The sequence below is a fragment of the Quercus lobata genome, chromosome 8 (assembly GCF_001633185.2).
Source record: "Quercus lobata isolate SW786 chromosome 8, ValleyOak3.0 Primary Assembly, whole genome shotgun sequence".
Taxonomy (NCBI): Eukaryota; Viridiplantae; Streptophyta; class Magnoliopsida; order Fagales; family Fagaceae; genus Quercus; species Quercus lobata.
Window position 1 is genome coordinate 11,410,976 of NC_044911.1, and position 72,089 is coordinate 11,483,064.

Genomic DNA, 72,089 nt, shown 5'->3' on the forward strand with positions numbered 1-72,089 from the left:
TCCACTCCCATTGCAAGCTTAATGTGGTTCCTTGTGTCCTCATCAGTGGATTTGCTGAAGAATATAGTAGTCTTATTTCTATTAATCTATTGACCCGAACACCTGCCATAAGTATCAAGAATTTCAAGGATTTTTTGACATTCATGAATTGTGGATTTGCAAAACAGGAGGCTATCATCTGCAAAAAAAGAGGTGGGTTAGGCGAGGACTATTTCTAGATAAAGAGTAGCCTCTAATATCACCCTGTGCAACTGCTTGACTGATTAGGCCATGAAATCCTTCCGTGCATAATAGGAATAGGAATGGGGAGATGGGATCTCCTTGTCTGATGCCTCTTGATGGATGGATTAAACCTTTGGGTTCCCCATTAACCAGAATGAAGTAGGATACAGTGGTAACACATAACATGAGAAGTTTAATCCATCTATTATTAAACCCCAATTTTTTCATGACCGCTTCCAGGTAAGGCCATTCCACCCTATCATAGGCCTTGCTCATGTCAAGCTTGATTGCCATGAAGCCATCTTTCCCTGTGTGTTTTTGCATGCTATGTAGGGACTCACTGGTGGTATTATTTCCGGCATCATCAGTTGGCGCCGTCTGTGGGAAACGTAGCACATTCTCGCTTCCTAGACAAAAGAGTTACATGGTACTCACTCGCTCAATGGCGACCACCAACGACGTTCAAGAAGAAGAAGCCCCTACGACTGCGCTTGAAAGACAGGTGAGGACACTCGCCGCTGCCGTAGAGCGCCTCACCAAACAAAACCACGACCTAGAAGAGCAACTGAAACAGAAAAATGCAGCTCCCAACAACCAAGGAGCAGATCAAGAAGGAACCAGCGTCGACAAAAGAAATCAGGAAGGGCCCCAAGCCAGCAACGCTCCGAGCAAACCAGAACGACAGAACACAAGCATCCCCTCCCTCGCAGAAACCACTCCGCCACTTGTTATCGCGGAGATGCAGGCCATGAAGGAACAAATGGAGGTTATGATAAATGCTCTCAAGGGGCGAGTATCAAGCGACCTGGACGACCTTGTCAACCGAACTGACTCGCCGTTCACCGCCACCGTCAACTCCTATCCTTTACCAAGTAAGTTCTGCATGCCACAGATAGACAGTTATGACGGGGTCAAGGACCCACTGGACCACCTGGAGACCTTCAAGACCCTAATGCACCTTCAAGGAGTAGCGGATGCCATCATGTGTAGGGCCTTCCCTACAACACTGAAGGGCGCAGCGAGAATTTGGTTCAACCGACTGACACCAAACTCCATCAGCACCTTCAAAGAGCTCAGCGCTCAGTTTAACGCACACTTCATTGGAGGCCATCGATACAAGAAGTCTACGGCTTGCTTGATGAGTATGAAACAGCAAGAAGATGAAACTTTAAGGGCTTACATCTCCCGCTTCAACAAAGAGGCACTCTCGATCGATGAAGCCGACGATAAGATACTTGTTGCGGCATTCACGAATGGCTTGAAGAAGGGCAAGTTTTTGTTTTCCCTATACAAAAACGACCCAAAGACCATGTCGGAAGTACTTTATCGCGCCACAAAGTATATGAACGCTGAAGATGCGCTGCTAGCTCGGGAAGAGAAGCCCAGGAAAAGAGAAAGGCAGGAAGACAATCGGCAGGACCAAGGCCGAAAGAAGACAAGAACAGGAGACCGAAGGGAAGAAAGGCGCCCTAGACCCTTGGGGGGAAGGTTCACGAGTTTCACTCCGCTAACAGCCCCAGTAGATCAAGTCCTTATGCAAATCAAGGACGAAGAGGCTCTGACGTTCCCGGGAAAACTGAAAAGTGACCCCAACAAACGTTCCCGGGATAAGTATTGCCGTTTCCACCGCGACCACGGCCACGACACGGCTGATTGCTATGACCTCAAGTAGCAGATTGAGGCCCTTATTAGACAAGGGAAGCTGTAGAGATTCGTTAGCAAGGAGAAAGCGGATCCCCTCGCACAAGACCAACACCCCCGACGGGACAATAAGCGACCAAGGCCTCCGATCGGGGATATAAGGATGATCGTAGGAGGAACGGCTGCCGCCGGGTCATTCAAGAAAGCCCGCAAGACCTATCTTCGGATGGTACAAAATGTTCAGCTGACGGGAGTCGTGCCGAAGATAGCACGGAGAGAAGGTCCCGTAATCAGATTCTCAGAAGAAGACGCGCGACGCCTTCACCATCCACATGACGATGCACTCGTCGTCAGCCTGCGTGTGGGAGACTACAACATGCACCGGGTGCTGGTCGACAATGGCAGTTCAGCAGATATTTTATACTACACGACGTTCCAGCAGATGAGGATCGACAGGGAGTGATTGATCCCAACAAATGCCCCGCTTGTTGGCTTCGGCGGGAGCCGGGTATTCCCGTTGGGCGCGGTCACATTATCCGTCATTGTAGGCGATTACCCTCAACAGATAGCCAGGGACGTGACATTCTTGGTAGTCGATTGCTCATCAGCCTACAACGCTATCCTCGGGCGACCCACGCTCAACTCATGGAAGGCAGTAACTTCCACCTACCACCTAATGATAAAGTTCCCGACTGACTACGGAGTAGGGGAGCTGCGCGGGAGTCAGATGGCTGCACGCGAATGCTACATAGCCATGATGGAAATGGAGGATCAGATTCAGGTTTTAAGCATAGAAGAGCGTCGGACGGTAACAGAGCCGGTGGAGAAGTTAGAAGAGATACCCCTTGACAGTTCCGATCCTAGCCGAACGACCAAAATTGGAACGCTCGCTAACACCACGATCCGTCAAGAGCTCATAACCTTCCTCAGACGCAATCGAGATGTATTCGCGTGGGGTCATGAAGATATGCCGGGAATAGATCCTTCAGTCATGGTGCACAGGTTGAACGTATCGCCCGCCTTTCCACCTATCAGACAAAAGAAGAGAGTGTTTGCCCCCGAGCGAGACCGAGCCATAGCAGAAGAAGTCAGAAAGCTACGAGAGGCAAGTTTTATTAGAAAAGTATACTATCCCGACTGGTTAGCAAATGTAGTAATGGTCAAAAAGGCGAGCGGGAAATGGCGGATGTTCGTGGACTTCACCGACCTCAACAAGGCCTGCCCCAAGGATAGCTACCCCCTCCCGAGGGTCGATGTCCTAGTAGACTCTACGGCTCGACACCAGTTGCTGAGCTTCATGGACGCTTTCTCGGGGTACAACCAAATCCGAATGCATGAAGCCGATCAAGAGAAAATGTCGTTCGTAACTAGCCAAGGCCTCTTCTGTTACAAGGTGATGCCCTTCAGCCTGAAAAACGCAGGCGCAACGTACCAGAGACTCATGAACAAAATGTTCGCGCAGCAGATTGGGAGGAACGTCCAAGTCTATGTGGACGACATGTTGGTAAAGAGCCGAAGGGAGGAAGATCATCTAGAAGATCTCAAAGAAACATTCGACACACTTCGCTCCTACAACATGAAGCTCAATCCAGGAAAATGTGCCTTTGGGGTAACGGCAGGAAAATTCTTAGGATTCATGGTGTCTCAGAGGGGAATCGAAGCAAACCCGAACAAGATCCGGGCCACCTTGGATATGGCGCCACCAAGAAATGTGAAGGAGGTGCAGAGCCTCAACGGAAAGATAGCGGCACTAAACAGGTTCGTGTCAAGGGCAACGGACAAGTGTTTGCCCTTCTTCCGAACATTGAAGAAATCCTTCGAGTGGACTGACGAATGCCAGCAAGCATTCGAAGAATTGAAGGCTTACCTCTCCTCCCCACCATTACTAAGCCCGTCGCAGCCAGGAGAAAAGCTTTTTCTCTATCTAGTCGTCTCCCCCGCAGCCGTTAGCGCGGCCTTGATCAGAGAAGAAGAGAAAGTGCAAAAGCCCGTATACTACGCAAGCCGAGCGCTTCATGGTGCCGAAGAAAGATACCCGCCCATGGAAAAACTTGCCTTTGCATTAATTACGGTAGCCCGCAAGCTCAAACCGTACTTCTAAGCCCATACAGTGAACGTCCTGACTGACAAGCCCTTAAGGCGAGCAATGAGCAGTCCCGAGGCCGCGGGACGACTGGCATTATGGGCTATAGAACTAAGAGAATTTGATATTCAATACCGTCCACGGACCGCCATCAAGGGACAGATCGTCGCCGACTTTATAGCTGAGTTCACTCATGATGAAGATAAGGGGGCAGCAGAGTCCCCTCAATGGAGTATATATACGGATGGGTCATCCAACAGACAAGCCGCAGGGGCCGGCATTGTGCTATTATCGCCCGAAGGAGACACCATTGAATGTATGGTCCGTCTCGATTTCCCTGCCACCAACAATGAATCAGAGTATGAGGCTCTGCTAGCAGGGCTCGACCTCGCCAAAGCAGCAGGAGCCGCGAGGGTAGTCATCTACTGCGATTCACAGGTCGTCACTAACCAAATAAATGGAGACTACGAGTGCAAGGGCGAAAAGATGAAGAAGTACCTTGATGAAGTAAAAGAGAGAATGGATGACCTAGAAGCCAAAGTCGTCCAAATTCCCAAAGAAGAAAACGAGCGAGCCGACCGCCTCGCGAAGGCCGCTTCAGCAGAACAAATGGTCATCCCTGGTAATGTACTCTCCTTCGTGCAGCTTTCTCCACTAATAGATCTCAGCAACATGCAGGAAATATGCTCCGACAGAAGCTGGACGGCGCCGTTAGTTTCATACCTGAAAGAGGGGGTCTTACTAGATGAAAAGGAAGCCGCAAGGAAACTTAAGGTCCAAGTAGCGAGGTTCGTCCTGATAAAAGACGTCCTTTACAAAAGAGGTTTCTCCCAACCGTATTTGAGATGCTTGGGTATGGAAGAGGCAGACTACGTCATGAGAGAGGTGCATGAAGGAATCTGCGGAAACCACTCAGGGTCCAGATCGTTGGTACACAAGCTTGTGCGAGCAGGGTACTATTGGCCCACCGTGCAGAAGGACGCCGAAGCCTATGTCAGGGCCTGCGACAAGTATCAAAGGTTCAGCAATATTATTAGACAACCAACCGAAGACCTGACCCCGATGACGGCCCCATGACCGTTCGCACAGTGGGGCTTAGATATTATGGGACCCTTCCCTACAGCAGCACGACAACTAAAGTTCCTAGTGGTAGGCATCGACTATTTCACAAAATGGGTGGAAGCTGAAGCTTTGGCCACAATCACGGAGAAGAACGTACGAAGTTTTGTTTGGAGATGCATCATATGCAGGTTTGGCATTCCTAGAGTCTTTGTCTCGGACAACGAACGGCAATTCGACAACGACCCCTTTCGAGATTTCTGCTCACAACTAGGAATAAAGAACCACTATTCCTCCCCCGCCCACCCTCAGGCTAATGGTCAAGTCGAAGTAACAAACCGATCCTTGCTCAAGATTATCAAGACTCGGCTCGAGGGGGCAAAGCGTATATGGCCCGATGAATTGCCAAGCATATTATGGGCATACAGGACGACAGCAAGGACACCCACAGGGGAAACACCATTCCGACTGACGTATGGAGGCGAAGCGGTCATTCCAGCAGAAGTTGGGCTCACAAGCTACAGGGTGCACATCCACGACGAGAACAAAAACAACGAGGCTATGCGACTACAGCTGGACCTAATAGACGAGATCAGAGCAATAGCAGAACAAAGGCTCGCTCGATACCAGGACCGTATGGCTAAACATTACAACTCTCGGGTCCGACACAGGGACTTCCAGGTTGGAGACCTTGTTCTTAGAAAGGTCATAGGCGCCACTAGGGACCCTACCCAAGGGAAACTCGGCTCCAATTGGGAAGGACCCTACAGAGTCACGTCGTGGCAAAGGAAAGGCACATACCATCTAGAGACGTTAGAAGGAAAGAAACTACCGCACCCATAGAACGCCGAGCACCTACGAAAGTACTACCAGTAGGAGCGGCAGCATGAAGTTCAACTTTTTCTTTTATTTTACATTCCAGCAAAACTTAGTCTCACTCCTCAGAACTATCATTTACTTTAATCTTTTGCAACAATTTTTCTTTTTAGCCCAAGGGGCAGGATTTGGTTTTAATTACTTTTATTTAAATGCATGGCAATAAGAGGAGTTTTATTCAGAAATTGCTGAAGTGTATTTTTTCTACGGTCCACTAAGTTCACGGCCAAAATCACTAAGTCCATAACAGACGGACCAACGAAGATGTTAAATACATCAAGGCCTAAAAAACTGACGGCCCAAAAAAGATGTCAAAGACATCAAGGCTAAGGCCGTGAAAATGACGGTCTGGAAAAGCTAAAAAGCCGACGGTCCAAAAGATGAAGCAATCATCATATGGACGAGGTCCTAAAAAACAGACGGACCAACGAAGATGTTAAATACATCAAGGCCTAAAAAACTGACGGCCCAAAAAAAATGTCAAAGACATCAAGGCTAAGGCCGTGAAAATGACGGTTCGAAAAAGCTAAAAAGCCGACGGTCCAAAAGATGAAGCAATCATCATATGGACGAGGTCCTAAAAAACTAACGAACTAACGAAGATGTTAAATATATCAAGGCCTAAAAAAAAAACTGACGGGCCAAAAAAGATGTCAAAGACATCAAGGCTAAGGCCGTGAAAATGACGGTCCGGAAAAGCTAAAAAGCTGACGGTCCAAAAGATGAAGCAATCATTATATGGACGAGGTCCTAAATAACTGACGGTCTAACGAAGATGTTAAATACATCGACTAAAAACTGACGGGCCAAAAAAGATGTCAAAGACATCAAGGCTAAGGCCGTGAAAATGACGATAGGGAAATGATAAAGCTAAAAAGCTGACGGCTAATAGATGAAACAATCATCATAGGGACGTAGCCCTCAAACCAAGGCATACAATAATGAGTCATCAAGCTGACGGATTTAAGAGATTGACGAACTTAAAACAGTGTAACCAACCAACAAGAGCTGTAAACTTATGGTCACCAAGCCGACGGAGCTTGGAGCCTTGACACGGTGTTATGCCGTCGGGGACTTCCAACAGCTCAAAGAGCTGACGTGGTCCAAGCAGACGGGAATATTTACCACAATTTCGTCTAGGGCCACCATCAACAAAGAGATATAAAAGCTACGGAAATTAAACACATACACAACTGTACATAAACAAAAGCCCGAAGAAAACAAAAAGAGCACTTAAACATTGTTTAAAATTACAACTGTTCTCCAATACAACTATTTTATACATGGCCAAAATACGAAATAAAAACTAAGGGGCAGGAACGTCAGCATCATTGCCGTCGGTTTGATGGTCTTCAACATCCACAATCACGGCGGGAGAATCAGAAGCAACAGGATTGGCAGCAGGCTGAGCCAGGACCACACTGTCGTCATGCCTCGGAGTAGGCTGACGGAGGCTGTTGTCTCCGTCATCCATGGTGATCCCGGACAAATCCAACTCCGGGTAGGCCGATGCGACCTGCTGAAGGCAGTCTTCGAACCCGGTGCCATAATATTCACCACACGAGTCAAAGAAGGACTGCGACACTTTGAAATCTCTGATCGCGTCAGCTCCCGCCGTTTGCAGCTTTTCACCGAGATCCGTCACCTCCTCCTGGAGTTTAGCATTCTGACGGCTAACCTCCGTCAGCTTCTCCTTAACTTCCTGCAGCTCCTTGTTGAGGATACGGACGGCTTCCTTGTACTGAGCTTGCTGGTTCAATAGGTTTGTATTATGATTGCGAACTCGAGTGACGACCCCCTCCTTCGCCGCACAACGATCTTGAAGGGCCTTGACGCGCACCAAGGCCTAAGAAAACATATCCGTCAGTTGAAAAATATACCAAAGCAAAGCAAAGCTTCCCCAAACAAAATTTTAGTAAACATACCCTGGTGAGATCGAAGAGGGCTGACGCCCCTAGGTCCTCCGTCCCCACCTGGTCACAAGGTTCAATGTCCGTCGGTTTTATCAGGGACCCAACCTCCCCGACGGCATAATCCTTGTGAGTCAGGAGACGGTAGGGGCCCCCGCTGACGGGACCGGTAGAGGTCATCACCCCCTTGCCCGCGCCATGGCTAGGCTTAGGAGGGGACTTCTCCTTCAGTAGGTCGTCCCCAGGAGTGACGGCAACCTTCTTTGTGGGACGGCTGTCACCACCGTCAGGCTTCCTCTTCGTCACCTTAGCGACGGCATTTGGAGTTGACGAGGCCTCCCCCGCTGCCTCCTTATTCTTTCTCTCCTCCTTCTGACGGGCTGCGGCAGCCCTTATCCTTTGCTTCACAGCGTCCATTTCTACAACACAAAGAACACCGTTGGGGCAAGTAACGAAAAAAAAAACTGACGGGATAATAAAAGTTTACTCACGTCGGCGTGCAAATTGCTCCAACCTCCGGGCAGCCGCTGATGGTTCTGGACCCTCACAATATAGATGAAGGGTGTCGAGAGTGATCAAGTCCCTGCACTTACGATCTTCCAAAGGGATTTCCAGAATCCGTTGGATGAACTCCTCTTGCTCGTCAGTTACGTGCGGACGGGTATAAGCTGAAAGAAACAAAATGTTAATGACGTCACCTCATAAAATAAACGGAAAGAACATAGCTGACGGGGTCAACCTGAGTCCTTGACAAAGGCCCAAGTGTTGTCAAAATAGCCGTGAGGCATTGTCGCCCACTCTTCCTGACGGCAAACCCAATCCGTCCCTTCAACAAAAAAGTACCTACTCTTCCAGTTCCTATTTGAGTCCGGCATGTCTGATACAAGCCGTAACCCTTTCTCCCTGACGTTGAAATAATACATCCCCTTGGACGAGGCGATATGATGAGGCCTATAGCAATAAAAGAATTCGTCTAGCGTAAGCTGACGGTGTCCTCCACTAAGATTGCCCCATAGGATTTCAGCTCCTATGAACGTCCTCCAGGCGTTAGGGGCAATTTGGGTGACGGATATGCCTAGGAAGTCTGCGAGTTGACGGTGTAGGGCCGTCAATGGTAACCTAAGTCCCACAGCGAACATGGCATCGTACATGCCAACGTCAGCTGTCCTCCCAGAGTAACACCTCTCGTCCTCTCTAGGGAGACGGATTGGGATATGGTCTGGGATTTGATAACGAACACGTAACTCCCTGAAAATTTTACCACTCATCCTAGGCGAAAATTTGTTGACGGCCCAATCCTCAAGAAGAATGAAGGGACAGTTATCTCCGGGACCCTCCGAGGTTCCTTCACTGGATCCCTCATTCCCATCACTCTCCTCTCCGTCAACATCCGTTCCATCCCCTCTCTCCTCTTCCTTATCTCCCTCAGCCAAACTCTCATCAACATCAGGAGATTGTGCCGACGTCTCTCTCTCTGACGAAAGGGAAAAGTCTGACTCATCTCCAGAACCATAGGTCTCGTCGTAGCCCGCTCCTTCACGGGCTGACGACTCCTCACAAGACACGTCACTTGACATCTGACTACCTACAAGTGACGGATCCAATCTAAGTACCTAGACTGACGTTCTCACTAATAAGGTAGAAATAAAAAAGAGAGAAGGAAGAAAGAAGTGGAGATGAAAACTTACCGATCTGGTGACTTTCAGGATGGCTCTAGTGACGGTGACGTTTGAGCTAACGGACCAAAAAAGTGACAGAATGTGAGCGACGGTCTTTCTCTCCACAAGATCAGCAAGGATGAAATAGTGAAAAAATGAGGGGAAGTGCTGTTTATATATGGAAAAAATGGCGCGGAAGACGAAGCGACGTCTCGTCAAAAGCAGAGCCAATAGGAACGAGCCACCTATCCAAGGCATTAAATGCACGGATCCATGTGAACGATATCCCTGCCTCTTTGGAAAAACAAACTCCACAACTCGTCAGTATAGAGTCTGACGGAGGTATGGAGTAGGGGGCAAGTGATGAGGATAAAATTAGGTAGACAAGAGTGACGGCATATGCTGGACAAGGGTGACGAGGTGTTTTTGCCGTCACCATTCCTTCAAGGCTGACGGGGATATGAAGAAAAAGAACTCCGCATATAAAGCTGGACATCCTGAAGCTGACGGGGTAAACATAAACTGACGGGGTAAACTTAAGCTGACGGCGTCAGTCTATGGAATGATTGATCTGCACGTTTACGTATATAAGTAAATACCTTGCTCCCCACGTTTCATGAAACCTAAGGACTCCTATATGGAAAGAATCCCGTAAAATACGCCCAAGAAGACTCCTATAAGGAAAAAACTTCTACTCCAAGGAAAAGAGGTCAACCCTCTACTACTATAAAAACCCAAGCACCCTCACAAACCGAGGTACGCATAATTTACCCTCTCTAGCACTCTAGAGCAGTGAGAATAGTTCTAACTTGACCTTCGGAGGGTGTTTGGCCGGTACCACACCGGTACTCTCTGTTAGGTTATTCCTTTTCGTTGTGCAGGTGCCATTTGCGATCGTACGAGGAACGTATGACTCACTGGTGGTATTATTTCCGGCATCATCATATATATATTTATATATATATATATAAAAAAATTATTTTACTAGCTTAATTTGCTTTTAAAATAGATTTGCACATCCTGATCATAGATCAATTAATTCCAAAACCAAACAACAACATAAATAAACTCATCCCAAAACCAAACAACAGAAACCATATTTCTCTCGCTCTCTCTCTTCTCTATTTGAATACCTCAATATCTCCAACTCTAAGTGAAAAGAATAAGTGTTTATGAGTTGTGAATGTCCCTCTATTTATTATAAATTTATATATATATATATATATATATATCTCTGTTATAATTTTATTTTTGTGTGAACTGTGATGTGTGTGAATATATAGTATAATTTTATACAATTTCTTAATTAAGAAATACGGTGAATTTATTACATGTGTATTATTATAGTGTTATAATAAACTTTTGTTATAAAATTATTGATTCAAGAAAAAAAATAAAATCAGTGATTGTTCAAATATTTAATTGCTAATCTTACCACTCAGCAATTAAATTTCCCCCACTTTCTCATGGTCTTTGCTCTAATGCACTAGATCTGCCATGATGGTGACGTATATTATTTTTTGTCACGTGTTATTATCTTGTTGTTGAGTTTAGTGTATTAAAGTACTGGACTCAAGTCAAATTCAAAATAGATAACTATTATGATGAGTAACCAAAGTTAGTTGGCAACGCTTTATGGACAGTGGTAGATAACTATTAAGTTGAAATATAGGTGGAGAGAGGGAAAATTCCCGACCTATCACAAGTTAACACGTCATACTACCAAATCCACAAAATACAACCAATAACAAAGCGCCACGTATTGCTGCTACGTTTTGCTATCATTACTCAGAAACCAACAGAAATTTGCCAAGTGTCATGCAAAAACCAATCACACATCAGCATGTGTAAGCAATGACATTAACAATCTAGCATGTGTAAACGATGACATACGCAACCCAACGCGTGTAAACAATGATATAAGCAGACTAATCAGGCTGTGACATGTGTCACCAATTAGACTCCGCCACGTGTCGCTCACCCACCCCCAAACTCCTATAAATAGAAGCCTTCCTAAGGCATTTAAGAGGACCAAGCCATCTAGAGCACAAGCAACATCAGAGAAGATTCAGAAACACTCAGAAGTATAAAAACTCTGCAGGAATCAAGCCTCAAAGCCTTCAAGAACTTCAACCCCAAAATCGAAGAACATTCAAAGCAGAATCATCCAAACTATCTACCTATATCCTAAAGTTTGCTGGAATCAAGCTCAAAAGCCTCCAAAAATCTCATCAAATCACAAATCAGTGAAGCTCTATAGATTCAAGCCTCTAAAACTCTGAAGAACTTCCACCACAAACCTTCGAAGACGAAGAACACACGAAGATCACGAAGAACGTGAAAAACAAAGGATTTCTAACAAACTCATAGCTAGAGATTCATTGTAATTCCGTTTCAGCAATCTTCGATCGATTCCTCAGCCAAATTGAAGGATATCTTGTGTTCAAATCAAAATCACATTACCACAATTCCAATCAATAAGTCTTGCAAGGAGATCGAATCAGAGGATCACTCTTTTGTAATTTCAGAGAATTGTACCACACAATCATCAATACAAATTCGCATTTGTGAAACTATTTTACTTGTTTGATTTATTTCGAACTATAAATTTAGTCGTTCTACAATAGGTCATCGTGATAAAACATGCTAACTTGAGTGATCATTCAATATAGAGAAGAAAGAAATTAATACAATTATGGATAGAAATTTTATTAGAATTATAAGAAATTATTCGGAACATCACCCCAATTCATCAACTACCTGAAGACAAAGAAGGATACACCTAAGCCACTCCATATTATCTTTTCAAAAGGCATATAAAATATGTGGAAAATAATATCCCGAAATAGTTACTTTTTGTCAACCTCATGTATATGAAAAATGGGTTAATTCCCAACATCACTAAGTTGTGAAATAAAACCAAAGAAACTTTTTCCAATCATTGAGTTTTTAAGTCCAGTTCCGATTATGTCTAAGCAATTTATTCAGGAGTACTATTTCGAGTCACACCATCAAATTTTCTAAAACAGAGATAATATAAGTTGCAATAAGTTTTGCTACCTGACATTGACAATTCATTACAGGGACCCTTTTGATGGAAGGTTCACGTTCATGCAATCTCCACAGCAATTGTAGAAAAATATGCCCTTTGCAGAGTTGGTTGTAAAAGTGAACAGTTGAACAAAAATTAACTACTTTAAAATCAAACATTCTGAGAAAAGATTTAGTTCAGCCAAACTATAAACTCATCATTAGAATGCCTCCATGAAACCTGTAATTAATGAAATCGAACCCATATAATCATTCATTCACAAAATTTTAATCACCAAAGGTTTTTCATATCACATAAAACTCAATTACGTTTCAACAAAAAAAAAATTCTACTCCAACTGAAATCCTATCTATGGTAGTTGAAGTACTGGATTGCCTTATAGACCCAAGAGGCAGGCTCTTCAACCTTGAATCTTGGAAACTCAAGTTTGATAGACTGCTGTAGAATAATAAATTGAGTTTTGCTTGCTGTCAAATTGCCAATAGCAGAAGAGTTTGTAGTGGTTGTCCTCCTTCAACATCAGTAAACTTTTGCAATATAACGCCGTGCTATTTCTGGATTTCTTGGAAATTTCAATGTCATGGGCATGAAGGTCAGAGGTTTTCTTAAGGTGCGCAATGGCTTTGTTTAAGAGTGAGGTGAATCTGGTTTTAGTCATGATTTGCAGGATACATTGCTTTGATACCAAACGTTAAGACCTTCTTTGATCTCAGAGGGTTAAGGTACTTGGGAGTGTGGATTAGGGTGTTTTTATCTGGTTACTTTGAGGGAACCAATCCTCCTTAAAGGAAGAACGAAGGAGGAAGAATTTTTTTTTTGATAAGCAATAAATTTAATTGAAATAAGAAGAAACTCAAGTGTAGAATTAGTATACAGGAGAATCTCCTAACGAAACTGAGGAAGAAATGGAAACTGAGAAGAAGAATTAGTGCATATAGGTAGATCCTAATCCAAAGAAGTCAGTGATTTTTGTTTGACCTCTGCAACACAAAAGGAGGACAAAAGATGAAGTGAGTAGCAAAAGCATTAATATAAAAGCAATATAACAAGTGAAGAAGAAAGTACAAGAATTACATGGATGGGAAATGGGAAACCCGCATATTCATGGTTTTTTTTTTTTTTTTAATGTTTGGCTACAAGAAGACACATGTAGACATGATTTGAATCCTCTGATTCTCTGTCAAGGTACATGAACGAAAAGGTTCTGCATTAACTAAACTAAGCATTTCAAACACATTTATATTAGAAGAAATACAACGTTTGGGTTATACAAACACAATTAAGATACACCATCGCACACCCTTGGTGCGATGGTCACTTCACAAATATAGGTACTTGTAGGGTGTGAGGGGAAAGAGTCGGGGTTCAAGTTTTCAGAAGGGAACTTCATACACATATACACTTAGATTAGACTAGAGTAAAAATTCTATCTTGTAAAAAATAAAAATAAAAACATACACACACATTTAAGATACAGTTGTTTAAACAGCCCAAAAATGGTCCTTTAGGATTACTAAATACCATCTTCTATTTGTTTTATATATTTATTTATTTAATTTAAATGAGTTTTAGCCCCAAGTGGAGGGGGAAGGGGAAGGGGAAATTCTAACCAATGACCTCCGCTTTATGAGGTGTGGCCTTAGCCAATAGTGCTACCATTCAGATTCACTATTAAATACCATCTATATACACAAATTCATAAATAAATAAAGGGGTTGCAAGTATTTAGTAAATACAACCAATAATATGACATAAGCTCCCAAAAAGATTTAACTTGAGATCTTACTTTACCATTCCATCTACACCAAGATGTGCATCTTAATTGTATCTAACCCCTATGGAGTAGGGTACTCTAGTCCCTGCATATGTACCTAATATACAATACAAACAGCATTCAAATGAATCAAAACCAGGCACATGGTCAGGACAACTAATGGAGATGCCAAGTATACCAAAGCCTTATCTGAAAGAGTACAAATATTTGTGAAGAATGATATTGAAAAACTAAATTTGATAGGGAAAGAATATTTCAATTTTTTTATTGGTAAGCTATTCACAGCTCATGAGCCTTGAACCCACAACCTTACCCTCCATCCCATTATTAAGGATGGAGTAAGTGTCATTTGAGCTAGAGCTAATTGGTGGTATATTTCAAAACTTCTAAGTGTTTCATCCAACAGATAATTTTTGAGGTCACATTTTTTATAGAAACAATCAAATTAAAGGTTTGGGTGTACTGCATATTAGTTGTCACAAACTCAGGGAACAATTTCCATCAAACAATCTCACTCAAATAAGAACCAGAAAAATAGTATTGTCACCTTACAACCTAAGAGGGTCTATTATGAAGATAAAAACATTTGTAACATATATACCTTCAAAAATTAGTTTCTAAATAGTAAATACCAGTTTATATGCCTCACTCAACTATAAGTAAACATGTTGTTGAGTGCCTTAGGAACATAGTTTCTCCAGAATTCTTTCCTCTGACCATGCATTAGAAACTTTGATTGTCATTGTCTTCAAGACTCTTGCCTCCTTTAGAATTTATTTCACAATTTCCACTTCATGTTCCAATCCTTCAAAGTCATCAAAATAAAAAGCTGAAAGGTGCGATCTGGTGGCTCCATCCGGCATAACCTATCTCCTTGGGCATAATGCTGATTACAACATACACAGTATAGTAAATCATACTAATTGTTAAGTTTAGGGAAGATTAATTAACAATATGTTCTCATTAACTTTACTAATCTTATTAATAACAAGATCTTCTAAATTAGGAGACACTAGTCAAGGAGCAGGCCTGTAGCGCGTGCCAAATAGATTTAGTAAATTCAATCTTCAGTCGGAACAATTATAAACAACAATAATATCAAAAGGCTTGCACAAGGAATTTTTATCAATGCCAACTCCAACCTCTTTGTCACCAGGAAATAATTCAAGGAATTTAGCATTATTTAGTGGACAAAATTTAGCTACAAAATTGGTTGTAGTCTAAACTACAACCTTACTCAATATCTTTTTATTGGAAGTGAATTTTGACAAATCTACTATTAGATTATATCTTCTTCTTATATCCTCCATACTTGCAAAATTTCTAGAAAATTAAAGACTAATAACTATGTCATCAATAAATTGTTTAATTTGAAGTTTTTGTAGTTTAAAATTATACATAAAATATAAAGTTATAGATCATATAGTAAATAATATCCGATTGACACAAAATTTAACATATGTATTAAAAGTGTAAAGAACATGCTATTTAACGATTAGATTTTCAAAATATGTAGTAATGTTTATTTTATTGAGTAAGATTATAATTTTAAAATACAACAAATTTTGTAACTAAATTTTGTCCTTATTTAAGGCTCCAAGAAGAAGCTTGAATACTCTTATCTCCATAATACATCTCATAATCACGAACCCAATCCTCAATCTTATCACCACATACAACTGCAAAAATTTCTATACGTGCTTCAAATGAGTTGGCTAGTTTTTCAAGGAAAACCAGGTTTCGCAAATCATGTGAGGTTGAAATTTTGGAGCGACGGTGCTATCTCTGTGTAGAGCCAATACTTTGCACATAATATATCTAAAGCATATGGGTTTACTTGGATGGCCGACGAGTACTCGGCTAGGCCATATCCATAATAACCAGGCACTGAACTGAACTGATTATTCACCCTTTCCATTAGTTTCTTTAAACCCAAGAGTGTGAAGGCAGCCCACACCAAACAAATCCTAGGCCCAACTACATTTAATTAAAGTCCATAACAAGACCTGTCTAAAAGAAAATACCAGAGCTCTAAGCCCAATAGCCCACCAAAATACAATGCTCACCAACATTTTTAATAAAATTTGGACAAAGTTATCAGCTAAAATGACCAACTTCAAATTTAATGAACTAAAATATTTTTGGGCAAAGTTCTCTCTATGCATGTGTGCGTGGTTGAGAGAGAGACTACGTCTTTATGTATGGTTATTTTTTGAAAGCAATTGAACCACAATTTTCTAATTTAAAAAAATAAAAATAAAAATATCAGTTGAATTAATTAGAATTTAGACAAAGTAATGTTTTTAAATATGCATTATATAATGTATATATTTATAATTAAACCTATAATAGCAATAAAAAATTTCACAATCACAATTTCTTAGATAATTTGATCCATAAATTATTGATAATTGAGTTTTATTTTAGTGTGTACCCTCTAAATTAATTTGACATTGTAAATTGGATAAACTCTAACATTCCTTGTATATGCTTAATTGAGGATCCGAATATTCCTCGGCCACTACTATTATTGCTTTCTATGAAAACTCATCCTCTAGAAATTTCAAAAGAACTCTCACAAATTGACCAAACTTTGCTTTCGGATTATTAGCAACCATCCCATAAAACGACAATCAATCAAACGGCTCAAATAGTGCCAAGTATGCAATCTAAGGCAAATGTTACTGGACCACAAGCTTGCAATATTCGTTGGCAAAAGGAACCAACCAAGCTTTTGGGTGCCTTACTGTTGTTTCAAAGATGTCCAAGAAAACCTTCAACAATTGTGTGACTCTGACACAGAGTGACCAGCAGCCACTAGAGACTTACATAACACCACGAATCCTCTATACCCACCGCATCATTAGTCCTCTATCTCTCTTCTCCACAAGACAACCAACACTGTCCACAGCCACTATTTTATGTTTATGTGTCACATATATTGTCCCTCCATTAGAACTAAAAATTGGTTCTATTGAACACTTTTCCAATGTCAATCTTAGCTCAACATAAATACCCTCTGAGTTCCAAACATCATGTCTACACGTGCCTCTCTCCGTGCCTCCGCACACGTGTGCATTGCTTGGCCACTACTACTACCTCCACCAAGCCTAGGCCGAACCTTGACCAATTAGTCATTGAACCACAGCTGAACCCCTCACAAACCTTGGTCACATCACCTCCTAGCCGCCCCATTCTTAATGACCCAAGTTTGAGATCAACATGGGCTCATCGTGCATGGGTAGCAAGTGGGTGCACCACAGTGATGATCTCTCTAGCAAAGTCAATAATGGGTGCAGCAGAATCACACATGTGGCTTGAGCCCATTTTAGCAAGCTTGGTTGGCTACATTTTAGCTGACCTTGGGTCCGGAGTGTACCATTGGGGTATTGACAATTATGGAAGTGCCTCAACTCCAATTTTTGGTGCCCAAATAGATGCATTTCAAGGTCACCATAAGTGGCCATGGACAATCACTCGGAGACAGTTTGCAAACAATCTACACGCCCTTGCTCGTGCCGTGACATTCACAGTGCTACCAATGGACCTTGCTAGTAATGATCCAATATTTCTTGCTTTTGTTGGTGTGTGCTCGGGTTGCATTATGTTTAGCCAGCAATTTCATGCTTGGGCTCACACAACTAAGAGTCGGCTTCCAGCATTGGTGATTGCATTGCAAGATATGGGATTGCTTGTGTCACGTTCACAACATGCTGATCATCACAGGTCACCTTATAATAATAATTATTGCATAGTGAGTGGTGTTTGGAATGAATTTTTGGATAAGCAACAGGTTTTTGAAGCATTGGAGATGATATTGTTCTTTAAGCTAGGGGTGAGACCCAGGTCTTGGAGTGAGCCCAGTTCTGACTGGACCGAAGAGATTGAGACCTCTTCTCAAATTGCAGCCCACTGATTTTTCATCTTTTTACATGTCTTTTCTTACTAGAATGCAAAGATTCATGCCTTGTCGATGGATGCTCATGTTCTTCCAAATTTGCAGTGGAAGATAGGTGGTTTGTGGATAGATTTATTTGCAAATTTTACAAGGTATATATAATTTAGTCTATAATTTATTATTGAAATTTCTATGATTAGTTGGTAGTTGAAGATACATATAATCTTGGACTTTCGCAATTTTTTGCGCATGCTTTTCCCTTATGCTATCGGTTTTTCCTAAATAGCTCAGAGGATACTTTGTCATCCATTAAAAAAAAAAAAAAAAAAAAAAAAAAAAAAATACTTTATTATAAGTCTGTTTAGAATTATTATATCAATTCATTAAGAAAATAACTATAACCAATTAACTTTTTTTTTTTTTTTAGAAGGATAAATTGCAATTTTTCATTCTCAAAATAGATTGTGTTCAATTTTAGAAGCCTTTAATTTTTAAAATTTTAAAGGAATAGCCTTTGTCTATTTTTTTTCCCCAATTTTTGCTAATATAGGCTAATAGTCTTTTAACTTTTAAGTGGACTGCTAAAAGTGCACCTTGGTTTTCTACTCCTCCAATCATTTCGAGCTTGAGATCTCAAGCTTTGTGCGTTGAAATCACAGAATATAAGCTCTAGAGCTCATATTCTGTGAGCTCATATTCTGTGATTTCAACGCACAAAGCTTGTACGTATCAACGGAACCCAAACACAAAAATCAGATCTGATATAGAGAACAATTTGATTTTGAATTCGTGATTCTGGGGATTTTGAAATATCAGTTGAGGTTTACATCATACCGACTTTTTTTTTTTTTTTAATTTTATTAATATTAAGTTTAAGCCATTTGGCCATCCATGTGGCATTCTAGGTGGCAAAACAATGATTCTTTATTCTAGGTACCAACCATTTCAGCACTGAGACCACCCACGAACCATTTTGACACCGAACCCAACCACGAACCCAACCATTGCCGAGCTTAGTCTCACCGTTTCGGCACCGAGATCCTTACTGAAATCATCAACACTGTCGATCTCTGATCTCTCCATGGACTCATGGAGGAAGAGGGGAAAAAAAAAAAAAAGGGAGAAGAGCTGAAGAGGAAAAATGAATTAAATATGTTTGTTCAGGCTACAGTGCTACAGAGGAAGTAGATGAGAATAAATATTATTTAATTGAAAAGATAAATAAAATATTAATATTTTAATATAGCTTTGAGCTACCGTGTACAGCCAAAAATGACTGTGTGCTGTGATTCAAAAGCTAAAAATTTTAGGTATGCCTTTATTGCTACAGCCCCAATTTTTAAGTTTGTGATACTAAAAATAGAAATATATCTATTTAGCACCATTATTATTAGTGCTCTAAGGAGTTTAGCTTCACAAATGAATGCATATACTATGTTGTACTTCCTCTTACTGATCCAACAATTGGCATTGTGATGTGGATTAATAATAGTTCCGAGTAAACACAATAAATAAATAAATAAAAGCATTCTTCCAAGTTTTAAGGCATAACTAAAAATTCGGCCAAAAAAAGTTCTGAATAAAAAAGTTAGGAAACTAATTTTTCTATATTATGCTTATATTGGTAGTGATCCAACAAGGCTCATGAGATCTCTTCAGTTTCAAGAGTTTCCTTCCCCTAAAGGGGGGTTGTAACCAAGAATTCGTAGGAGGCTAGGAGAGTGAGGTCATAAGCATTAGCATCTTATCTTCATCATTGAACTTTATATCAATTTATAATAAGTCATTGATAATCTAGTTGAACGTATTGATATATTGAGCCAAATCCACACTCTTTGCCAACTTAAGTCCATATAGTTTTCGATTAAGATTTAGTATATTTGTAAGGGACATAGACATATATTGGGTAAAAATATTACCCTCAATCTAAAAAATTACTAAAATACTCATTTGCAACAATTGATGCAGATGTTATTACATAGACTGATGTAGGCTTATCTTGGGGTTGATTGGCAAATTTTGGCTCTTATACTATTTTACAACAACTAAAGCAAATGTTATTACAATGAAATCAAGGTAAAATAGTAGGAGAGGGGAGTCAAGATTTTTGAAAGAAGAGGCCCAAATATAAAATTATAGAAAACACACCTATATTTTTTTTTTCTTTTCTTAAGGTCAAGGGTCCCCCTTGCTCCGCACCTTTGGGTAAGACCACCTTAGAATCAGTGTTGTTGAATGTTTTTGTGTGTATGCACAGATCACAACTTAGGTTTTTTCACAATTGAAACATGTAAATAAGTTGAGTTAAGGTTCCTATCAAACCTGTCACACGAAATGACAAATTGTGGTAAACTTTCAGAAGGGGGGGGGGGGCGGCTAAGCCATGAATGAAGTTTTTTTTTTTTTTTTTTGGCATAATTCTACTCTATTATAATTTAAGTATATATGTGTGTGTGAAGATTTATTATTTAGTTTTTTTTTTCCCCCATAATTCTACTTTAATATAATTTAAGTATATATGTGTGTGAATCTCTCTTTTGAAAACTTGAACTCCAGCACTTACTCCCCACACCCCACAAGAACTTATTCTTGTGGAGTAACTACCACACCAATGGTGTGCAATGATGATTCATTTAATTAGTTTAATTGACCATTTTTTGTTGACAATGACAATAGTAGATCCTTGCCAAAATTGTTTTTCACCATAAGTTAACATTATTGAAATAAATAGTTGTATTATGTTAATGATCCAATATTTCATGCCTTTGTTGCTAGCTGTGTGGTCGGGTTGCCTTTTGTTTAGCCAGCAATTTCACGTTTGGACTCACATGACTAAGAGCCGGCTTCCACCACTAGTAATTGGATTGCAAGATATGGGATTGCTTGTGTCACATTCACAACATGCTAATCATCATAAACCACCTTATAACAATAATTATTGCATAGTGAGTGCAGTTTGGAATGAATTTTTGGATAAGCAGCAAATTTTTAAGGCATTGGAGATGATATTGTTTTGTAAGCTAGGGGTGAGACCTAGGTCCAAGAGTGAACCCAATTCTTACTGGACCGAAGAGATTGAGACTCAAGGGCGGCTCAACCCTTACGCCATTTAGATAAAGGCCTTCGGACCCCAAATGAAAGAAGATCTCTGTACAATGGTATATTATATTTATTTGTATTATAGAAGAGCCAAAAAAATAGTTATAAAAAAAATTAAAGGCCAAAATAATTAAGATCTTCATTATTGGTCAATAGAATGCATTGTTTATCTTAATGTGAAAATATTTTAAAGCAAAACTTAGATACAATACTTAGATATTGTTTCTTAAGTTCCCCTCTTAAAATTCTACAATATGGCTTTTTTCTTACATGATGAAAATGTATTTTTTAAATTAAGTAACCATATTGCTGAATTTTAAGAGGTGAACCTAAGAAACAATATCAAAAGTACTGTACATAAGTTTTATCCAAAATTTTAATATAAAAAAAGTTATTTTTTTAAAATTGTCATATTTTATAAATGTTGTACACTTTGTTAATACATTTTACTCTATTTGCAATACTTTAAGAGTGTAAAAATTTTCATTCTCCCAAACAAATGGTGGGTGAATAAACTCATCCTCTCTTTCTCTTTATAAATTAAAACCAGAATTAATTGTTTTCCAAGAATATTAGTTACTGTTCAATAACTAAAATCCAACATTTCCAAGAGAGATAATGACTACCTCAAATTAATATTATATTTATTTTGATACCAATGATTTAAATTAATATTGAGAATTGAAAGTTTTAAAAGAAGTTTTACAAATAAATGAAATACTCCCATATTAAATTATATATATAAAAAGGTTACGCGATCAAGGATATGACTATTTGGACGAGTATTTCATGTTACTCACACTACAAAAAAATTGTCCTATCCCAGCATTTTTTTCCTGGCGTTTTTACAAACCGCCGTAATAGATAAGCCTATACCAACGCTTTTCGAAAACGCTGGTATAGGAAATCCTATTACGGTGGCTCAAAACCGGCGCTTTATAAAGCGCTGCAATAGGAAGCCCAAAAGCGCTGGGATAGGGTTACTGATTTCCCTTAGGGGGAAAGACCTATCCCGGCGCTTTTAAAAGCGCTGGAATAGGTTGACCCTATTCCAGCGCTTTTAAAAGCGCTGGGATAGGTCATTCTCCATAAAGGAATGGAGGGACCTATCCCAGCGCTTTCAGGTCGCCCTATTCCAGCGCTTTCAAAAGCGCTGGGACAGGTCCCTCCATTCCTTTATGGAGAATGACCTATCCCAGCGCTTTTAAAAGCGTTGGAATAGGGTCAACCTATTCCAGCACTTCAAAAAGCGCTGGGACAGGTCCCTCCATTCCCTTATGGAGAATGACCTATCCCGGCACTTTTAAAAGCACTGGAATAGGGTCAACCTATTCCAGCGCTTCAAAAAGCACTGGGATAGGTCATTCTCCATAAGGGAATTAAGGGACTAGTCCCAGCACTTTCAAAAGCGCTGGGACAGTTCCCTCCATTCCCTTACGGAGAATGACCTATCTTAGCACTTTTTGAAGCGCTGGAATAGGGTCCATCTATTCCAACGCTTCCAAAAGCGCTGGGATAGGTCACCTATAGGGATTTTTTTTTTTTTTTTTTTTTTATACACTAGATAGAATTTATACTCTAGTCTAATCTAAGTGTATATGTATATGAAACTCCCTCCTAGAGACTTGAACCCCAATGCTTGCCCCCCAAAACATCAAAAGGGAGCAAAAACACCCCGATACCTATAAAAAGACCAATATACCCCCGAAACCTAATAAAAGACTGAAATACCCCCAAAACATAAAAAATGACCTAAGCACCCCCTAAGGCATCGAAAATGACCGAAATACCCCTTGTGTCTAAAATTAGCCAAAATACCCTCAATTACTTGAATAAGAACAAAATACCCCTATAAGTATGATAAATGACCAAAATGCCCCTAGAAAGGCAAAAAATGTCCAAAACACACCTGACACCCAGAAAAGGACTAATACACCCCTGAAACATAAAAAAATGACCGAAATACCCCCAAAACATCGAAATGAATCCTAAAAGCTAGAAAATGACAAAAGCCCCCCATGCATAAAAAAGGTGGAAAATCCCTTGATTACTTGAATAACACTAGGGGTGGCAAAATCAACCCAAATCCATTTGCCCACCCAAACCCGCCTACTTAAATGAGACTCAAACCCACTCAATTATTAATTGGGTTAAATGAGTATTAACCCAATTATGATCCAAGTATCATTTCTACAAATCAACCAACTTTAAAATACCCCAAAACCACTAAAATTACAAAAATACCCCTTAAACATAAAAAAATTACCAAAATACCCCTAAAACCCAAAAAAAAAAACCAAAATAACTTCAAAACCTACAAAATGACCAAAATACCCCTGAAACCCAAAAAATGACCAAAATATCCCCCAAAACCCAAAAAATTACCAAAATACCTCCAAAACCTAAAAATTACCAAAATACCCTCGAAACATTAAAAAAATGACTGAAATACCCTCTGAAACCAAAAAATGACCAAAATACCCCCAAAACCCAAAAAATGAGCAAAATATCCCCAAAGTACAAATAATGACCAAAATACCCTCAAAACCTAAAAATTACGAAAATACCCCCAAAACCTAAAAGATGACCAAAATACCCCTGAAATCCAAAAAAATTACCCAAATACCTCCCGACACCTAAACAATGACCAAAATACCATCGAAACCTAAAAAATGACCAAAATAACCCCGAAGCTTAAAAATTGATCAAAACAACATTGAAACCTAAAAATGGCCAAAAAAATCCCGAAACCTAAAAATTGATCAAAACAACATTGAAACCTAAAAATTTTCAGGCTTCGGGGTTATTTTGTCCATTTTTAAGGTTTCAGGGGTATTTCGATCATTTTTAGGTTTCTAGGTTATTTTGGTCAATTTTTAGGCTTTGGGGTCATTTTGGCCATTTTTAAGGTTTCAGGGGTATTTTGGTCATTTTTTGGGTATCAAGGGTATTTTGGTCATTTTATGGGTTTTAAGGGGTATTTTGGTAATTTTTAGGTTTCAGGGGTATTTTGGCCTTTTTTTTTGGGTCCCGGGGTATTTTGGTAATTTTGTAGGTTTCGTGATTATTTTGGTAATTTTTCGGTTTCGGGGGTATTTTGGTCATTTTTCAGGTTTTAGTGGTATTTTGGTCATTTTTTGAGTTTTGAGGGTATTTGGTCAATTAAATACTCTTCTGGGGTATTTTTGTCATTTTTTGGTTTAGGGGGAGGGTATTTTGGTCATTTGAAGGTTTTGGAGGTATTTTGGTCAATTTTTGGGTTTTTGGGGTATTTTGGTAATTTTAGGTTTCGGGGGTATTTTGAGCATTTTATGAGTTTCAGGGGTATTTTGGTTTTTTTTTTTTTGTTTTAGGGGTATTTTGGTCATTTTTTGGGTTTTAGGGATATTTTGGTCTTTTTTTTTTGTTTTTAGGGGTATTTTGGTCATTTTGTAGGTTTCGTGGTTATTTTGGTAATTTGGAGGTTTTGGGGTATTTTGGTCATTTTTTAAGATTTTAGAGTACTTTGGTCATTTACACTTTAGGGGCATTTTGGTAATTTTGATAATTGGGTAATTGGGTGGGTTGAGGTTAGAAGGAATTAATTAAATGAGTTTTAATGGGTAAATGAGTTTTATATATCTAACCCAATTAAACTATTAAATTATATTTTAATATTGTTGGTCCTCCAATCGCATCTTACATTTTTTTTGCTATTACATTATAGTCGTTTTCACTGAATAATACATTATATTTCCTTCAATTTTGGTGTTTTCTTAGGATTCAAGGGTATTGTGGCCTTTTTTTTAGGCTTCAAAGGTATTTCAGCTATTTTTCTTGCTTTGGGGGTGTTTCAGCCATTTTTTGGGTGGTAGGGGTGTTTCGGTAATTTTCTACAGTTATGCAGATAAGTTAGTCTTCTTTTAGTTTTAGGGGTATTTTAGTCATTCCAAAGTAATGTTAAATTATATTTTAATTTTTTGGTCCTCTTGTCGGAGCTTACATTTTTTTCTAGTTATTACATCATATTTTAGTAATTTGTAGCAAGGAATTATATTTTATTAATTTGAAGTATTAAATTAAAATATATTAAATTAGTTTGAAGTATAAATTCAAATAAATTTTGTTTAGTTGAATTATGAAAATATATTTCTATTAATTAAAATATTATTTATTTATTAATATGTAGTGTTAAATTATATTTTATTAATTTGAAGTATTATATTAACTCTTATTAATTATTAAATTATACTCAAATAATTTGTAGTATTAAAATATATTTACATAATTGGAAGTATTAATTATATTGTTATTAATTAGTAAATTATATTTTATTGACAATTGTAGTATTAAATTGCATTTTAGTAATTTGAAGTATTAAATTATATATTTTTTAATTTGTAGGATTAAATTAAAAATTTTTAATTATTAAATTATATTTTATTAATTTGAAGTATTAAATATTATTTTATTAAAAAAATCCTTAAAGAGCTATTAAGGCGGACTTAATTTTCGCCACAAAAAGTTATATTCCCGTCATAATAAACCTTAGCCTATTATTGCAGCAGCTTTAAAATTCTGAATGTTGTCACAATAGCTCAAAATGTTGTCACAATAAAAATTCCGAATTCCCTCTAAAACTCTTCGGTTCCCACCAAAACACTTTGTAAAAATTTGGGTCTCTTTACTCTCTCACTCAAATCAAACCATCGTCCTGCCCACCCAAACACTCTCTACCTCATTCTCCCTCACTCTCGTCTCCGAACCCTCACCGCTCGGACTGCTAAGCCACCACCATCCTCCCTGCCGCTGGTCCAAGTGTTCTGACAACCTCATTCTCCCTCACTCCCTTCCTCACTGTCCCTCACACTCCGTCTACCTTGCCTTCTGCCGCCGACACCACCACCGCCAACAACACAGCCACCGCGGCCATCCTCAGACTCCTTCCCTCCCTCATCACTGTCTTTTCATTCAGTTGGTACAGTTCCCATTTTGAAAGCGTTTTTGTGATTTCTTTTTCATTAAATTAATTTACTTTTGTTTGTTTTTTAATCTGAAATTTCAAAGAGACATGGAAATAATGTTTGCGGGATTTTTTTTTTTTCCCCCTCTATAAATTTGAATTGATTTGGTTTTGATGAATAACCGTTTTCTGGGTTCTGCAGATTTGAATCTCTCTTTCAGTGTTAGGCTTAAAATTTTGAACTTTGACAGTGTAGGTCATTCTTTCTTTCTAATGCCTCTTTCCAATTATTTGTTAATTTTCTCATCTGGGTATACTTTGTTATATACTAAATTTGATTCAATTGTTGTTGGTCTTTCTAGGTAAATGTGGGAACTGGAATGTGTTTGAATCTGATTTCTCTGTGTCTGTGATAGTGATAGAGGAATGATTGTTTTGATCCAAAGAGACATATGGTCATTAAATTTCTTCCAAATTACTTTAAGCTGAATGTTCTATGAGATATGAAAGGGTTCAAACATTTCAGTCCTTGAATTTGAAAGAGGCCATTTCATTTCTCCCATTCCTCTGGTTTGACATCTTTTCATCGATTTATTTGAAATACAAAGTCATAAAGCATAAGTAATGATACATTGCAACTTTTTATTCAGTGAGATTTCATTATAAGACCTACCCCGCCTCCAAAAATCCCTTTTATATCAAAGATTGAAGATAGTTCTATTTTCTTTCAAGAATATTCTGTAGTATTTTACTTCAATTGTATCAATGGTTGTGAATTGATTGGTTCTGCAAAATAAATTGCATCGATGGTCATGAATTGATTTTTTGTGACAAATTTGATTGTTTTATAATTACATGCTCATTGTCACTGAATAAGCAGGTTCATTTAGATTTTCAATCTGAAAGTTGATTGTCTTTATGGTTTGTGGACCATTTCACTTATTCTTTTATAGAATGTTCTGAATGTTTAATTCTTAATTTTTTGTCAAATGTGTTTGGTTCTTACTCTCATTGTAACTGAAGATCCAAACTCACCTCAAAATTCAAAGCGGTTCTCTTCTAAATAACTCTTTCAAAAACTTTAAAGTGATGTGAAAGCTCTACAATCAATTAACTTGTAACACATGCCCCACTTCTCATGTGCATGGAGTACATCTCACACCATTATGTAGGGATTTTATTTATTTATTATATATATTTATGTGTGTGTATGTGAAAGTAATAATATAGTAGAGAGATGAAGAGAGATGCACGGCCTTATCAATTGTCATGGTGGCATGTATAGTTGATGGATACTGATGTAGGGTAGGGAAGCTGGCATATTAAGGCAGGATCAGTTGTCAAGGTGGAGTGGGGGGCAGTGCATGGTCATACATGAACTGAATCGGGTCCTGATCCAACTGAGAATTAAAAATATACTTCTCTAGAGGGCTGGAGAACTGCTACTATGGTGCATTTGCACTAGTAAAATATTGTTTATAATTGTATATTTTATTTGCACTAGTAAAATCCAAATAAAATATACAGTCCTTTTCTTTGTGTGATGGCATATTATTAAGCTTATTAATTCATACTAATTATGTTATGTTGCAAAAATTCTCTCCTTTTTCTCGCTTTATATCAACTTTCAAGTAAGGTGTCCTCAATTAAAAAAGAGAAATGATATGTCTACAACATTTTTACAACAATTTTACAACAAATCCTAATTGGCAAGTTGTTACTAGTTGTTATTGTTGGGACAAAAAAGTAATCTTAGCGTTAATTTGAAATTTGAACCAATAACAACTAATCACCTATGATTTGTTGTAGAAATGTTGTAGACGTAGCATCTCTCATTAAAAAATGGTTGTAGTCTAAATTTGCCCCACTTATTGTGTATGAAAGTGGTGCAACCTCATCATAAAGATGTGGTGCCCTTCATTGTTGATTTCTCCCAGTCTTAATTTTTTTTTTCTTGCTCTACTGATTTTAGGAGAAGGGGAAAAAAGGGCTTATAAAAAAAAGGGGAAAAAAGGACAAACTTATAGTATTTGTAATGCATTTTTCTTTATAAAAACTTAATTCATGTGCCGGTTGAATGGATATTTGTTTATATGACATTACAAGTGACTCAGAGAAGTTAGTTAAGGTGTTATTTGACAGATTGATGCTATCATTAGTCAACGTGGTGGTGAAGGACGTAGTGAGCATTAAGCAAGTAGGCGTTTGAAAACTGAGCTACTCATACAAGTGATGTTTGCTTCTTAGAGGTGCACGTCCTTATGTGTAACTGTGGAGTGTGGACACATTATTGATAGTGCACTTAACATAGTGGATATAATTTAATATTTTTCAATTCACTTAAGAAAGAAGTTCATATTCTTACTTATAATAATCATAATAATTTAGATTTGCTTTCTTTACAATGATGTGTTATCTAATTAGAATTTTTTTCTTACATATTATAACATGTAGAAATAATTCTTTATCAAATTTTGAAAAATGAATTTATAGAGTGTACGTGTGTCGCATGGGACATTGGCTAGTAATATTAATAATTAATTTTTTTTTTCTCATTTAAATCCCAAATATGATTACTTCATTTCCTTTCAAACATTTAAACAAGAGGGAGTTAAATATATAATTTTTTTTTTTTTTTTTTTTATATATGTTTCATTCTTCATAAACTTCCAAGGGTTAAGAGTCTTGAGACTCCACTCATACACTAGCTATCTTTTTGTCATAGAATGCTAAGCACTATCGGTGCTGACTAAGGAGAGGGACTCAATGCACCAAGAAAAAGTGTCCACAATGTGGGGGCATTGATTGGGTTTACCTAGTCCTCACTGAGGATCAATCAGATTGAGTTTAATTAAGGATAGCTTTTTTTTTTTCTTTTTTTTCTTTTTTTTTTAAATTGGGAGAATGAAAATTTTTTTATTTGTCTTTCAAACTTTGCCAATAAGAGTAGATATTCTAAGATATTTAGCAGCGTCATCGTAGACCTAAAATGAAGGCATTTTCTCATGGCAGTATTAGGATGATTTTTGAACCCCATGAATTAATTTTTATTAATTTATTAGTTTTTTAGAGACAAAAAGACATGCAATGAAGAGGAAATTTGATTGTACTTAAAAGTTTTACTCTTATCATTAACTTTGCAAAACTTCTGTTCATACTTTATACTATAATATAGCCAATGAAGCTTACGAACTCTTATTTCAATAGTGCATTATGATCTTGTTCAAGTGTCACATTGTCTGGGAAATATGGATGGTCCAAATTTGCCCCTAAAATTTATGTGATTCCATTTTTTTAATAACAAATCTCTGAAAAATTTGTTAAGATTGGTTTTCTTTACTTTGTCATTTCATCAAACTTTTTGCTATAGATTTATATATCCAAAAATAAAGTAATAGTGATAATAATAAAAATCTGCTATTGACTAGTTTCTCCATATGATCATTTCTGCCCCTAAGTTCAACCTTTGTTTATTTATTTATTTTGGTGTGGTCAGGATTTGGCCAACTGTTATGATAGAGACCTCAAATTCTAGTTTCAGCATTGTAAGATCGATGCAAAGGCCAATTTCATATTATAAAAAGTTGATCCATCATTCATATGCTTTTTTGTCCATTATTGTACTTCTCTCTCTCTCTCTCTCTCTCTCTCTCTCTCTCTCTCTCTCTCTCTCTCTCTCTCTCTCTCTCTCTCTCTCTTCTCTCTCTCTCTCTCTCTCTCTCTGTGAAAAGTATGCATAAACTTAAGTGACAAGGAATGTGATGCTCCCAGCCTCCCACGGCCTAACATGTTGTGCATATTAGAATAAGTATGCATAAACTTAAGTGACAAGGAATGTGATGCTCCCAGCCTCCCACGGCCTAATATGTTGTGCATATTAGAATAAATGCAAAATACATTACTTGTTTTTACTAAAATAATGGTTAAACGATTAAATACATATTTTCTTAACATCTTAAATTATAGGGAGAATGCGTAATTTATTTGTTTTCCTACCAAGGTACTAGTTTTCATACCATAGATAAGTAATGTGTAATTGTCTCACATTACAAGTGGACAAAATATAATTATCTCTAAAATTTTTTTTAATAATAAATAACTGGGGAGGAGGAATTTAAAATTTAAACGTCTTCATTGGAAATACTAAAAAGTGTATGTTAAGTTACAAGACTTTTGGCATTGGATAAAATTTGACTCCAAACCCATATCAAGCTATCTTTTCCTACCTATTACATGACAAATTATAAGACTATCTATATGTATTATTAAAAAAAATCACATAACTCATTACAAAATTCATGTGACTAAACTTACATGCGGAAAGTCTCTTCAATTACCACATAATAGCTTCAAAGCCAATCTTTTCCTTTTAACAATTATCCCTTAAATTTTGAAAAACAAAATAGTTCACTGATTTTTTTTTCAACCTTTGCTTAAATGATTGTAATATTAATCTTAGTGAGATGGTAATAGAAGGAAAATCTACCTAATCCAAGGAAAAGTGTCCCATTTAGAAAGGGAGGGGTGACAAAAAGAAATTGTCACCAAGATCTCCAACATGCATGTGATTAAATAAACAAGTGAGATAAACCGGATCTCAGCTCATCAATATTTAATACTTCAAATTAATAAAATATAATTTAATAATTAAAAAAATATAATTTAATCCTACAAATTAAAAAATATATAATTTAATACTTCAAATTACTAAAATTAAATTTAATACTACAATTGTCAATAAAATATAATTTACTAATGAATAACAATATAATTAATACCCAACAATTATGTAAATATATTTTAATACTACAAATTAATTGAGTATAACTTAATAATTAATAAGATTGAATATAATACTTCAAATTAATAAAATATAATTTAACAGTACAAATTAATAAAATAAATTATATTAATTAATAAAAATATTTTTTAATAATTCAATTTAACAAAATTTAATTTAATTTAATACTTCAAACTAATTTAATATATTTTAATTTAACACTTCAAATTAATAAAATATAATTCCTTACTAAAATTTAGTAAAATATAATGTAATAGCTAAAAAAAAAAAAATGTAAGATGAGACTCAAGGACCAACAATATTAAAATATAATTTAATATTTTAATTGGGTTGGGTATATAAAACTCATTTACTCAAACCCATTTAAATAATTGCTTCTAATCCAAACCCAACCCAACCCATTTATTATGGGTAAACCCCAACCCACCCAATTACCCAATTACCCAATTATCAAAATTACCAAAATGCCCCTAAATGACCAAAGTACTCTAAAATATTCAAAAATAACCAAAATATCCCAAAACCTCAAAATTACCAAAATAACTATGAAACCTACAAAATGTCCAAAATACCGATGAAACTAAAAAAAATGACCAAAATATCCTCAAAACCTGAAAAATGGCCAAAATACCTTCGGAACTAAAAAATTACCAAAATAATCACGAAACCTATAAAATGACCAAAATACCTTGGAACCCAAAAAATGACCAAAATACCCCCCAAAACCCATAAAATGGCCAAAATACCTCTGAATTGTTTAAAAACAAAGTTCTGAATGGGTTTATATCTATAATTATTTATAGCTAAGAATTTATTTTCTCGTGCTCAACCTTTACCATTCCGATGGAAAGAATTATTGTAGTTCTTTGTTTTTATGGATCATATTGTTTGAGTTTTGTGTTTCGGTTTATTATCGTTTACTTCCTTTGAAGTTTTGTGTTTTGGTTTATTATCATTTACTACTTTTGTAATTTTCTGTTACGCCTTGTGATTACTTAAGTAAAGCTATTACTAATCAAAATGTCATTACTCTATAAATAAACTTGTTCATGAAGACTGGGAATCATCTTACATAGGAATACAAAAAATTTAACACATATAATGTGTCTACATTACTGCTGTGGTGGGTTGTTGTTTTGGAGCAAGCGGGTGGCTTGAATGGAGACAAAATGTGGTGTATTTTATATTGGGAGTGTTGTTTGTTTTCTGTATGTTGACATCTTGTTGTTCAATTTGTTGTCAATATCTCATATTTTGTCTAAGTAAATACATATAATATGCTGTGGTGGGTTGTTGTTTGGGAGCAAGCAGGTGGTGTGCATGGAGAGAAAAGGTGGAGTATTTTCTATTAGGAGTGTTGTTTGTTTTGTGATTGTTACATTTTTGAAACTCGATTTGCAATGGTGAAATTGTAGTGTAGGTGCACCTCATAATTCGGCACATATCAATGGATAAGAGTTGGATGGACGCTAAAAGGAGTTCTGAAGAATACCTCCATGGGATTGACTCATTTGTGGAGTTTGCTGCTCGCACAGCATGTCAAGGGAGGATCTCATGTCCTTGTAGGAATTGTAGGCATAGACATATGCTTGATGTAGAGGCCGTGCATGATCACTTGTACTCATTTAGGATGGTGAAGAATTATAGAACTTGGGTGTTTAATGGGGAATTTGAGTCTACACCGACCACTACTGAAGGTGGAAGTAGTTGTGTGCATGAGACTTTGGATCAATATGGCGATTTCCATGGGATGTTGCATGACTTACACCCCATGCATAATATGGCATCGGATTCAATGGACGAAGGTCCTAGTATGCAACACAGTCCAGATGGTCCTTCTGTGCAACAACCAGTTGAAGGTCCCAATGATGATGCAAAAAAGTTTTACGACCAAATACAAGATGTGAAGAAACCTTTATACAAAGGGTGTACAAAATTTAGCATATTCTCAGTCATTGTGGTTTTGTACCACTTAAAGACTCTTTGTGGTTGGACTAACAAATCATTCACTTTGTTGCTTCAAGTCTTGCAAGATATGTTTCCTTCGGATGCTAAGTTGCCAAAAGATTGTTACGAGGCTAAGAAGATAATTACGGATTTGGGTTTGGGTTATGAGAAGATTCATGCTTGTCCTAATGACTGCTTGCTTTATTGGAAGGAAAAGAGTAACCTTGATGCTTGCCTACATTGTGAGGTATCAAGATGGAAACCACTTGAGTCTACTGTAGCTGATAAGACACAGGCTTCATCAAGCAAAAGTAAGAAGAAAGCTGCAAAGGTCCTTGGTTCCCTTTAAAGCCAAGATTGCAACGACTCTTTCTATCATCCGAACTAGCCACTAATATGAAATGGCATGCTACTAGTCGAACAAATGACGGGGTAATGAGGCATCCCGCTAATTCTAAAGCTTGGAAAGAATTTGATGATAAGCATGTAGAGTTCGCATCTGACCCCCGCAATGTTAGACTTGGGTTAGCAGCTGATGGGTTCAACCCATATGGAAACATGAGTACCACGCATAGTACATGGCCGGTTGTGTTGGTTCCATACAACCTCCCTCCTTGGATGTGCATGAAAAGGTCTTCCTTGATCTTGTCACTTGTAATTCCTGATCCAACCTCACCTGGGATTGCTATAGATGTGTACCTACAGCCTTTGGTAGAAGAATTAAGAGAGTAATGTGATGTTAGAATCGAATCATTTGACGCATCTTCTAATACTAGATTCCAATTGCGTGCAGCACTGATGTGGACCATAAATGATTTTCCTGCATATGCTGACATTTCCAGTTGGAGTACGAAGGGTTTGCATGCATGTCCATGTTGCATGTATGATACGGAGTCCTGTTACCTTAAACATGGTCGAAAAGTTTGTTACATGGGACATAGGCGATGGTTGGATAACGATCATGAGTTCCGTGAAAATGATATAAATTTTGATGGGACTAAGGAGTTTAGAGTGGCTCCAGTGACACCATCGGGCTCAGTGATCATGCAGTAAACAGAGAAGTTAGTTGGACGTTGTCTTGGGAAGAAGCATCAAGCTCTTTCTAACAAAAGAAAGAGGGGGGAGGAGGATGTGTGTGTCTGGAAAAAGAGAAGCATTTTGTTCACCTTGCCCTATTGGGCTAATCAGAAGTTATGTCACAATATCGATGTGATGCATACGAAGAAGAATGTAACTGATAATATAATGGAGACATTGCTAGACTTGGATGGCAAGACAAAGGACACCTACCAGGCACGCCTTGACTTAAAAGCCAAAGGTATACGGAGTGAACTTCATCTAGTCCACAAAGGGGTTGATACGGTTGAGATGCCAACAGCTTGTTATTATATGACTACAAGTGAGAAAGACGGGTTCTTACAAGTTTTGAAGGATGTAAGAGTACCCGATGGGTATGCTTCGAATATCTCACGCTGTGTCCATCTCAAAGAATGCAAGATTTCTGATTTAAAGAGCCATGATGACCACATCTTAATGCAGCAACTCCTTCCAATAGCTTTGCGCAGATCGTTGCCGTCACAAGTAACAAAGCCTTTGATCAAGTTATTATGTTATTTCCGTGAAATTTGTTCCAAAACATTGACTGTGCCAGATCTTAAAAACCTTAAGAAAGATATCGCAGTCACGTTGTGCGAATTGGAGAAGATATTTCCTCCATCATTTTTCACGGTTGTGGTACATGTAGTCATGCATTTGGCAAGGGAAGCGAAGCTTGGTGGACCAGTTCATTATCGTTGGATGTATCCTATTGAGAGGTAATCCTAATATTTGGCTTATGATTGATTTGGTATTTTAATGCATGGTACGTTGTTCAATTGGGGAGTTTGGTATTGTGCCTAGGTACCTATCCCAACTTAAGTCTTACGTACGAAATAAAGCTACTCCAGAAGGATCTATAACTCAAGGGTACATAGTTGAAGAGTGCTTAACATTCTGTTCAAGGTACATGCATGACATTGAAATAATTTTCACGCGACCTATCAGAACAGTTGAAAATTCTACTGGTGCGGTGTCTTACATCACACCAAGTCAAACAGAATTAATTCAAGCTCATCGTTACATTCTTTTCAACTGTGCCGACGTTGGACATTTTTGCGAGTAAGTTACAATTGATTCAATTAGTTTACGATCGTAGTCCATTACTGGAAATACTGTTTGACTATGACTAACGCAAATGCATGCACAGTAAGCACAAACATGTGATCGAGGATGAGCTAGGAAAGGCCCACCGTCATATAACCGATGGTGTCATTCGTAAGCACCACATGGAGAAGTTTTGTGGCTGGTTTAGAGATCTTGTAAGTATGAATGCTAGTGACTTTTTTCATGGCTTTATATGGGAAGTAATCTAACTTACTTATAATATGTACGTATAAACGTGTTAGGTTATGTCCATGAGTGATGCTGACAGGCAGAAACTTAGCGTTACTCTTAGTACAATTGGTGCATATCCCTATTCTAGAGCCAAGCGGATGAAGCACTATGTCACCAATGGTTTAAAATTTCGAACTAAAGATTCGGAGAAGAATAAGAAAACTCAAAACAGTGGAGTAAGTGTCGTGACTGACGGTGGCATTACTTACTATGGTATTGTAACGGATATTATCTAGTTAAATTATTCGGATAAAATAAGACATGTGCTATTCAAATGCAAATGGGTCGATGTTCATAGTAGCCGGGGTTACAAAATTGATGAGTTAGGGTTTCCACTTATGAATTTTACCCACTTGATACATGTGGGGGATGAACTGATGGATGAGCCATATGTATTGGCATCTGAAACTTCACAAGTGTTTTATGTAGAGGACAAGAGGGACAAGGATTGGTTTGTAGTTGTTAAAACTAAAGCAAGGGATGTGTTTGATGCGGGCAGTGGTCCCTTGTGTGAGGATGATGATGGTGATACTTATTGCGAAAATTTTCCCTACAATATCATCGATGACAATACGACTTCTGACAACATTGGTTTGGTTCGACCTGATGTCCAAGGAATGACAATTGATGCAATGGTCATTGAGGAGAACAAGAAGCAAGATGGGGACTTCATAGATGATAATGACTTTATTGATGACGAAGTCAGCGATGAAGAGTATAGCGACGATGAGTACAACAACGATTAGTAGTGTAATGTAGTAAGACCATCTTTTGAACTAATATGTTCCTATTATAACACTTTAGATTAGAATATGCATTTTCATTGTCACCTATACTGTTTTTGGACTTAAGTAAATGGAAACGCTATATAGACATATGTGTGGCTTGGTAGTGTGCTTGTGAAATGCTGAATGTTTAAAGCATTTGTTAGAGATTATATATATATATATATATATATATGTACATATATAGACATATGTATATGTAACATTATGTTTTTTATAACTAACAAATTTGCATTGTTTAGGTACTGCACACAAGAATGGGGAGGAAGCGGCAACTTGAGTTCGTTGAGCCTGGTGAGAGTTCCTCACATGTGGGGTTGAATGAAGTACCATCACGCCAACAAGCTTCTCCAGTTGATGATGATAGACGACATTCCCAAGGGAGTGATGACGAGACAGAACCATCGGGTTGGTGTATTTCTAAATTTGTACTCAATAGCACAATTATGAAATTCCATTCCTTTTTTTTTTTCATATTCGTTTTTTTAATAATTATTTATCTATCTGTTGTAAATCTGTATTGCTTGTAATAAATAAAATCCAATTTAAGTAATTTGTAAGATAATAAGAAGTTTATAGGTTCACTATTAATGTGTTAATAAATATGTTTCTAGGATAATTATTATAAATTATAATTATATATAATACATATGTAAAATGTCAGTTTGTTCTTTTTGTTACATTTTTGTACATGTGCTCCATATTTGTTCTAGGGACTTACCATAATATTCTCTGACCTAACAGTTTCCAAATTGAAAGTTGCATTAGCATATTGTGCCATAGAGAATGACATACATTAGCTAGGATGTCTTCTGCCAAAAACTGGTAGATCCAATTGGCAGTGAATGAGTGAAATGAAGTTAAGGAAGTAATTCTTACAACTGTTGGTTTTTATAAGACTTTAAAGTTTCCATTTTTTCTGTACATTTTGTTTGCCAAAGGGATCTTTGGAATTTTTTTAATTTAATTTTTTTCTTGTTCAACAATTACTTCTTTTGACTTTACCACTTGGTCATGATTATTTCCTAAACTATTTAAATGGCAAAACATTCTCATTGCAAATTATTTTCAAGTTTAAATTTGGATTCTTTTACATGCTTTGGAGGCTTTGAAGGAAATAATAAAAGGCTATTACTTTTAGCACTCAAAGTAGATGATAAAAGGAAAATCTCAATATAAATTGGTACAATTGGCATAAGTAACATTCCCTTTGTGTATGAACTTCATAATCTATATTGGTACAATTGTACAAATATATACATATTCTACAAGCAATTATAGTCCCAATTATTATTTTTGGCCTATTATTTCTTAGAATCAGGTCCACGTGTGATCTTAAGCTCAACCAATGAGTGGAAAAACATTTTTTTCCTTTGACTTTTTATGCCACAGAATTTATTACCTGTTAGCTTCATCGTTAGGGGTGTTTGTTAGTATCTCATTGTTTTAAAGTTTAAATTCACACTCTTTGGTGATTCCAATTTTATTAATATTTTCATTAAATATCCTTATACTAATAAGGATACAAACTAAATTGACTTATATGTTTTTTGGAATATCCAAGTATCCAAATGGCTAGTTTCTTGACATTTTATTCTTTCGTGTTTCATTGTAATTTGATGCAACTTGGTGTTTTAATAGATACTCAGGACGTACCTGCTGCCAGAGCGATCGTTGTGCCCAATAAACGTGGGCCTAATCGATTTGATGATATATGGAATATGCCACCGGGCAAAAAATTGTTCTTGAAAATAAATAAAGCGGGCCAGCCGGTCGGGAAGAATGCTAGATCTTTTTCTAGGTGGCTGGGAACAGTGGCAAGAAAGCCTGATATGTGCCCAATCAATTACCGCTTATGTCCAAAAATGCCACTACAATACAAGAATCGGTGCTGTGAAGCCATTCAGGTATGAGGCAAAAAGCAATGGTAAAAGAAATGACCATGAATTTCCTTTAAACATACATCAATTGCTTGAATAGTCATGATTTTCTTCTTTTTTTTCTTTTCTGTATTGGTTCAAAATAAAATTCAATCTTTCTAAATAAAATTATATAAAGTTATGCAAACTACAAGAATAGGTTCCATCTCTCTTTCAAATTCTTTAATTTTTGGGTTTTTCCTCTCTGGGTTGGTGATGGAGGAAAAGGGAGAGAAATGAGAGAGGCTAGAAATGATTTTCTCTCTGCTCGTTGTAATGAATCAGGAAATAGAATTTTGTATTTGAGAGTGGGTACTTGTAGTAATAAATCAGGAGACTTTTGTATTTGAGGGTATAGCATTGAGGGCGTAGGAGTGAGTGTGCCGGCAAAGTTTGTTAGGGGGGAATGCTCTAGCATGTCATCAAATGGCAATAATTTTTCAAAAAAATTGTTTTGATAAATCTGAGCTGTTCGATTGGTGAGAAAGTGGCATAATGTGACATAAAATTTTGCTTAGTTATTTTGTTTTTAAAAATTTTATTTTGGTCAGGTGAAATTTTAGGGGATAAGATCCATTCCCATTAAATCCTCTAATTTCATATAATTTTTATTTAAATGTAAGAATTATGGCACCTAAAAATCAAATAAATGCGACATATGTCTCACATTGAGTTAAAATCAAAGAGAATTGAAGGATTCTCCATTTGATCCTTCCATATGATCCTTCCAGCTTCTCCATTTCCCTTCTCTTGAAACATATTTATTGTAACTATGCTTTATGAGATAAATATTAATGTTAATTTGCTGCTTGTTATGATCATGATATCCAATCATTTTTATAGCTTAACAAGCGGATTTTATTTCTTTCATGGGTATTTCATTTGACTCTGTTTGATATTTAAATTTTATTTCATTCTTTTTTTTTTTTCTAATAAGTAAATAAATGGTTTAAAAAATAGCATGTATTATTTGTAGTATATGAAATCACTCGAAAAAGATAAGAAAAAAAAAGTGTGCAGGATTCTCAACTGAATGGTTCCAAGATATGAATTCAACTTGCATTATGATTCTAATGATATCAATATCAATAAATATATATATATATATATCTTAGTGAATTTTTATCGAAAAAAAAAATGATTGTGCATTGTGCAAGTGAAGCTAATTAGTTGGTTGATTAGTAACTATTAACTAACAACCTCCTAACTAACTTTGTTCCAAAAAAGTTGTCAATTTTGCTAATTGTTACAAGAGACCCTAGGAACTAACTAGTGGCAGGGAATGGTTGTTGCACCCGGTTTTTGTTTGATGTTTAGTGTGGATAGGTCCCCCTAATTGTTACAAAAGTTACTGGAAATTTTGTTACAAAAAGTACTACTGCAGATGGTCTTGTATCACTCCCACAATTAACTGTGAATGTGCTTATTTGATGCTAGTTTCAATTTTTTTTTCTTCTTCTTAGTTTTAGATAAATTTATATGATGGAAAGTTATTAGTTGCACTGGTTAATGAGAAACATTTAACTGAGCATTCTTTAGGGACCATTTGTATAGTGATCGCATGTTGATATTCTTTAGGATTCTTTGTAAAATAAACCCACTAATTATATCTATGGATACAACTATTTTCTTTCTTTCGTGTTTAGTATCTGGTTGTCTTCAAAAGTTCCTTGACAAAAATTTTCCCAAGGGGGGAAAAGGACCCCAAGAAAAAAAAAAAAAAAAAAGATTACCTTCATGGACTTGAAATGGTGAAATCTTGTGCAAATTAACTAGCTTACACCCCCCAATAATGTTGTATTAAAATGGAGGCAGCTAGTGGCGTGAAAGTGTCATCCCTATTACATGCGTTATTCTAAGGTGTATTTTGGTTGAAGAGGGAATTAATTGAGAAAAGCAAAAATTATTGTGAAGAGGCACAATTTGATGGTTAATAGCAGTGGGAAATAGGTTAGCAAATTCCTTTGTTGGCATAGGCATAAGAGCTTGCATATCTTAATTTCCATGGTAGGACTTTATTTAAAGTTTGAAGTTAATTATCTTTAATTTGGAAACCTCTATTTCTTCATTTGGCTAGTAAGGACTGTTGATAACCTGTTTTTGTTGAGTTTGCAAGTCGTTTAATGTAGGAGACATGTCCTAATTGAGGAGATTTTGTCAAGCCCTAGAAATGATCTTTGTTAATGTATCTTCAAGTTACGAATGTCATTACTTGTGGAAAAATTGTTTGACTTATGGCTTGATAATGGTGTATTAGATCTTTGATAGAACCAGCGCACGAGGTCCATTTGTATATATGTATTTGTAGATATGTGCTTCATTTGGGCTTACTGAGGATTTGAAATTTCTTATAATATTTTCTTTTGCAAAGTACAAGAATAGGTTCTATCTCTCTTTCAAAACTACACCATTTTGGTATCAAATTCTCTCTCTTTCAAATTCTTCACTCTTTATTACTTGTTTAAAGCTTTATGTCAATTTGTTATTATGTTAAAAAATTCAACTTTACACATGGTAGGCACGATGGGTAATTCCTACAAACCGCATCCCACTTGTCAAGCAAAGGAAATGGGCACTCTCACGGGTTGGGAAGTTGTGGAGGGGCCACAAATCAGAGTTGAAGGAGCAGTACTACAACCTAAGCACAACTAAGGAAGATTTACTTTAGCTATCACCGCCGGAGGTTGATGACACTCAATTTCATGGCTTGGTGGAGTATTGGTTCTCTGACGATTTTAAGGTACTAATAGTTACAGTAGTATAGATGTTTTGCTTTTATAGGTTCCATGCTCAAGAGTATTATATATTACCTTGTTATTGTAATTGGTAGTAACTTTTTTGAAATGTTTGTAGGAGCTGTCGAAAGATAACAAAGTGCGGCGTGGGAAGCAAAAAGAGCTGCATACACTAGGATCCAAAAGCATGGCCCAAACGGCGGATAGCATTGTAAGAACAATATTATATATATTAATAACATGCTTAAAATAACAAAGCTTATATTATTTTGCATTCTAAAGTAGTAATAAATGTGATTTGACGCCATCGAATCGACACCCTTGCTTTAATATACCGAATGTATTGACCATGTTGTAGGTAGAAAAGAAAGGTAGGCAACTAGAGAGGAGTGAGATGTACGAAGTGGCGTATTCTCACTGTAATGGTACTGCTGTGAATGCCACTGCGGTAGCAAACATTGTAAGTTTGTAACAAATTATATTAGTAATTTGAATGTATTGTATTTTGAGTTGGAAAGAAGTTCTTTGATTAACGTCACATGGTAGGGACTTTAATTAAAGGGGAGATTGGTTTCTCATTGCCAAACCTTGTCCTTGATTAGGTTGTTGGCATTATTAGATTAGATTAGATTAGGGTCGTCCAATGTTAGGAAACTTTTGTTTATAACATTATTATTTTTATTTATTAAAAGATTGTTAGATATTGAGGATTTTACTCAGATACTCTTCATTTCATTTATAAGTATAGTTTACATTTTTTTTTAATAAAAAGACAAGCAAGGGTAACTTTATATCTTCAATGCCAGTATTTGGAAGCAAGTGTCTAATGGTTTTAAAGGCCTTTATATTGGTTTCTAGGTTTTAAAATAGTTTTTAAGTTGTTTTTAATTTTACAAGTTATTGTTGATTTTGTAAGGAGGGGCAGGTTTATAATTTACTACAACTACTGCTAGTAAGGGTGTATTGGTAGTTGAGTAAAGTCTAAAATTTTCTAAGAGATTCCAATTTTCATGTCTTTATTTATTTGAGTCAAGTTAGTCTTTATTTGGGTTTTATTAGGTCTTTGGTTCACTACTTTAGTTTATGAGTTATAATGCTACATGTACAAGAAAGAGTCATCAGTCAGTACACTCAAATAACTCAATATACAAAATCTAAAGCCGTCCTCACCATGACTAACCCCAAGGTCATAACTTTTCCTATCCTAAAGTCCACCAAAAACATAGGTAGGCTGATGTCTAAACTTTTCCTATGTTTTCCATTTATATGTTTTTTGAAATTCCATAGAGCATGCTAAAGGCTGCAGTCATCACCATCAAAATATATCTTGAGCGTATGGAGAAGAATATTCTTTGGGAATGATAGGCTGCTTCTTAAAGGTATAGTGGCTTTAGTGATATGAATTAAGTTCTGTTGGCCATTCACAAGCAAGATTTTCCAACTAGATGGTAGAAGGCCAACCAAAAAAAAAAAAAAAAAAAAATCACCTGAAAATTAATAGATACGTCCTTGCTGGTAAGTATTGTACATGAGTTTCCCTGGACAAACTTGGGGAGCATCTTTTCTTGAAAATCAGACTTGTTTGAATTTCTCCTTCCTCTTCTCTTGGGTTGGGTTTATACAACTGTTTCTTAAATGTGTTTGTATATGATCTAGGAAACTTCTAGATTCAAAACATTGTAGTTCTTCACATGTTGGTTCTTAATTTCTGATATGCTTAGATATTTGATGGAAACTCCTAAGGACACAATATATATGGTTTGGGTTCTAAGTACACATGGTATAACTCTAACCCAACTTTTTTTTTTCTTTTATAATAACTCCAACCCAACCTTTATATATATATATATATATATATATATATATAAGCATATTACTCATGTTGGCATGTGTATTATTGTCCTCGTTGCTAATATGTTGTTTTGTTTATTTGTGATTACTAGGCAAAGATGAAACGGCTTATGACAGAGGGGTCACAATTGCAGGGAAACGACATTGAGGCTGGCATACTTTGGCAGCCCGACGATGCATTTGGACAGGTCATCGGTGCAGAGAGAGGTGGTCGTGTCAGAGGGCTAGGCTTTGGTCCAACCCCCTCTAGCAATCGTGTGAGGTCAATGGATGACAGTACGCCACCTCCAACATCTATTGCAACCGACCAAAGGGTTATAGAGTTGTCCACTCAAGTAGAAGCAATGAAGGAGAAATGCACTCATTATGATGCCCTTGAAGATCAAGTTCAGTTAATGCGGAGGTTGTTGACCCAACGGTACCCATCATTTCCTAGTATGTCTATGGTAAGCAATTTGAATACAAAGTATGTGCATTTTTGTTCATGTTTGTATGGTGATTGGTGAGTTGTCATGAAGTTTCTGTGATGCAAAATAATCAGATGAATTTTGTTTGGAAATGGTTTATGGATAATTTATGAAGTTAATGGGTTATTGGATGGTATATGGTGTTTTTTTGTGTGTGTCTATATGTGTAGGTAATTGGTGAGTTTTGATCTGATGAATTTTGCTGTGAAATGGGTTAATTGGTGGCCATGTCTTAGTAGTTTTTCGGAATCTGATTAAATTATTTTCTGTAAATCTTTTTGCAAAATCAAGGCTTTGAAAATCACATGCCTGTATCTAATACTACACTATGTTATAAAAATATTCTGAAGTTCTAAATATATGGCAAGAAGTGCAGCAAGTGCTTATGGGCTTGAGAACTAATAGGAGTGAATGCTTGAAAGAAGGCTGCCTATAATCAATGCTAACATTCATGGGGTACCCCCATAATATGTGCATGAACTGGCTTCTCAAAAAAAAAAAAAAAGGTTGCAAGAATTGTATTGGATTATCACTTGCATTTACTTATATTATATTGGTGACTGGATGTCTGATTTGTGAAAGACTAGCCTTGTGTTTGTTCTTTGATTTTTGGTTGGGTATTTAGGACATGATTGCAGCTTCAGTTACCATGTGATAGCCGTTACATTGCTGCCCTACCTCTCCAAGTAAAGGAACTTTGCTATAGAATATTTATCAGCACTTATGGTTAATGTATTCCCTCAACTCCCAACTACCACCTTCTGAACTCCTTCATTAATGTATATCCTAATCTTTATATCTACTAGTTTAGGGTTCATTGTAACAAATAAAATACATAGAAATATCAAGTAGAAATGTAACCTCTAAAGCTTTACACAATATGTGTAAGTAATCACTTATTGAGTCTTTTGCATAAATTGCTCACTGATCACTTTTTGAGAAATTTATTGAGACTAATACCCAATTGATATGCTTAACTGAAATAAGTCATTTTAAGTGTGTTTTAATTGCTAATGTGGCACTTGGTAGTAATACTAGTTGTTTAGTACACTAATCTATTGTGTGTTTCTTAATTCGTAGGATGGTGATAGCGATTTTGCAGTGGATATCCAGTCTCCCGGTGCTCAGCGCTTATCATCTGAAGATACGCAGTAGGCAATACTTTGGGCACCTATTTTGGAGTAGGAGATACGCAGTAGAATGTATTTTTTTGTGCAGGACATTCTATATAGTTAGAATGTATTCTTTTGTGTAGGACATTCTATATAGTTGTCTAGGATGTATTATTTTGTGTATAAAATTTTAGACATATGGGATGTAATTATTGATATGGTTTAATTAAATATATTTAGTTTTTTGGTTTAATATGGTATGGTATTTGCTATTGGAAAATATAAATTGTAGTTCATTACAGTTGCTATAAAATAGGTTTTGGAAAATATGTATTTTAGGTACATTACAGGTGCTAAAAAAATAAAAAAAAAATAAAAAAGAAAAAAGACCTATACAAAGCGCTGGCATAGATCCTTTTAAATTTCGCTGATTCACGACCTATACCAGCGCCTTTGAAAGCGCTGGCATAGGATGTTCCTATGCCAGCACTTTCAAAAGCGCTGGTATAGGCCTTTTAAATTATATTGATTCAAGACCTATACCAGCGCTTTTTAGAACGCTGGTATAAGTCTTTTAAATTGTATTGATTCAAGACTTATACCAGCGCTTTTGAGAGCGCTGGAATAGGTACTACGTATGCCAGTGCTTTCAAAAGCGCTAGTATAGGGCGTATGCCTTTCCTAGCGCTTTTGAAAAGCGCCGGCACAGGTCCGACGACCCTATACCCACATTCACTGCCCAGCGGTTTGAAGCACCGGGAAAAAAAACATCAGGATAGGTATTTTGACCCTATCCTAGCGCTTTCTGGGGCTATCCCAGCGTTTTTGAAAACGCTGGGATAGCCCCGTTTTTTTGTAGTGTCAATCTTGTGATGTAAGGACAATATATTCACCCATTTTGGAGTTTAGTTAAACAAATGAAGGCGAATACCATATTTGTACTTCCTTTGACCAACCCAACAATTGGCATTGTGATGTGGGTTAATAATATATTTATGAGTTAACCAAAAAAAAAAAAAAAAAAACTTCTATGTTCTAAATCATAAATAAAAATCCAGCGAAAAACAATTCTAAATTAAAAAAAAAAAAAAAAAGTCAGGAAACTGCTTTTTCTGTATTCTATTACATTGGTAGAGATCCAACAGAGGGATCCTGCGATTTCTTCAGTTTTCCAAAGTCTCCTTCCCCCAAAGGAAGGTTGTAACCAAATATTCATAGGAAGCTGGGAGTGAGGTCATAAGCATCCGTGCCTTATCTTCATGATTGAACTTTATATCAATTCGTAATAAATCATTGCTTATCTGGTTGAAAGTATTGATATGCTAAGTGAAATTTACATTCTTTGCTAGCTTAAGTCCATATTATTTTCGGTTAAGATTTAGTTTATTTGCAAGGACTTGGACTCTATAAAATGTTTCTAAAAGTGGTTCTTAAACCAATCCCCTTAGAGTATCATTAATTTTTTCCTTTAATTAATTAGGCTTAATAAGTAGTGGCTATATTATTGCCACGTGTAATATAATTATAATACTAAAAATTAATTAAATATTTGACTTAAAAATAATAGTATTACTTTAACTCGTCTACTAGACATAGCCGAATTGTACTCACTACCCTCATTTGTCATATTCTATGATTTCTTTGTTTTCTTGAACAAAATAGTCATCAAACCTTGTTGTACCAATAGATCTTTCATCATTTTTTGCCATAACCCAAAGTTAGCAGTCTCAGCGAACTTAACTACGACTATCATGACAATAAAAGCGTTTATCTCCTTCCTAATCCCAACCTAACTTTCATACCAATTGTGAAAAAAATGATGTTTACGTAATATTAAAGAAGCTAGAGAGAGAAAGAGAAATGCTTGGGCAACTAAGTAGGGCCGAGGCCCCCTGCAAATCGTAAATCTAAGCAGCATGCCACAACAAACGGATGGTCCCCTATGCATTTCATTCTTTGTGGAAAATAAACACCCTTACAGGCTACAGCTCTCTCTCTTTCTCTCTCTCTCTCTCTCAGAGACTAGATAAACCCTATTCTAAAGGTCTAATATTGTGGCTTCCGCTCTCACACAATCAAACAATCGCCATACAAAACATAATATATTTAAAAATGATTAAGCTAACTAGACAATAATCGTCGTGGTGCCCAAAACGAAATCCAAGTAGAAGTTGGTTTGCTACTTACTTTACACATGACAAGATGGGCTTGACGAAAAGCAAGCCACCGACTAAACAAATGTGTCACACTGTCACGAAAATTTATCGCCAGCCACTTAAGAACTTCCGTAACACCACGCATCCTATCTATATATCCACCACCACCAGTCTTCTCCACATGTGCACCCATGCACGATGAGCCCACGTTGATCTCAAACTTGGGTCATTGAGAATGGGATGGTTAGGAGGTGATGTGATCATTGTGGCTGTGGAAAGGGCTAGCGGTGTTGTACGTACCACAGTGCTAATCTTTCTAGCAAAGGCAATAATGGGTGCAGCCATGTCACACATATGGCTTGAGCCCCATTTTAGCAGGTTTGGTTGGCTACATTTTAGCTGACCTTATGTCCGGAGTGTACCATTGGGATTGACAATTATGGTAGTGCCTCAACTCCAATCTTTGGTTCCCAAATAGATGCATTTCAACGTCACCATAAGTGGCCATGGATAATCACTAAGACACAATTTGCAAACCTTTCACATGTCCTTGCTCGTGCCGCCACACTCATAGTGCTACCAATGGACCCTGCTAGTAATAATCCGATGTTTCATGCTTTGGTTGGTGTGTGCTCAGGTTGCATTGTGTTTAGCCTACAATTTCACATTTGGGCTCACACAACAAAGAACCAACTTCCAACACTGGTAAATGCATGGCAAGATATGGGATTGCTTGTGTCATGTTCAAAACATGCTAATCTCATCATAGGCCACATTATAAAAATAATCATTGCATGGTGAGTGCGGTTTAGAATGAATTTTTGGATAAGCAATAGGATTTAAGGCATTGGAGATGATACTATTCAGTAAGCTAGGGGTGAGACCTACGTCCTAGAGTGAGCCCAGTTTTGATTAGACAAAAGAGGTTGAGACTCTGGAGCGCCTCAACCCTTAACGCCATTTAAATAATAGCCTTGGGCCCCAAATGAAAGAAGATCTCTATTCAATAGTATATTATATTTATTTCTCTTATATTACCACCAAAAAATAAACTAAAGGCCAAAATAATTAAGATGTTGACTATTGGCCAATAGAATGCATTATTTATCTTTATGTGTAAAAATTTTAATGTATAAAAGTTTTTTTTTTTAAATCCTATTTTATAATTGTTGTGAAGTTTGTTAATTTTTTTAACTTTGTTTGCAACACTTTAATATTGTAAAACTTTTCAATCTCCCTAAGAAATGGGAGATGAATAAACTCATCTTCTCTTCCTCTCTATCAGAATTAAAAATAGAATTAATTGTTTTTTAGACAAATTTATTACTGAAATTTAATGTTCAGTACCTAAAACCCAATATTGTCAAGAGAGATAATGACTACCCCAAATATTATACTCTCTCCGTCCTACTTTGTTTGTCCTGTTTGAAAAGTCAAATTTTTTAAGAGAACATCATTTATTGTCTTGTCTATCTTTTAAAAATGTATAAGTTTCCAAAACTACCCTTAAATAAATTTATCAAAAAATTGAATTAGTAAATTAATAGGAGTATAATAGGAACATTAGTAAATTAATGACTTTTATTTTTAGAAATAGGACAATATTTTGGGACATCCCAAAATGGAATAGAGGACAAATAAAATGAGACGGAGAAAGTATTTATTTTAATACTAATGATTTAAATTAATATTGAGAATTGAAATTTTTAAAAGAAGTTTTCCAAATAAATGAAATACTCTCATTAATGTATAAAATTATATAAATAGGTTACACGATCAAGGATGTGGTTATTTGGAAGATTATTTCATGTTATTCAACGTTATGAAATAAGGACAACGTAAATGACCAGTAAGGAGTTTAATTTCACAAATGAATGCATATACTATGTTGTACTTCCTCTGACTGACCCAACAATTGGCATTGTGATGTGGATTAATAATAGTTCCGAGTTAACACAATAAAAATAAAAATAAAAAAGCATTCTTCCAAGTTTTAAGGCATGCATAACTAAAAATTCGGCCAAAAAAAGTTTCGAATAAAAAAGTTAGGAAACTGATTTTTCTATATTCTGCTTATATTGGTAGTGATCCAACAGGGCCATGGGATCTCTTCAGTTTCAAGAGTTTCCTTCCCCCAAAGGGGGGTTGTAACCAAGTATTCCTAGGAAACTAGGAGAGTGAGGTCATAAGCATTAGCATCTTATCTTCATCATTGAACTTTATATCAATTTGTAATAAGTCATTGATAATCTGGTTGAACGTATTGATATACTAAGCCAAATCCACACTCTTTGCCAGCTTAAGCCCATATAGTTTTCGATTAAGATTTAGTATATTTGTAAGGGACATAGACATATATTGGGTAAAAATCACTACCCTCAATCTAAAAATTACTAAAATACTCATTTGCAACAATTGATGCAAATGTTATTACATAGACTGATGTAGGCTTATTTTGGGGTTGATTGGCAAATTTTGGCTCTTATACTATTTTACAACAACTAATGCAAATGTTATTACAATGAAATCAATGTAAAATAGTAGGGGAGGGGAGTCAAGATTTTTGAAAGAAGAGGCCCAAATATAAAATTATAGAAAATACACCTACATTTTTTTTTTCTTTTCTTAAGGTCAAGGGCCCCCTTGCTCCACACCTTTAGGTAAGACCACCTTAGAATCAATGTTGTTGAATGTTTTTGTGTGTATGCACGGATCACAACCTAAGTTTTGTCACAATTGAAACATGTAAATAAGTTGAGTTAAGGTTCCTATCAAACCTGTCACACGAAATGACAAATTGTGGTAAACTTTTGGTGCTGGGGGGGGGGGGGGGGGGGGGGAAGCCATGAATGGAGATTTATTATTTAGTTTTTTTTTTTTCCCATTATTCTACTCTAATATAATTTAAGTGTATATGTGTGTGAATCTCTCTTTTGGAAACTTGAACTCCAACACTTACCCCCCACATCCTACAAGAACTTATTATTGTGGAGTGACTACCACACCAATGGTGTGCAATGGTGATTCATTTAATTAGTTTAATTACCATTTTTTGTTGACAATGACAATAGTAGATCCTTGCCAAAAACAAATTTCACCATAAGTTAACATTATTGAAATAAATAGTTGTATTATGTCCACGTACAAAATTTACAGTAAAGTTTAGCTAATTTTTATTTGAACTGACCACTTATATCACTTTTAACTAATATATCTAATAGCTTGCCACAACAATTTTGCTACAAAATTGTTGTGCCCCTAACTATATTCTACACATATTAGCATCCACAATGGCTCATGCCAATTCTATCATATTTTACCACTTTGAAAAGCTACTTTATCAGTTATACCATACTATTTTACAATACATCAACATCCCAACTTTTATTTTACCATACTACACATTAAAATAATATAAATACATTTCTCACTTCTCTCTCTAATCTCTATTTCTCTCTCTCAACCACCACCCACCACCAACACCATCGTCCAGCTTCTCAGTCACACCACCCACCTCCGCTAAGCAAAATCCAGCCAAAATCAAAATCCACCACCCTAAAGCAACGCCACCACCATCAAACCAAAACCAAACGATCAAACCCAAACCAAAAACAAACGATCAAACCAAATTGATCCACCATCGGAAAACAATCAAACCCAAACCAAACCGATCCACCAAAAACAAACAATTAAACCCAAACCAAAAGCAAACCCATTCAGAAAGATCAAACGATCAAAGCCAAAACAAAAGCAAACCCATCAGAGCCACCATCGGAGCTACCGATGATCACCCCAACCAATCCACCCACCGATCAATAGATCCACTGATTCAAACCCACCGATCAACCAATCCAAACCACCATCAACCGATCCCAACCCACCGATCCAAACCCAACCCGCCGATTCAACCTCCAAAATCCAAAACCCAGCATCGATGCAAGCTTTGAATGAGAGAGATGTGAGAGAGGGAATGAGGAGGGAGGAGCTATTTTGAGAGATAGAGAAAGGAACGGAGAGAGAGAGAGAGAGAGAGAGAGAGAGAGAGAGAGAGAGAGAGATGAGAGACGTGGAGAGAGAAAAGTTTAAGCATAAAATATTATTATACTTTTTACCATTGGGCTACAATGCGGTTCTACATTTAGAACCGCACTATAGCACAATTGTATTTTTTTTACAATAGTTGTATTTTACAACATTCAATGGAGGGGATATTTTGGGCTGAATGGTAAAAGAATGGTAAAATGAGCTTACATTTGGCATTTAGCCATACCGTTGCTGATGTTACACCTCTACTTTTTATCTTTGATGGCGACGTAATAGACATGGAATTGGGTTGATTTGAAAACCTTATGTTCAAGTATCAACTCCTGAAGTTGAGATGGATGATACATGAGGGAACTAGGGGTGCCTCTCTCACAATTAAACAATCACCTCACATAACATTTTTTTTTTTTTTTTTAGGAAAAGATAACATAATATATTTATAACAAAGATAAATTAGAAATTGGTTATTAACACAGTCGGCTAGGTAATAATTGATGTGGCGCCCAAAACCAAGTCCAATTAGAAGTTGGTTTGCAACTTGTCAATAGAAGTATCCATCTCCATAGGCCAACTTGACTCTGATACCAATTAAAGAAGAGAGAAAATAAAAAATCGACACCCTTAATGCTCTCTCTCTCTCATATAGATTCATAAACTCCACTCTACTTTCTCTCAAAAAAAAAAATTATATATATATATATATATATATCCATCCTATTGCTCTAATACTGTAGCTGCCTCCCTCACAATTAAACAGTTGCCGCTCAAGTACTACTGTGTTACCTCCCTCACAATTAAACAGCTGTGTTGCTCATATAAACTCCATTCTACTTTCTCTCAAAAAAAATTATATATATATATATATATATATATCCATCCTATTGCTCTAATACTGTAGCTGCCTCCCTCAGAATTAAACAGTTGCCGCTCAAGTACTACTGTGTTACCTCCCTCACAATTAAACAGCTGTGTTGCTCATAAAGTAATATATTTATGAGAAAAGAAAAAAGTGATTGATGATTTATTTTACTAACTTTTTATATTTTCAATAATCATGCTAATTTTTTATATTTTTAATAAAAGTTATATTAAAAAATTTTTAAAATAAAATTTTTATAAATTTTTTTCAATAAATCTTAAGTGGTAAGTTGTTATTGGTAGGGTAAAAAAATTATTTTAGTGGTAAATTAAAATTATAACCAATACCAACTAACTACCAATAATTTGACGTGAAAATGTTATGAACGTAACGTTTATTATACTTGTAATAATTATTAACAAAGTTGGTAAGGTAATTAATAATTGTGAAAATAGTTGCAACTTCTTGATCTACACGGCAATATGACCTGCCTGCAAGGTCACTTCCATTACCCACACCACACACACACACATCTTATAAATCCATCACATCAGAAGTCCTCTTTCTCTCCTCCACAAGACCACCAGCCCTGTCCACAGCACAGTCACTATGCTCACATCACCTCCTAACCATCCCATTCTCAATGACTCAGCAAGTTTAAGATCAACTTGGGCTCAACGTGCATGGGTAGCATGTGGTTGCACCACGGTCCTAATCTCTCTAGCAAAGGCAATAATAGGTGCAGCCGAATCACACATATGGTTTCGCCCCATTTTAGCAGCCTTGGCCGGCTATATTTTAGCTGACCTTGGGTCCGGAGTGTACTATTGGGGTATTTACAATTATGGTAGTACCTCAACTCCAATTTTTGGTGCCCAAATAGATGGGTTTCAAGGTCACCATAAGTGGCCATGGCAAATCACTAGGACACAATTTGCAAACAATTTTCACACCCTTGCTCGTGCTGTCACGTTCACAGTGCTACCAATGGACCTTGCTAATAATAATCCAATATTTCATGCTTTTGTTGGTGTGTTCTCAGGTTGCATTTTGTTTAGCCAGCACTTTCATGTTTGGGCTCACACAACAAAGAGCCGGCTTCCACCACTGGTAATTGCATTGCAAGATATGGGATTGCTTTTGTCATGCCAATATGCTGATCATCATAGGCCACCTTATAACAATAATTATTGCATAGTGAGTGGGCTTTGGAATAAGTTTTTGGATAAGCAACATGTTTTTAAGGCATTGGAGACGATTCTGTTCTTTAAGCTAGGGGTGAGACCTAGGTCCTGGAGTGAGCCCAATTCTGGTTGGACCAAAGAGACTAAGGCTTAGGGGCGACTCAATCCTTAGGCTATTTAGGCAATGTCCTAAGGCTCCCAAATGGAAGAAAACTCATATTTGTATAAGGTTTCACAGCATTAAGAAGAAAGGTGTAGTTAAAAATAATAATAATAAAATTAAGACCTTATCTCTTTTGACCAATAGGATGCATTATTTATCTTACAATGTAAAATTTTTAATTAAAGCCCAAAAATTTTAATAAAAAAATTATTCTTGTTTTAAATGGTGTGCACTTTGTTAATACATTGTACTTTGTTTGCAGTAGTTTAAGAGTAAAAAAATTTCAATTTCCAAAACACATGAATGGTGAATAGACTTATCACATCTTTCTCTTAATCAAAATTAAAATCAGAATTAATTGTTTTACAGGAAAATTCATTACTGAAATCCAATGTTCAGTACCTAAAGCCTAGCATTGCTAAGAGAGACAATGACTATCTCAAATATTATATTTATTCTAATACTAGTGGTTTTAATTAATTTGGAAAAATTGAAAGTTTTAAAAGTAGTTTTGCAAAAAGATGAAAAATACTCAAATGAACATATTAAATTATATTAAAAGGCTATATTCTTTTTCTAATGCATATATCACTTACAAAATAAGACTAACAATATATTTTTACAATTTTGCAAAATTAAAATCAATAAATCCTATTTGAGATCGACTATGTCATAAGAAGGATTAGGTGGTTTAACCATATATTACCAATTGAAAAAGAAATTTTAGTACAACTTGAGCACAAACAAATAATTACTAGTAATTTTTCATTTTAAAAAGTAAGAAAAATATACTTTTAGATGAAAAAGAAAATCAAAATATGAATATTATTCAATTAATACATAAAAATAAGAGAAGACTCCAATTTAAATTGTTACATTAGGGCTAAAATACGTTGAGCAGGCCTTGTTGAGACTAATTATACAGTTCTCAAATTACAACCCACTGACTTTTCATTAGTTTACATGTCTTTTCTAACTATAATGCAAAGATTCATGCCTTGTTCAATGGATATTCATGGTCTTCCAAATTTGCAATGGAAGCTAGGTTTGTTTGTGGATATATCTATTTTGCAAATTTTACAAGCTATATATAATTTAGTCTATAATATTTTATTGAAATTTTTGTTCATTGATTGGTTGGTAGTTGAAAATACATGTGACCTTAGGCTTTGCAATTTCTCCCACATGCTTTATCCTCATACTATTGCTTGATCCATGATGGGCTCAGTGGATACTTTATTGTAAGCCCATTGAGAATTATCATAGTCTTTTTTCTTTTTTTTCCTTTTTCTTTTTTTTCTTTTTTTGCTGAGAATTATCGTAGTCATTTCATCCTCAAAAATGGATTGTATTTAATTTTGGTAGCTCAATTTTATCCTTTAAATTTTTTTATATAAATAGGGGATAATTTAACCACCCTATTTGTTTTCTCTCCATTTTTTTGCTACCATGGCTACTACCTGCTAAGTGGACTGCTAATACAACATTTTTTAGCTAACACTAGCATTGGTTAATTGCATTTAATCCTTTAACATATTGGATTCGTTTAATTTTGATTCCTTCAATATTATGTCATTTCGATTTTGGTCGTTTAAATGTAGAGTCAAATTGATTTTGATCCATTAAGAATGGAATGCCTTTGAATTTCAAAAGTGAAATCCTTTGGAAAAATAGACAAAGTGATCATTGATTAGTTTTGGTTGACAATACATATGATCTTGAGCATCTCAGCAATTTATGAGCATGATATTATTTTTCTCCTTAATGGTTCAGAGGATATTTTATTGTAAGCCCATTTAAAATTATCATTAGCAATTTATTAAAAATTTAACTATAATTAACATATTTTTTTCCTTGTCACCATTTTTTTCCCTTTTCCATTTTTTAATATATACTTAGATATTTCCTTTAGAAACTCCAAAAAGTGTCAATTGATCTACAAGCTCTTGACTCGATTTAGGATTTAAGGCAAGAGTTGGTTTACATGTCTTATATTTAAATCTTAAGAAGGAGAATAAGAGATATATAACAAATATAAACACAAGCTACAAAAGGCACATTGTTCATTTTTTTTGCACTCAGCGATAACAATGTTTGTTATAATTGCAAGACGTAAATAAGTTGAGTCAAGCATCTAAGATTCGTTTAATTAGTTTAAATTGGCCATTTTTGTTGATACAACATTGACAATTGACAGTAGCAGATCCTTCCTAAAACTGTTATAACAAATAGTATACATATGACAATTCTTTTTTCTTTTTTTTCTTTTTTTTTTATTTGCACATATGACAATTCTGCTCTTTATCTTTTGAGTGCGGTGTAACAGACATGAAATTGAGTTGATTTGAAAACATTTGCTTTCAAGTATCAGCTACTGGAGTTGAGTTGGAAGATACACAAGGGAACCAATATCGGCGTTTACGATCTCTATGGCCATCATCAATCATTGCAAGACCCTCCTGCATAAACAAACGGTTACTTCAGCCCAAGTGATCAAACCATACATAAGGCAGTAAGAGGTAAAAAAAAAAGGAACAGATAGTCCAGAGATAGCAAAAACATACATCTAGTAAAGTATCAAGAGCATCAATAGCACGACCAGAGGTCCAAGAAAGCCGTCTTTCTACTTCTTCAACAGTCACAAAGCCTTGAGCCTAAGAAAACATGAAAACGGTGCAATTTTAAAAAATCGTTCTCCCCAATTCAAATATAGTAATTTCATTCCGATGACATAGACCAAACAAGTTTATTATAAAGAAAATACCATAGTGCAAAGTCTGAGGGAAGAAAACAAAATAGAAAGCTAGTAACCTGAGCCAGCTCTAAAATTTCATTATGGTCTTTGTTTAATTCAGTTGGAACAGACCGAACAAGCTTTTTCTTTCCAACAGAAATCACCTCAAAACCACTACCCAATACCTGGAATTCATGAACTAGATGTTAATATTATAAGATCACACAAATTAATAAGCACGCAAATGCAGAAAAATAACCACTTACTTTGTAAAAGTTCTAATTACTTATAGAAAGCAGAAAAGCTACTAAGACAAAAAAAAAAATATATATATATATATATATATATATACATATATAATTTGCTTCTGCAACCACCAGGCCTAAAAGGCATACTGACAATTCTACCACCAGGGCAAAAATGTGGCATAAATGTAAGCATTATGTAAAAGCCACCAGGGGATATGATGCGTACTTTCTGTAGAAGCAAGCTTGAATCCCATGATCATTTATTTTTTAGTGTTCTTTCTCCAAGAGGATAGGGAAGGATGTTTTGAGGTGGTGTTTGTTTAATAGGCAGATTGGATCTTGGGATAATGAGCTTGCTTGGGCTGTGAGGAGATTGAAGGGGAAGAGTTTGCAAAATACTATCAGCAGAATTTCATGGCAGATATCATTTATCATATATGGCAGGATCGAAATGCTTGAATTATGTTGGGAAGGTTTGTACTGAGGCTGAAATTCTTCAAGCTGAGAAACAGGATGTTAGGTGTAGATTATATTTGCACAAGAATGTAAAGTCCACTTTCCAGAATAGATTTTTGTGTAGTCTATTCCAGTTACTGTTTTTGTTAAGAGTTAGTTCTGTTTGTTTAGATGTCAGTCTGCTCTGTTTTCCCTTTTAGCAGCACTGTTTTGGTGTCCTCTTTGGTGGCAGTGGGCAGTGTGTTGTATTTGTTTCGATTGATGAATTAATTCTAAGCTCATTCATCAAAAGAGAAAAAAAGCCACCCAAAGTTCAAGAACATTTTCTAGCAGGCAGATCAAGAAAGTAAGTCTACCATTAATTTTTGAAACTTCAAATGAAGCATATATTCTCTACCCAAATACAAGTGATAAAGGTAATGATTATGGTGAAATCAAAATACCTTCAGTTTACTTATAGCACGCAGGCAGTCATCCTCAGAAACAGCTTCACGATCACTTTTCCGCTGACGAAGCAGAATGCAGAGTTCCTGCAGGTTTATCAAGCCTCCATTGTGGGGTCTTGTTGCCAAGCAAATCTCAACAATTTGTACTCCTGTCTAGCCAAGTAGCTCAGTTTTAGACTTTTAAGTATTATATTTTCCAAAAATCATGATAAGTAAGCTTTTTAGTTAAAGGAACAACTAGAAAGTAAACAATAATAAGTGAAGAAAGAAACTAATTCACAATTGGTAGATTCTTAATTTGGTCCAACAGGCAAAAGAGAGGGAAGAGTTCTTATCCTATCGGAAAATCTGATAAAATGCATGAGTTCTCACAAGTAGAAGGGTCCAAAAATACATTACAAATCCTACTTTCAAAATTCAATATAAAAAAGAATGATCAATTTTTTAATAAATAAAAGAATTAAACCAGGGAAACACAACTTAGGCAGACAAGGGAATATACCAAATCCCAGTAATGTCTAGGGATAGCACAACGCAAATTAACAGTAGCACAAACTGGCAACTGAAGCTCATTGTCTATTTCTAAGTTCAGCAACCCCCCTCCCCCAATCTCTTTCTCTATTCATGTGCGTAATCTAATTTCTTCGTGTAGCACAAAGAAACCACATATGCTTTCTCTCATTCACTCTCTCCTAGCATATTTATTTTACATTTCATCTAAAGAACTTTAGAATCAACCAACACATCTAAGACATTAAACACTTTTCATTGATAAGACAGACAATAAAGGATCAAAAAAGGCCATACACACCGAGTTCATAGTAGAAGTCACCAATCCCCAACAACTCAGCCCAGAAACCCTTGTTTGAGGCCAACGGATCCACCCCTACTTTTGCACACATTTCATGGAACTGCGACCTGAATGCCGGGTTCTTGCGTATATCATTCTGCACCACCAAACAGCCACATTTAACTCAATTTCACCCCTTAAATAATTAAAACAAAAACAAAAAAACCCAATGTCGGGTTTTTATGGATTATCAAACACATGAACTGAATGATCAAAACCTTCCAAACCAATACAATTTGCATATACTTAAACAAACCCCACTTAAATATTCCAAAATTGAACTGAAGCTGACCCAGGTTTTTGCATATTCACTACCTAAACCAACAAAAAGAACACAAAATTTGCAGCTTTTTCCCTTGTTAAAAAAACCCAACATATTACAATTACAACGTTGGATGTTTCAATGATCAAACACGATAACAACATCAAAATTTGCACTTTTTAATATATATATATATATATATATATATTTAAAAGACCTTGTGTTTGCGAGCGAATTCTTCGAGCTGAGTGCGAAAAGTGGCGAGCTGTTCCTTCATCATATCGGTTCTAATCTTCGCTACATTTTCACCCACCAAACGATATTGATCCTACATAAATATTTTTCAATGCACAAATCAAAATTAAGAAACAACCCAAAATAATAAAAAAGAATGAAAATGAAAACAGACCCTAGCAGCTGCGGCGGTCTGTAAGCCTCCGATTCCTGGTCGTCTTCTCATTTTTGTTGTTCTTCTTCTTCGTACTATTTCAAGCTCAGATTAATACTTTTTTTTGTTTTGTTTCAATACGAGGAAAGAGGGGTATGTGTGTGTTTCAGGTGAAAAGGGTGGAGTGTAGTTCGAGGTTGTTCTGATTTTGAGAGTTGGACTGGAGAAGGATCTCTCTCAATAATCTGATTCAGTTTTGACAGTTCTCTTCTTTGTTTTTAGCACCTTGTTTTCGCCTTTGTTTCAATTTTCCAAAAAAAAGAAAACTTATTACGGCGAGTCTACCGTTGACCTTGTATGTAATAAATTAAAATAAACTAAAAAATAAAAGAATGAAATAAACTTTGAGTTCCAATTAATTTCAATTGGTAAATTCTCTTTAGGGTCAGTTTTGTTGAAGGAGTGGAAAAATGAGAGGATAGAAAATGGTGAAATGATGAAAAAGTGAAAGGATAAAAAATATTTTATTTTCTCACCTTTTTGTTTGATTGAGAGTGAAAAAGTGGAATGATTAAAAAAATGAGTTCGAATAAATTTATTCATACACCCTTATTAAAAAATGATAATTAATTAAAACAAAAAAGTGACAAATAATCACACAAAAAAATAGAGCAATCATCCAAATTTATTAAAAAATAAAAATAATATCCCAAAAAGAGAAGAGGCAATGTTACTGCTTGGTGTGTCAAATGAGTGGGTTTGGGATAGACATAATTGGGTTGGGTATATAAAACCTATTTACCCATTAAAACCCATTTAATTAATTATTTTTAACCCAAATCCAACCCAACCTAATTATTATGGGTAAACCTCAACCCACCCAATTACCCAATTATCAAAATTATCAAAATGCCCCTAAAGTAAAAAACTCAAATCTCCCGGCTCCACCCCTTATCCTTCTCTGGTTCAAAAAGTGAGGTTGGAAAATTTCATCAAATCTCAAAAAAAAATTTCTCAACAACCAAAACTATAATTTTTTTCTAAGAAAATGCAGGAAAAACAAAACTATAATTTTCTTAGCAACCAAACACTCCCCAAGAAATGGAAGTGGAAGTGAAAGTCAAACTCCTAAACTCAACCTCCTACCAAAAACTCTTTACAATCCTCTCCCCATTCTACACCAAAACCCTTCTCCAAGAAAATGTCTTCTTCGATGGCTCCGACTCCTAACTCTCCTCCAACCTCGCCGTCCTTCGCCTCCGCTTCATCACCACCACCACCACCACTGCCAACCACTGTATCCTCTCCCTCAAAGCCAAACCTGTATTTTCACAAGGAATAAGCCGTTCCTAAGAGTTGGAAGAACCCATGGACCCTATTCTAGGTCGCGCCTGCATAGCCGAGTCATGACGGCTCTTATCAATCACTAACTCTGCCATTGTTAAGAGGGTGAAGCAAGAGTTTGGGGTTTTTGGGTTGGTTTGCTTAAGTTGGTTTAAGAATATGAATACATGATTGGAGGTTGAGAAAATGAAGGAAAATTTTAAAATTTGTAAACCCTAGAAACAATTAGAGAGGCTAAGAGAGGAGTAGGGTTGGGTTTTTTTTTTTTTTTTTTGGATGGGAAGGACTGGGTTGAATTTGGGTTAAGTGTTTTTGGGTTAAGTGGGCCTCAATGGGTTTTTAGTTAAAACCCAATAATTACTGGGTCTAATTAGGTTGATGCACATTTAACCCAAATAATAATTGGGTGGGTTTAGGTTTAATTAAGTGGGTGGGTTTGGGTGGGAAAATGTGTTTGGGCTTATCTTACCACCCCCAGTTACTACCAAGAAAAAAAAAAAAAAAAAAGCCAAGAGCCCAGAAGAAGAAGAAAAAGGGCAACATGCTACCTAGAGAAAGAAAAAAAAAATGCAACTTGAAGAATGTGCATATGGGTATTTTTGTTAATTAGGAAAAAATTCATCCTCACTCAGTTTTCTCTCCATTTTTGGGTGAAAACTTTTTTGTGGGCCCGAGGAGAAAACACCTGAACCCCACAATTTATTTTCCTTCCTCCCCACCCAACCAAACACAATTAAAAAAGTTTTCCTTCCTGTTTTCTCTCCAAAGTTTTTCATCCTCCCTATTTTACCTCCAAACTAACACACCATTATAGATGTTTGGTTTGTTTGTTTTCATAAACCAGATCTCAATTTTCGTAACTCATCACTCAAAAAACGTGATGAGTTACGAAAATTGATGTGTGGTTTGGTTTGGTTTCTAAAAATAAATCAAATAATTCATTATATATATATATATATATATTAACAATAATTCATCTATATATATAATTAAAGTCTCTGAAACTCTCACAGTTTTTCATATCAGCACAATATTTAAATAAAATATATATATATATATATATATATAACTAACGCCTCTGATACTCTCACAATTTTCTACATCAGCACAATATTTAAATAAAATTATTTTTGTTTAATCCAAACTTAACAAAAAGTGAAACTCTATCTCTCTAACAAGTCTAATTTAAATTCAAACTCATCATTATCTTTTTTTTAAAACAAAATTATTTTTGTTTAATTCAAACTTAACAAGGAGTGAAACTCTATATCGCTAACAAAAACTCAAACTCAAACATTGATAATTTATCTACAAATTTGTAAGGTTAATCATGAACACTATAAAAGTAAAACAAACCCTAATATTTTTTTTTAAAGCCGAGTAGAGGTATGAGCTTTTCTTCTTATGTTATTTTCTTCTCCTTTACTTCGTTAAAAATAATTATTTTATATATGGTTTTTCATGTATTTTTTAAAAAGTAATTTTCGTACATGAACCACCAAAATCCCTTTAGCCATTTTTACAAGATAAAGAAACCTGCAATAATTGAAATTATTATTTTGAATGCAACTTATCTTTCTCTTATATTTCTCTATTGTTTAGTCATATATATTTTGTTTTATTTCAATAATTTCTAAGAAATGAATCATCTTATTCTTTAATTTTTTTTTGTCTTTCAGAAGTTTTAATATTTGAATTTTTAAGTTGTTTTTTTGCAATATCTGAAACTGTCTGACAAATTTTTTGTAAGCCATTGCACGTTCAAGCAATGACTTCATTAAATTGTAACACAAATTGAAGTCATACAAAAGCAAATCATGCAATGGTGTATTTTCTTAAATTTTTTATAAAATTATTTTAGTCTACCTCACAAATACATAAGTTTCCATACATAGCACAAATTAGCGACTAGTTTTATATATATTATTTCATTAGGGAATGCTTATCATTTCTTACTAAACTCTTATGAGAATTGATGAAATACTTTTAAATAATTCATTATATTCCTCTCCCCCTTCAATAAATTTTTTGGTAAAACTTCGAACCAAAAAAAAAAAAAAAAAACCTTCAAAGTTTCACATTTGTAAAAAATTAAATATTGAGTCTTTAATTTGTTATTTAAACTTCAAACTTTACTACCCATGATAATATAATCCATATTTTTTTATTAAGAAAAACAAATCATAAAGGGTGAACCAATTTTTGATAGTCATTAGTTCTTTGACTCCCATCTTTTAAAATATTGTTTTCACTATTTTTTATTTGGACAAAAATTAACTACAGTACCTTAGATGTTATTCCTTAGGTTCCCTTCTTAAGATTTAGCCATGTGGCTAATTCACTTAAAAATACACATTCATTTAATGAGAAAAATCCACATGAGAGAATCTTAAGAGAGGAACTTAAGAAACAACACCTAAGCACTATACCTAAGTCTTGCCCTTCTTATTTATATTTAAACTTCCCTTTTTACCAGTGCTATCGTCTATTATTTATACTCAAAATTTTCTCCCTATGCTCTGTTAGTAGTTTCTTACGTACATGGATAGAGTGTTTAGATTGTCTTGGTTTATAAAGTTTAGGATTTAATATGACAAAATTAAGAAGTCAAAGTTTAATTTGTCACAATGAGCAAACCTTTGAAATTTATTTATTTATTTTTATTTCACCCCTTTTATTTGTAAAGATCCAATTACATGATAGTCTTAGGTCTGTTGTGTCTACAGTTTGACTTAACACCATTTCTTTCATAAACAAGTGTGTTTTGGCATATAGTTTTGCTGCATTAAGTCCAAGGACATAAAAAATTTCACTACTATTGAGATGACATGTTATGATTAATGTACAATAAAAATATTGTTTATGATGAATTTGTATAAAAGTGATGTTGCACTAGTGACAATCTATCACCTCAGGGGCGACTCCACATAGAGCACAGGGTGGTCACCAGATCACCCTACCCTGGAAAAAAAAAAAATTTACTAAGTGATTTCCTGAACATTTTCATGTATGCTACCAAACACCGTAAAATGAAAATATTTTACATCAAAACAAACGGAGCATTAACTTCAATGCGAAGGGTTTCACTAAATTTTTTCAAATAGGCTTTTGCTTTGAGAAAAATATTTCCTATTAATATAGCAATCCTATTGGTAAGTGCTCTACTTATATTCCTTTTGGAGATTACTTTATGGGTATTTTTAGATTTGCTTAGGAATTTTGATTAATGGGAACTGTTTTCGTTAAGGTGGTGTTGTCTTTGTTACAAAACAAGGAAAATGAAGTTTATAATTAAGAACCCTAAATCTAAGATAAAGAAAGGGTATTTTTTTTCCCCATTGTTAGGAAGTTTGAACAGCAAAGAAGGAAATCTACTAAATTAAAGTAATAGAATGAACCATTTGTGCATAAATGTTTCTTTTTTGGCAGTGTATGCCTAAGTTTTAGTTGGCTTGGTTCCTTATTTTTATTGCTTTGCTCTATTAAAAAATGTTGCAAAGTTTATATCATCAATTTTGGCTGTTTAACCTGTTTTCTTTAAATTGTAAACGCCTCTGTATTTTTCCCTTTGTATTAGTTTCTTTCAACAAGAACTGTTACTCAACCAAGCAAGGGAGAGGAGTTAGTCAGGGAGCCAATTTGTAAGGTATTCTTAAAGAAAATTAAAACTTAAAGAAATCAACAATGGCCTCTTCAAAACTCTTTTGCTATCAGTCTTCAACATTCTTTGGTATCTAAAACATTCATTGGCTTTAATATACTAATCAACACAGAATTTTGTCCAATAGATTCACCCATTTTCTCACTCTCTCTCTCTCTCTCTCTCTCTCTCTCTCTCTCTCTCTCTCTCTCTCAAATGTTTTTGTTAGGGTAATGTTTGAAAGAACGTTAAATGTCTTTGTGTGTGGTTGTCTTTAGAATAAATAGATTATGAATTTGGGAATTTACTTTCTGACTTAAGTGGTTTATAAATATTGGGGTCTTGAAGCTTATTTTATCATAATTTACCACAAATCAAATTTTATTTAGAATATAAAAAAAAAAATCAATTGATATTGTATAACCTATTATTTATACCTTTAAAAGAAAGGTTTTTTTAAAGGATTTTTTTTTGCCTTGCTTAAAGCTTCTCAATGGATACCACTAGGCCTTGAATACATTGTGTTCTGTTAGTCTATCCTCTCTTTTCTCTACATATCTCCTTCCACAAAACCACATCATAACCTCCATTTTATTTGATATGTGATTTTACTAATAAGTTTTGGCTTTGGGATTTTTGTTTTATATGCCAAGTTCTATAAAATGATCAATGTGAGTTTGAAGGTTTTGTTTTGGTTATCTTTATGTTTGTTCTCTATTTGTTTTTTAAAATTTTTTAGTGAATAAAATTTGGTCTATGGATTCAATTTTTTGAAAAGATTTCTTCTTCAAAATGTTATTTTTCTGCACTATTTTTCTACATAAAATCTGCACCGTTACACATCTTAAATCTACTTTTCTTTTACAACTAAAATCTACATTGCATTTTATCAAAAAATCTGCACTGCACTGCACTATTTCATTAAATTTGCACTGTTTTGAATAACTTTCTGCATTGTTTTTAAAAAACTTTTGTCTTGGTTATCTTTGTGTTTTTTCTCTATGTGTTTGTTTAAATTTCTCAGTGAATATGTAGAACATATTGAATATATATATATATATATATATATATTTATATATATATATATAAATTATGGGAAAACGTCAATACTGCCTTGGATGATCTTAATTTGAATTCCTCTTTATTCCTCTCTTTATTTGTTTCGTTCATCAAGATTTTTTTTTTTTTTTTTTCTGTGCATGTTTAATATTTAAGTTTTATATTTTAGTAAAAAAATTGTAGTTTATTCCTATGATTTAATTTGTAAAAAAAAATTGTATTAGTTGGATGATCTAAATTTGAATTCCTTTGACATTGTTTCCTTCATATTCAGAATCAATAATTATTATACTACTAGGACTCTCCTCTATGTGTTCACAAATTTAGTAGCAACCCTTAATTGTATATGGTATGAAGGAAGGTATTACCTATGTGGTGATTCTACAAAGTTTCAAAAAATTGATGTTGAAGGCAATGTACAATTCACACCAACATCTGTTATCAAGGAAAACAAAAGGAGTTATTCAATGACTACTAGAAAGCAACAAAGGAAAAAGATACAAAGAGTACTTTAAAGTTGTCTTTTTAATTTATTTGAAATATTGCTTAAGTAGTTCTTTAAATTTGTGTTTCATACATTTATTGGATAATTGAGGATGTTAAGGACTGGAATCTTAATTTAATTTAAATTTAAGTTTGATTTTTTTTTTTCATTGCATAATTTAATGTTTCATATCAAGGATAGGAAATTCTGAGATTGATATCCTAATGTACAATCAAAGAGGAAAAGGCAAAGAATTGTTTACATCTTCAAATATGTTAAATATTTTTACAGATTTAGTAGACTATTGGTGGTGGGATTCGTATTGAACTTGGACTTGGTCTTAACGTTTTGGTATTTAAATATTGAAGACAATTTCAGGTTTTGGAAATAGGATAGGTTTATATAGTAGAAAGGAGATGAATTGAATCAAAATGGTTTTTGAGATTATGTATTTGAAAGTTTAAGGGATATTGAGAAGAAGGTTTGATATTTTAATGATTTATTTCATGGTGGGTTTGTGCATTTAGATTAGAGTTTGGGATATTCTCTGCAAATTTGAAATTTATCATTGAGAACGAATTGTGGGTTTAGTGAATTTGGGTCTAATTTAAAAGTGGTCTTGGTCTTAGGTTCTGTCCAAATAGGAAAGATTTATACCAGACAACAATAGTGGCTACCACTACTGCATAAGATTGGTTTACAAAACTAAGGAGGCCATTGGAAGTTGTTACAGTTTTTAGTGCATAAAATTGTACATTCATGTTGCTAAACTCATCTAAATAGAGATTGTAGTAATGCATGTCAATGACTACATGATTGAAGTTTCTAGCAAGTGAGAGTTGCTCCTTTGGATCAACATTCCCTAACTGGTTTGAGAGGATCACATAAGCACTTGGTGTGTACTTTCTCACAGCATCATACTCGGATTTATAATAGTTTTTAAGGTTGTCTAGAGTAACTCCTAGTGCATGAGGTTCGTTCATTAACTCAATTGCTGCAAGACTTGGATTGTTGGCATAATTGCACCAAAAAAAAGGTCTAATTTAGGATTTAGGGAACATTCAAAATTCATCAGTATATAAAACTGAAGCCTCTTACTTTTTTGGTACGCATAAATTTCCACATTAGCATTTTTTTTCTACTTTTTAAATCTGATTTTTTTTTCCAGACCTATTACCTGACTCCTCTTATAAGTTTTATGCAAACCTTACGCATTCAAATTTCAAATGCTTTCTCTTTCCTTCCTATTATGCTTCTCCTTCTCCTTCAACAAGTTCAAAGAGATCCTTTGACAAGTTCAGTCGTTATCTTTGTCTTTCTTAAAACCAAAAACCCTAACCATTCAGTTCTCTTTTTGTCAATGGTAAAGAGAGAAAGAGAGATCTGAGGGCTAGCTGTGATCATGTCAAACCATCACCACCCCTTCAGCCTAGCCTCCACCCTTATACCGCAGGAACCATTACAGTGCAGGTATTTTTAGACAACAAAAATTGGTGTTAAATATGATTTAAGTTTTGTTAATTTGGGTTGAGTGTCTTTGATTTAGGTAAATGAGTTATTGTGTTGATGCTCTTTAATTTAGGTATTTGGGTTATTGGTTTTGATTAAGGTTGAATGATGAGAAAAATGAAAAGAAGACAAGAATGGGTTTTTTAAGTATTGGTTTCTTTTGAATTGTATGTACCAGTTGATTTTTCTAAATGATATTATTGAATTTTGGTTTGTTTACGTGATTCAAATTTGAGAAAATTTTTGGTTGAAATTTCAGATACAGTAGGTGTTGGTGCAAACACAATAATAATGAAAATAACACACAAAGAGAAACTGAATAATACTTTTTTGAATATTATTGATGTAAAGAAAGGAAATACACAACACTATTTGGACTGAGGCGCGGCACTCGCTCTCTTTAAGGAGATTCAAGCCCTTGGTTGGCTAAATCTTGTAACCGGTGCAGACCTTCTCTGACTTGTCTCCCCCAGGATACAACAGCCCAACAAGTGTCGTATGGCTAGAAACAACCTCTGCACAAAGTGTTCAAGCCCAAAGCTCCACCAGAAAGAACACCCTTCCTTGCCAATAATCTCTCTAATATTTTTTTGTGTATATTGTAAATTGCAGTAACTTGGATTGGGTCTGAATGAGTCTATTTATAGGCTCAATGGGCAATACCTCCACTCTTCACCTCCCCCTTGCACACGTATCTAACCCAATATCTGAGACAATTCATGTTAGCCCATTAATCACCACAATTAAAAAGAATAGAATAGTCTCTCTCCTTTTCAATGTGGGATTAAACATTTTCACAACTCTTCATCTTCCATATTCACTCCCACATCTTTACATTTATGTTATAACATTTACTCATTTTAATTATTTAATATTAAAATTTTCCAACTGTAGGTTTGGATAGATTAGTGGTTAATTGATTGGAGTTTAAATTTTGTGTTTTTGATGATCAAGTTTATGGATACTCAAATTTATTTTTATTTTTTATGGATGACCAAGTTTGTGATTTTTTAGGGGCATATCTAAGTTTTGCATGTTGGATTCTATTTTCAAAATTTTAATTAAGCATTTATTTGGGTGTTGAGGAGAAAAAAAAAAGGTGAAGCACAAGTAAATGAAAGCTCAATCAGTTGTGAAGGGCCTTTTTAGATACATTGGTGAATTGTGAGTTTTGCTTTGTTAATTACTTTTTCAATTGTGGATTACTTTCTAGGTTTTGGTAGATAATTTGTCAATTGTGGAATGAACTATAGCTTTGCTGTTAATTTTTTTTCTAATAAATGTTTCCTTCATGTTCTTTCTACTTCAAGTACCTACTACTATATGAATCCTTATCTTGAGTAGGAGAAATAAAGAAGAAATCCTAGCCTTTTTGAGATTTTTTACCCCAGTTATGTGTTGGATAATTTTGTATTTTGAAATTTATGCTGATATTAGGGGTATTCCTATGTCTGTTTTGTTCATTGATTGAATTGTAATTTTAACTGTGTTTCTCTTTGTGTCTATAATTGAGTTTGTGCACAAACTTAGATAAGTCTTTGGGTTTGGAACTCAGTATCTGAGTTTAGTAGTGTGTTCCAATAAAAGTTCTTGCTTATCAAATAAATATTTGACTTTTGACGATGATATTTTTTGAAGTTAGTCACATCTTCAATATTTTAAATAGATATTAAAATGGTGATAATCAATTTGAATTTTTTTTTATGTGGAAACTGAGGTATGGGTTTGAATTTGTTTAGTGGAAACTGAGCAAGTGATTCTGCTATCAATAAAAAGCTGGATAGTTAGTAACATGCAATTAATTCTTTTACCCAATTTTGTAGTCTAAGGGTGTGTTTGGATCCTGTAAGATGTTTTCCTGAAAAGGAAAATTTATTCAGGCTGTTTGGCTGTCCTAGAATTCGTTTTACGGAAAATCAATTCCAATGTTTGGTTCGTTCAAACATTTTGCAGAAAATGCTTTCCATTTATGGAAAATCAATTCCCATGTTTGGTTCGCTCAAACATTTTACGAAAAATAGAATTCGTTTTTTACGGAAAATCATTTCCCATGTTTGGTTTGTGGATCATTTTACGGAAAATATGAAATGTGTTACAAATTCAAGCACCTGCATTATCTAAACAAACCTGTAACAGTACAAAACTAATCATCAACTTCAACATCAAAAATAATCATTCAAATTCAAGAACCTGCATTGCCTAGACATATCTGTAACAGTACAAAAATAATCATCTACTTCAACATCAAAAATAATCATTTGAATATACCCATAATATTTATATAAAAATAGCCACATCAATCGTTCACCATTGGTATTACACCTCCATGGTGTACAAAAATGATACTTACTCCTGGTATCTGAACAATACAAATACATAATTTGGGCAATTGTATCGTCTCAATAATACAAAAGACTACATATATAATACAATGGTAGGTCAATACTAGTACTACAACAACAGTTAATTCCTAAATCTACCATCACAATCAACATGAAATAAAAAAATCAAATTTGTGGGAACAAAAAACCATCTAATCACAGCTTCCTCAGCCTAGCATTCTTGGCTAGAAATCCACGTGCTGTCTTCTCATTTTCACAAAGATGGTCGAAGGCAGTTGCGAGCATATCTTTGCTATATCCATCCGCCATCATAGCCATTACCTCATTGTACAGAGCTATGTAATCCACCGGGCCCCGATTGATTTCTTTCAGAGCCACAGCTATTTCCTTCAGCTGATCAAACAGATCAGTCAGCACACTATCATCAACATTAGAAGGTGCATGTGCTCTTTTGCGGGACTTGGAAATTCCCAACTCAATGGTGGATGACTCGACTGCATTCTTCCCTTTCTCGACCACACCTTCCTCCACATTGTCTGCAACAAACTCCGCACTGTCCCCATTGTCTGGCTCATTCTTAATATCCACATAGGACTTAAAAAAGCCACTTGTGGCTGTGTCCTTCCCCACAACAATCGCTAGCTCACCATACATCTCAATTTTTTTGTTTAGATAGTCCGCATGCTTTTAATGCGCCTGTAAGGGAGAAAGGAACGTATAATAACAACGCAATAATCACTTCACTTATAAATTCAATATTCAATTCAATATAGATGCAATTATAAATGTTTTAGGTCAATGCTAAACAAAAAAAATCTATTAGGGAACAGGAGACATAACTTATGATTTTGAAGATAAGTACAACAGAAAATACAATGTACAAATGCTAAGCCCAGATTTTACAATAGATCCGCACATGAAAGTTATATTTGAAAAACCTTATAAAAGCAATGGAATCCTAAAAAGAATGACACTATAAATTTCATATAAAAGGCACAAACATATATTATCATCTATATTAAGAAAATATAGTTGGAAGCCATACCATGACTTCTTCTTGGTATGTCTTAGCGTAGCAAATTATCATTTTTAGATTATCTTCCCAACCAAATCCACTCTTCTTTCTAAGAGTTTGAATAGTGGACCACATGGTCCTTAGAGTTCGCATCCGGTTGTCAACATAGGACGGGTGGCACGCAACCCTGAATTGGGCCGTTATCTCCTTCGCTACAAGAGCAAAGGAGCCGGCCTTGAAAGTACTAGAGGGCTTATTTCCCTTTGCAGCCTCCTCTGCAAGAATCCTAAGCATCATTTCATGCATGGGTGGCAGCCACCTAAATTGCTTGCTGCTGCTAACTTTCTCTTTGCCCTTTGACATTACTATATATAAAAATAGTATAGTGAGAGTAGCATTTAGTAATTATGCTTGGAACATGAACAACAAATCAAACACACATACAACTACGCTTATAAATGTGCACAACAGAATGAAACATGCTAACACTGGAAATGACAATGTAATACCATCAAATAACAATGTAATGCTGAAAATACTTTTTCATTACACCACCAAAAGTCTATAGTAAATACATTGTTTTTACAAAAAACAGAAAGAAAAAACACATTACAATCATAGAAATCTAAATAAAGTACTACTCCCCCCTCCTGGTATAATCAGACCACATAACTTGGCATATCTCATCTCTCTTAGCATTCCGCAATTTACTGTCTTCAACAGACTCCCGTCGTGATTGTGTTTCTTGTTGGTGATCACTAGACTCTACTTGGTTCATTGCATCTTCCATAATATGGCCATTTGGTTCAACCCCCATAATGTGATTATGAACCACACAACATGCTGACACTAATTTCACTTGGGTCGGGAAAGACCAAAATGGTTCTGCATCCAACACTCAAAAACGTTGCTTCAACACTCCAAACCCTCGTTCAATGGTAGTTCTCAATGAAAAGTGTCCAAGGTTGAATAATTCTTGCTCATTCTCAAGAGGACGATCACTAAACTCTTTTAAGTGATATCGCACACTCTGATAAGGTGACAATATTCCATTTTTATTACCATACCCAGCATCACCAAGATAATATTTACCTACATATATTAAAAAATAAAATCAAATCACTACTATGCTTAGGAAAGCGAACAATATTTATTAAACTAATAAACCAAAAAGGTGAAGTAATCGTATAATACCATCGGGAATTGAAAATCCTCCTGGCCTAGCAAATGCATCATTTAACACACGTGAATCATGGGCACAAAACGCACAATATTTATTTAACTAATAAACCAAAAAGGTGAAGTAATCGTATAATACCATCAGGAATTGAAAATCCCCCTGGCCTGGCAAATGCATCATTTAACACACGTAAATCATGTGCACTGCCTTCCCATCTAGCCAATACATAAGTGAACTTTAAGTCAAAACTAATGACAGCTAACACATTTTGCATGGTTCCATCTTTGCGACCACGAAATCTTCCTTGTATTTCAGGTGGCACAGATGTACGAACATGTGTACCATCTATTGCTCCAACACAATCCTAATTTTCGACAGACATAATGGTTTAAAATTACACAAATCTTCACCATTTACAAAAATACACAAGTCGCAATATTTACCTTAAAATATGGGTAAAACCTTCTGCTATTCCTTATCTCTAGGGGTGTATCTTCGCTACGCAGTCTTATTAGAGCTCTATATAATTTCAGGACCCCCTTAAGGACGACCTTGAAGTATCTATGAACAGTCTCAGTTGATCTATAGATCTAACTACCCATTACACGAAACCTCACATTATGACCAATAATGTGTAAGAAAATAAACACTTGCTCCGTAACAGACATGTGAATAGTCGGCAGTATGTGCTCCCCCTCAGTGAGGATGTGACATAAGTGGTGGAAAGCTATAGGCTTCATCCTAAGTTGATTTACACAATGTCTCTCAGTTCCATGCAGAACACTATTTATGTATTCCTCTCTCTTGGCGGCATGGTTAACATAAGGCATCCGAGGCAGTTGTCTATGTCTACATTGCAATTTCCTTAACAATGCAATCCCCACAAGGAGGACAGATGCAACTGAGGCAAGAATTGCCGCTTTGGTTTTTTTCTTCATTTAACAAAATCACAAACACTATGGTCAAAGATTTATGTAAACAAGCATGCTATTGATTACACAGTAAATAAAAACAGCCACAAATAGAAAACATCCAAACCACGTTGATAACGAGTACCAAATCACATTGCATTCTATTTACAATCAATATTACACTATCACAATACCATCACATTGCATTCTATTTACAATCACCTATATACCCAATGCACCTTCAATTAAGGTTTAAACACACACATATTCTACTGCAAGAACATAATAACACCAATCATGGATCAAGCTCCAAAATTTCTACACATAACCTAACTAGCCAAATTGAAAAAAAAAAAAAAAAAAAAAAAAATTTGACAGCAAAAGTTCTACACATAACCCAACTGGCCAAATTCTTTAAAAAATCACAGCAAAAACCAATCATGAATAACCGGTCAAGCTCCAAAATTTCATACGCATAACCCATGAATAATACACAATTTAAATAAAAAATGGATAACTAAAAAAATTAATAAATAAAAAAAGTAAATAAT

The 72,089-nt window shown here is 35.6% G+C and overlaps 4 protein-coding genes and 1 pseudogene across 4 annotated transcripts; 4 read left to right on the plus strand and 1 right to left on the minus strand.

Moving 5' to 3' along the window:
* The first annotated feature begins 17,100 nt into the window (after nucleotides 1–17,100).
* On the plus strand, nucleotides 17,101–18,372 carry LOC115957374 (fatty acid desaturase 4, chloroplastic-like). Its single transcript, XM_031075602.1, has one exon. The coding sequence runs from the start codon at nucleotides 17,265–17,267 to the stop codon at nucleotides 18,189–18,191; it is 927 nt and encodes a 308-aa protein (XP_030931462.1). The 5' UTR covers nucleotides 17,101–17,264; the 3' UTR covers nucleotides 18,192–18,372.
* A 14,090-nt stretch (nucleotides 18,373–32,462) lies between these two features.
* Nucleotides 32,463–33,311, plus strand: LOC115956362. The gene has a single exon (XM_031074765.1). The coding sequence runs from the start codon at nucleotides 32,463–32,465 to the stop codon at nucleotides 33,309–33,311; it is 849 nt and encodes a 282-aa protein (XP_030930625.1).
* Nucleotides 33,312–46,655: 13,344 nt separating this feature from the next.
* On the plus strand, nucleotides 46,656–47,375 carry LOC115956363 (annotated as a pseudogene).
* A 4,532-nt stretch (nucleotides 47,376–51,907) lies between these two features.
* Nucleotides 51,908–52,661, plus strand: LOC115956364 (fatty acid desaturase 4, chloroplastic-like). Its single transcript, XM_031074766.1, has one exon. It carries the CDS (start codon nucleotides 51,933–51,935, stop codon nucleotides 52,659–52,661), a length of 729 nt encoding a protein of 242 aa, XP_030930626.1. The 5' UTR covers nucleotides 51,908–51,932.
* A 2,075-nt stretch (nucleotides 52,662–54,736) lies between these two features.
* On the minus strand, nucleotides 54,737–58,325 carry LOC115957428 (vacuolar protein sorting-associated protein 22 homolog 1-like). Its single transcript, XM_031075666.1, has 7 exons — nucleotides 58,076–58,325; nucleotides 57,884–57,994; nucleotides 57,366–57,501; nucleotides 56,552–56,703; nucleotides 55,482–55,589; nucleotides 55,235–55,324; nucleotides 54,737–55,129 (listed from the first exon to the last, which is right to left on the minus strand). Exons 1-7 carry the CDS (start codon nucleotides 58,124–58,126, stop codon nucleotides 55,031–55,033), a joined length of 747 nt encoding a protein of 248 aa, XP_030931526.1. The 5' UTR covers nucleotides 58,127–58,325; the 3' UTR covers nucleotides 54,737–55,030.
* Between the last annotated feature and the right edge of the window lie 13,764 nt (nucleotides 58,326–72,089).

Excerpts from the sequence above, each read along its gene's own strand:
- LOC115956362 (XM_031074765.1), top strand. The coding sequence starts at position 32,463 with ATGGATAAGAGTTGGATGGACGCTAAAAGGAGTTCTGAAGAATACCTC.
- LOC115957428 (XM_031075666.1), bottom strand. The coding sequence starts at position 58,126 with ATGAGAAGACGACCAGGAATCGGAGGCTTACAGACCGCCGCAGCTGCT. Across the intron at positions 57,502-57,883 it reads AATTCGCTCGCAAACACAAG|AATGATATACGCAAGAACCC; the intron begins GTCTTTTAAATA and ends TTGGTGGTGCAG. Across the intron at positions 55,325-55,481 it reads AAATTTTAGAGCTGGCTCAG|GCTCAAGGCTTTGTGACTGT; the intron begins GTTACTAGCTTT and ends ATGTTTTCTTAG.
- LOC115956364 (XM_031074766.1), top strand. The coding sequence starts at position 51,933 with ATGCTCACATCACCTCCTAACCATCCCATTCTCAATGACTCAGCAAGT.
- LOC115957374 (XM_031075602.1), top strand. The coding sequence starts at position 17,265 with ATGTCAATCTTAGCTCAACATAAATACCCTCTGAGTTCCAAACATCAT.